This window comes from Myotis daubentonii, chromosome Y, assembly GCF_963259705.1.
Source record: "Myotis daubentonii chromosome Y, mMyoDau2.1, whole genome shotgun sequence".
Classification (NCBI taxonomy): Eukaryota; Metazoa; Chordata; class Mammalia; order Chiroptera; family Vespertilionidae; genus Myotis; species Myotis daubentonii.
In genome coordinates, this window is record NC_081862.1 from 12906357 (window position 1) to 12978445 (window position 72089).

Here is a 72089-nt window from a genome sequence, read left to right on the forward strand (position 1 = left end):
TCTCCTGGTAAACACCAATGAGGACTTCATACAGGTCAGGGGTAAACGACAGCAAGTTTTCTATCCAAATCAGGACAGCAGCGCACTCTGGAGGCCTCAGGTGATTCTACTGGAGCACCAGAAAAGGCAGCTGAGAGGGAGGTGGCAGACTCTTCTCTGTCTGCTTCTCTTACTCTTTCAAGTCCAATCCAGCTCAGTACCTGTCCCTCGATAACTCCTACATGCATCTGAGCTCTGTTACCTCTGTATCCCACTTCCTTCCTGTCACCTGCCACATGAGGTGGACCAAACCGAGCCCTTAGGACCATTTTGCTTGTTTCTAAGTAGTTTTGGCAGAGGGTTAGTGCTCCTGAGGTAGTTCTTCGCCTTGCTTGAGGAGACATTAGAAGTTGAGTAAAATCAATTGCAGGAGGAGAAACGGATGAAAGAAAATGGGATCAAAGGAAGACAGAGTGACTTCGCAGAGTTGAAGGTCACAATACCCATGATGAAGAGAAAGCTCAGTAGGATTGATTGCCACTGAGAGAAAAACAGGAAGTGGGATTCTGAGTTTGAGATTCTGGGAGTTGACTTGGCAAGGAGCCCTATCCCAGGTCTTCTCCTAGGAGTGCGCCAGGATGTCAGTTGGAACACACAATGTTTTTCGCCATGCCCCCTACATGATCCACTGAGAATCATTACCTCTGAGCCATGTGACTTCTGGAGGCAAAATCTGACTCATGCACAGAGAGATGGTTGGCGTGGTGTATTCTTCTGGATAGAGTTGGATTTGGAGAACAGACAAGTCAGAACTGAGTGGTCCTTTCCAGATTGACATGGCACTGTCCTCAGGTAATGACTGGAAGTTCTATGGATCAAGATGCTCCCACAAAGCTAGGGCACAAAGTTTGCATTGTAGTTCATACCACAGCACAGACATTCTGAAGAGCAAAGGGTGGTGACACCTTGGCTAAGGGAGGTCAGGCATCTGTGATTGTGTAGAGCGGTGTAAATTGGATATGTTTGGCAGTGACAATATTCTATGTGATACCATGGCTTCAGTGTCAGTGCCTAAACCTGTATGGGCTCCATTAAGTCAGTTCCCACAGTAATGACTTTGGTGTGAGATAACAGTGAAATGGTACTAATCCCTGACCTGTTCAGAAATCCATCAGCTGGACCTGTGAACCAAGTAGACTGAATCCTCATCTCCTGGGAAAAGTTTGGGAAGCCCTGGGCACATTCCAGTTATCCTCATCCTTCCTGCAGGAAGCAGACCTCTGACCTTCATGGAGTTCCACCTTGTCCTCGTTCATTGCGCCTTGTTCTGTCAGGACCACAGGGCCCAGAGCCAGTGCTGCAGGAGTAACCACTCTCATTTAACACCCTCCTCTACCCATGTGCCCACATGATAACATGTGACATATACATGCTAAGCATGAAGACTGCCAGAGTAGGCAAAAGGACTACTTGCAACAATAGTTAATAACCAAGAGAGCTAAACAAATACATTAAAACACACTAATATTTATTCCCAAACCCATACTTTCAGGTCAAAGATACACAATAATTTCCTTTCAGAATGCCAATTAGGAAGAAAGATTAAACATCTGGAAATAGTACATGATAAAGAGAGAGGCACCTGACACGGAGGTTCTGGGACATATGAAAGGTCATGCCCTGTGGTGCTGAGTCTCTGACTGAATCTTATGGGAGAACAGTGCTGGGTACATTGGCCATAGTAACACCTAAATCACTTCTAATCCCTTCCATCAAAAAATGACACTTCTTCCACATCGGATAAAAATTAAACAGGTGTCCAATGGTGTTACTTAAGGAATGCAGGGACCATGTCTACCATCAGAGACTCCAAATACCCAGGGAACAGTGTGCTTCTTACTCTAGCAAGGTCTCATTAGAGAGACCCTGATCACCCAACAGCTTGTCCTGGTTCTCCTTGTAATAGCCCCTCTTGTGAAATAGTGACTACCTTCTCAAAAGGAAAAGGTGGTCCACCTTTGAGGAGAAACACTAGAAGGGCCAATGGGGGCTCCCACAGTCCTATGCACATCGAAATAACATGCAACCTATGGGCCTTGCTGTTACAGTCAGGGGCCACAAACAATCTCAGATGCCAAGGTGGAGGGTCAGCAGAGCCATTACTCTCTGGTTCCTACTGGTGTCCGGCAAAGGGACATTGCTCCCCCCCACACACACACACACATACACACAAACACAAACACACACACCCTACATGCAGGCTCACCCCTCTGACCAGCTTTACACAGAGTGGGCCTGGGACTCAGGATCTTCTCCGCGTCTTCATTAGCATGGACCCTTTCCCACTGTGCTGTGACATGACTCGAGAGGGTCCACGTGGGTCACTGTTGCAGCTTGGACGATTAAAGCATGATTGTAAACAAAGCAGTACTTGGAAAAATGTCACCAAGTGACTTAAATGGAGAAAATTATAGCCAAGATTTAACTTCCAAGTAGGGTGATCATCCATGTCATTTCTAAGAGCTGACATCTGCAGGGCTGAAAGTCAGAGAGGACTTACAGCCTTTGGATCATGAGGTCACACACCATGGCTTGTGGCACCTAGACCCAGCTTCCTTTAACAGTTCTGAACTTCTTGGCCTGATAGTTATGTGTACTTGTACTGCTTGATGCACTTTAACTGGGATTATCACTGAAAAAGTGTGGCAGCATCACGGAAATCTTCGGGGACCCCTGAGGAATGGGGCCGCCTCCCACAGATTCTGCAAGAACCAAGCAGCCATGGGGTGCTTCTAGAAGCATCCTTTTGGGACCTGAGCACAGAGGTGATTCTGAGAGGACACAGGACCTTTCACTCAAACCCCAGCCTCAAACCTTCCTTGGTTCTGGGAAGTATTGGGAGCATAGAAAGAGAGAAAATCAAATAGGAAGGAGTGGAGAAAGGAAGAGAAGGAAATAAAATGTTTCCTTTATTCTCATTCCCACTACATTTGTGGAGAAATGAATCCAGGTGGTCTGAACAGGTATGAGAGGCTAAGGGATTTAATGTGAGGATTTACCAGAGGATTGTGGGAAATCTACCAAATAAGCACATGAGGGGCCTCCTTGTGGCTGTCACAATGAAAGGTTTGAATGAGTGGTCATCTGGATGCACAAAACACAAGTAAAGACAACAAGCCAGTAACAGAGAGCTTCCTTTGGGATTGTCTGTGAGAGAGGACACTATGTGAAGAAAACAAGCTTTGTTCTCAATGCTTTGGGAGAAGAGCAAGGCCAGAGACAGAATGAATTTTCCTCAGGGCCATGTTGCAAGAGTCCCTGCTCAGAGTGGAGAGGCATCTTCAGAGCAAGGAAGGAGCTTGTGATCCCAGAGCAGGTGTTGGTCTCACTTTCCCACAAACTTGCACCACTGTGGATAGTGCCACAGCTGATGTGATTAGCAACAGTACTAATCAGCCCCATCCTCCAATGGCAGCCCAGGCCTGGGCAGTGTAGCTGTTTTTCCACATTTTTGGCAAGAGAATAAATAAGGGATCACTGATGGCCATTTTGGGATTTTATTAACCAGCAGTATAGGGCCATGCCTGGCCATTCTTTGTACCAGGAGACATGATCATAACCACTAAAATCAATGCCGTGTCTACCACAGGTGGAGGAGACTGACTGTCCCAGAGCCCTGGACACTGAGTGAGGCTGAGTCAGGGCGGACTGGACCCAGGACCCTGAAAACAGCAAAAACACTCACTGGTGGGTGCAGTGCTGGATACCTGGTGAGCCTGAAGAGGAGGCAAAGAATCAGGCCAAGGTGAACCCACGGTCCCTTCCACGGAGGCCTCACCTGGGCCCTGAGTGAGGAGGGTGAGCAGGAGCAGAGGCCAGGTCATGGTGGAGCTACACCAAGAATGCTGCCTTCTGACACCCAAAGCCTGAGCCTGGATCCCCACACTTCTCTTATCCTCTCCCCTCCCTCAGAGGAGGGAGGGGTCTCCATGCAAATCTGCTTCCTTCACCTTCCTCACCACATTCCACTCCAAACTGACCTGGAGTCTACTTATGCCTGCAACCCTGGAAAGAAGAGCTTTACCAAGAATGAAGCTCTTGCCCTGGCTGGGTGGCTTAGTGGGTCACAGTATCATCCTGGTATGGCAAGGTTGCCTGTTTATTCCCGTCCAGTGCACATACAGGGATTCACCAATGAGTGCTTATGTAATCAGAACAAAAATTCCATGTTTCTCTCTCTCCTCTCCTCTCTCCCTAAATTCAATCAGTAAATGCTTTTAAAAGAGTCAAACTCTTTAATTTACTCTAAGTAATGTCAGACTGAGCCCAGGAAAGCATGCAGAAATCGAGCCAGCCAGGGGATACCTACCTTTTCTCATGGGGGAGTCCTGGTGTCTCCTGGATAACTATCCCAGGACTTCCCCTTTGTGTGGTGTGGGCAAAGGTAAAGACAGCTTGACTGAATAAAGTTCAGGCTCTCCATTTCCTGGGTGTCAATGGCAGAGCTGGGCACTGCATATTGCCCTCCGCCCCTTACTCCCCTTAGTGAAGGTCGCTCCTCTGCATGGTTCCATCCTCTGTCTTTGCAGTTGTTTTATTCTGAAGCTGAGCCCTTGCATGTATTAGCTCTTTTGAGAGATGATGTATTGTGCACAACAGTTTGGGGACCTCATGGGCTCGCAGGGAAGCAGCACTTCAAACTTCATCCCAGGACAGCATAAAGCCCAGCAAGTACCTTCCCCACATCCAGACTCTTGTGCCCCTAGGGTCCTAAGACTGTACATCCCCCTGGTGGCCCAAGACTGTGAATTCCTCAGGGAAGGCAGCTGAGGGGAATCGGGTGATTCCCCGATTACTTCCTTCCCATCTTCTGTCCCTTCCAGCTCAGTACCAGGTCCCCTGGCCCCTTCAATTTCCCGGTGAGTCCATTGCCCTTTGTCCGTCAGCTTCCCTGTACTGGAAGGTGTCGCCTCCCACACCAGGTGGCCCAGATGCTATTCTCAGGGCTGATTAGCATGTTCTACCATGGACTGGGTACAAGGGTGCTGCTTGTGAGGCAGCTCTTGGCTCAAGGCTGAGGACACATAACCTAAAACCACTGAATAGGAAGTTTGGATGAGAATCATGGTGCCAGGTGAGACAGACTGATTTGTCAAATTGTGAGGAGAAAAGATATTGCACAAAAGAGCAAAGGCTCTGTGGGACTGAGAAGTCCCAGGGGCTTAGAATAGCAGAAGTCAAGGTGAGAGATGGGCTGGTTCCTTGTGGAGATTCCAGGGAGAGTCTGTTTCCTTGCTCCTCCTGTGGCTAGGTTGCCAGCATTCCATGGCTGTAGCTACATGACTCCAATCTCTGCTCTGTGGTCTCATCTCCTGTTTATCTTCTGTCCCCAACTCTGCCTGCACACTTTGGTAATCCGCTGTATTAGTCAGGGTTCTTTAGAGCAGCAGGAGGTTATGAGGACTTGGCTGGTGTGATTATAAAGACTGAGAAACCCCAAGATCTGCAAGCTGGGGGCCCAGGAAAGCTGTTGGTCTAATTTGGCCTGAGACTGAGGACCTGAGAACCAAAGGAGCTGATGGTTTAAGATCCAGTGTGAGGACAGACGCCTGTGAAATGAGATGTGATGCCCCAGCCCTGCGGTGATCCATGAGTATAGGGGTGAGTTCAGCCTTTTGTTCTAGTCAGATTCTCAGTGCATTGATGCTGTGCACATAGGGAGGGTGATATCCGTTTAGGGTCCACCACTTCAAATGCTAATCTTCTCTGGAAACTAGCTCAGAGACACTCCCAAAAAGCATGTTTATTTGGACTCTGTGCTGTCCTGTGGGCTGTGAAACCAAGGCACACAATTAACAATCCCAGTCCCCATCCCAAAGCGTTCATCCCATCTGAAAAGTCCCTTTTGCCTTATTAGGTAACATGCCCAGATCCCAGGGATTAATTAACACCAGGATATCTTTGTGGCCTCATTACTCAGGCTCTGTAACCAGCCTTCCAGTCCTGCACAGTGACACACACACACACACACACACACACACACACACACACACACACACACACATGCACGCACACACACAAGGCTCGAGAGGCTATTCTCAGGATGTTTTGCACAGTAGAACATGGAGGTGTTCCAGACACAGGAGCTACCCCAAACCAACTTTTAAACAGTCTTTAAATTGCCCTGGCTGTCCTTCTGTTGAAATGCATTTAATATTAATGGAAACCTGAGAGTCTGTTCCCACTGCTTAGCACTGCACACAAAGCAAGGGAAGGATCTAGAAATATCCATCAGTATAACCTTGCTCGCAGTAAAGCTTCTGCAGCCCTCACTAGTGCATCCCATTGAAATATGCCTTACCATAAACCAAAGAGGACATTTTCTTTCTACAATCAAAGACATTTTAGGACGTCACTTATGAATTCCCCAACTGGATCCCACGTGGTTCTTTGTTTAAGGAATTCCTTCCCTCCCATAACGGGCAGGAAGAGGCTTTCCTTGTGGAGCCTGGGTGACATCTGTTGGCACCTCTCAACTTTCTGCCTTTCCTTCCTTGATGTCTAAGGAGGCATCGGGCCCAGCCCCTACCTGGCATTACAGAATTGAAGGACAGGTGATCAGGGTGTGACTCCACCTGAGAGAGGTGAGGCTCCCCCTGGTCCCTGGGAGGCTCTGCTCCAGGAGGGGCAAGGAGATTCCTCAAGTGTGGACTGATGGCTACACTCTTCGTTTGTGAAAATACAGAAGAGAGAAGAGCTGGGTACACAAGACTCCGGAAGCACAGCCCAGGTTTCTTCAGAAGTTCTTCACTAGACTCAACATTCATGACACCTTTGGGTGGATGAATTTCTTCATGCTTTTGCCTAGGCATGTTAGGTGAATGCAGTTAGGAGGAAGTTGCTCACCAGACAAAGCCTCAGGCTATCTTTAGATAGGTGGGGCAAAGGAGCCAATTGGGAAATATTTCAAGATGGAAAGGACACTGTGCCAAGCTTGGTACAAGGGCAGCGGGTAGGGCCTTGTGGAAGTCAGTTCTGTACAGAGCACAGGATTTGTCCCTCCAACTCTCACCCAGTTCAGTCCTCATGAAATATTGACTGATTGTTGTGTCAAAGGAGACAGAGAGCCTAAAGGAAGTTCTCATCTTTGGTGTCTCTTGTGGTACGCTTCTTTTTCAAGGGGCCACCAAACTGGAGTAGGTTCCTCGTGTCCATGATGAGAGGTGAGAGGAGTTCAGAGAGAACTCCAGCCATGGAGACATAAATGTCCCTGGACACAGGGAAGCAGGAATTAAGTGAGCAGGGATCCTGGGAGCTCAGGCAGGTTTGCTCTCATTTTCCCCAGTTGCTTGTGGCAGTGTGGTAAGTGCCACAGATGGGTTATAAAACAATGACATCAGCCCCCTTCCAGGCTGGAGCCTAGAGATGGTCACAGAGGCTGGAGTGCCAAACCGGTAGCCAGAGGGATGGTCTGAGATCCCTGAAGTCTACAAACTGACAGGATCCATCAGGAGTTGAGAGGCAGTGCCCCTGCCTTATTGGTGCTAGGCCACTCATTATAACCCACACTCCTCCCCACCCAGTGTCACTGGCTCCTCTAGAGCTTCTGCTTCAGAGACCTGAATGCTGAGGGAGGTTGAGTCATGAAGAGACAGTTCATGAACTTGAAAATGAAGACAAAGGCACAGACAGATTGGCACGTCCAGGACCATGGCTCCAGGTGAGCCTCAATGAAATAACTGGTCACCCAAGAAACAAACTATGCCTGTGCATTGATCAAGGGTGGTGTGGAGCACAGGAGCACAGCCATGCTAGAGGCTCTCAGAGAGCCTCCTGAGCCCAGAGCTGGACAGGGCAGCCTACCCCTGAGGTTATTGGTCTCAGCAGGCTGTCCTGTGTTGGGGGTGGAGGTGGGAAGGTGTTCATGCCTATTCATTCAGAGTCCATCTCTGAGCCTGGGCATCGTCACTGTCACCCCTCACTTCAGACTCCTAAAGGTGCGACCTCAAAGAGTGTCCGGCCTCCTCTGACCTGGCCAAGAGGGTGTGTCTGGTATATATGTTTAAAAATAAATCTGGGAGGGGCTCCCCATGGAGAAAGGGCCCTTGAGCAGAGTTACTCAAGGCAAAGAGCTGAGACCACAGTACCCCATAAGTGTGAGCCAAGGTTTGTTCCAAAGTTCCACAACTGTCTAAACCAGTGTTCTCAACATTCCTAATGCTGCGACCCTTTAATAAATTTCCTCATGTTGTGGTGACCCCCAACCATAAGGTAATTTTCGTTGCTACTTCAAAACTGTAAGTTTGCTACTGTTATGAATCGTGATGTAAATATCTGATATGCAGGATATATTTCCATTGTTCCTGACCCAGAGGTTGACAACTGCTGGTTAACAAACATTCATGATAACTGCGAATAATTCATTTTCACATCTATGGGTGCAAATCAAATATTAGTTAGGAGCAGTTTAGGGCGCCCGGAGCCTCACTCCACACCCCACACCCACACCCCACTTGGAGGTTTGGCAGAGCCCAGAGACCTCTGCTCAGCACAAACCTTAGTGAGCCCTGGACTGAGGTTGGGGACACTGGGGCCCAAACAAAGGTTCCCTGCTGAGTCCCTAATTGTGGTTGCAGCTTCCACACCAGCAAACAGAGCTGCAGCATCTACCCTTGCCGTGTCTCCCTTTGACCAGTACTTGCAGCATCTCCCCTGGGACCAGTTTCACCAAGAGCAGCACCTCCCCACCCCTGGAAACAAGGTACCCAGCCTTATAGTACCTGCTGTGCTGCACATAGCAGATGGTCAGGGCCTCCCTGTCCAGTACGGTAGCCACAAACCTCATGTGATGATTAAGCTCTTGAAATATATCCATTGCCCTTGAGGAGCTGAGTTTTTATTTTAATTTAGCTATCAAGGTAACATATACTTTGGTTATTGTTTAGAACACTTTGGGTGTGTGAATGGATCTATTTTATCAAATGTTAGGAAATGCAAATACAGACCCAGCATTCCTGATTTAAAAAGATACAATTTAGCACTCAATCCTTAGTGAGATGGCCTGTGAGAGACATCAAACTAAGAAGACTTTGTGGAAAACATGAAGGTAAAATACCTCATTAATAATTTTGTGGCTGCTTGGTTCTTCTAGACTGGGTGAATAGCCAAATTAACAGACAGAGATTAACAGAACATCAGGGGTTAGTACATGTGCAAGAAGGTTTCACATAGAATTGATGTAGCCATAAAATTACAAACACACTGAGGCAACATTGGGTATATGACATTTTTAAAGTTTTTAAAACAAGTTTTTTATTGATTTCCCACTCCAGAGGAAGGAGTGCGAAAGAGAGGTAGCAACATCAACAATGAGAGAGAATCATTGATCCTCTGCCTCCCACCGGCACCACCCAGCCGTTGCAGATGAATTCATTTTCCTACCATGTGCCCTGACAGGAAAATGAATCCTGACGCCTGGCTCATAGGTCCATGCTCAACCACTGAGCCAGGTGGACTGGATTATATACTATGTATTTTGAACAAAGGAGAAAGTGGGGAGATTATTTTTCAGAAGTCAGAATGGGCGATTTGCAGGTAGTTGAGGAAGAACAGAACACACCTGTCAGGAAAGTTAAGAAACCATGAGACGCGGGTTATCTAGCTGACTGACACCAGTCTAAACCCTCTTAGCCAATAGTTAAGAAATAAAGAAAACAAAGATTCTGCCACCCTAAAGCTGCCTTTGGGGATATTGATTTTCAGCTGTTTATTTAGAAGCCCAAGAGTCAGAGAGAACCTTTGGGCAACCCCAACCCGCTATGCCCAAAAGATTCAGAGAGAGAGAGAGAGAGACCTTCCTCAGAAGTTTGTTGCATTTGCCTGATTGGAGTGAAACATGGTAAATAAGAGGGCTTCCGCAGATGTCTATTAGCTAGATATCCCTCCTCCCCTGTGACACCATCAATCAGGAGTGTGGGAGAGGTTCCCAGACATTGTCGGTCCCAGGAGGCAGGGTTATAAATTCCAGTGGCTGCTGTGTCCAGTGCTGGAATTGGTGGCAGTTCAGCTCACCAGCACACCTCCTGAGCCCACAGCTGGACAGGGCAGCGGGTGGGTCCAGGCTGGCTGGGCCCAGGGCCTGGAGAAGAGGTGGAAATGCAGAGGGGGATGACTCAGGTGAACCTGGAAGGGAGGGAGAGGCGTCAGTCCAGGTACCCACATGAACTGTCCTTGGGAAAGGTCACCTGTGTCCTGAGGAGAGAGAGGGCAGTAGAGCCCAGCCATGGGGGAGGCCCCTCAGGGCTCTGCCCACGGACACTCTGACACTTGAAAGGACACTCACCACTGAATCTCTCATCCCCTCTCCAACCAGGTTCACAGGTGAGGAGGGATCTCCATGCAAATTGTTCCTGAGCTCTCAGGATTCTAAGTCCTTTTGTTCCAAGCTTGAGACTTAGCAACCAGGGGAGCAACCAGTGGACAACCTGTCCAAGTAGGACTGGACCAGGACTGGTGGGGCAGCCTACATCTCCTTCCCAAGAAGTTGCTTTGAGGCCGGGCCAAGGTCCTGGAGCTGTGAGAGCGCCGCCTGTCAGTGAGCAGCTGGCCTTCAGCTGAGTGTTCTTCTCCACACACCCAACCTCTCCCCCAACAGTTACTGACATGGGGGGGGGGGCTCTATCCTCTTCAAGTCCAGTCTCTGGAAGGCCCGAATCTGGGAGAAGGGATGCCGGCCAGGGATCAAGGTTCCTGCCTTTCCCTCTGGGCTCCTGGATAGCTACGCCAAAAGAATTTTCAAAAGGTGTGGTTCACAGAAATTGGAACACACACTGTGGTGAATGCACTCTGGCCACCCTGAATTCTCTCCAAGACATTTCACATGGACTATTCCTGCAGTGAACTGGGCATCCAGAGGCCATTGCAGGTGCCCGTAAGGAAATCAGGAGCCTGTTGTACAGTGGGTGTCATGGAAGCACAAGTCAGCCCCAAATGCCTTCTTGATTTGCCCTCCCTGCTTTGGATCCCTGTTTATTCTTTCTTGTCGTAGTGTCTTCACCTGAAAACAACAACTGACAGCATTAAAGTTCAAAATGTCCTGACATGAGTCTGACTACAACATCAAAAAGCTATGTTCTCCTTAGTAAGGGCTGTATGTTTTATCTATGTCAAGCATGCTTAGTTTGAGATTGCAGCTTCTATCCCCCTTAGGCTTACTGTAGGTGATTGTAAAAAAAAGTATGTACCCCTTTCACCTCATCTCTATTTTATCCCCTCACAGGACAGGCTAGCAGCGGTGGGCAAACTTTTTGACTCGAGGGCCACAATGGTTTCTTAAACTGGAGCGGAGGGCCAGAACAAACGCATGGATGGAGTGTTTGTGTGAACTAATACATGTTAACACTGCTGCTGGTGATGGAGCGGAGGGGAGTGGGAAAGAACCCTCTGCTCTTTTGGCTCGGAGGGCTGGATAGAACACCTTAAGGGGCCTGATCAGTCTAGCAGGCCGCAGTTTGCCCACCGCTTGCTAGACTCAGCCTCTCTCAGCTGTGCAGGAGTGTGTGTGCGCACACACACTCACACACACTCACCCCCCCCCCCACACACACACACACAGCAGCTCCTTCAAAAGCATCCAGCTTCCCTCTCTTCCATCACTGAAGGGTTTTTAAGTCACAAGGGTGATCATTATAATGCAGTGCTGGTTGACTGACACTTTAATGTTTCTAAAATTAAAATAGCAGTTCACCACTAGTCCAGGAGAGGCAATTGTGATAGAGAACCTTGTAAAAAATACAGGAAGATATTTTACAATAACTAGCATTGTCATTGTTAGTGGACATGTGGACTGCTTTAAGAGGTTCATAAATATGAATTGCTGATTTCCCAGGAGAGTGGGGCCCGGGAACTTTAGTCCCTCTTCCTTATGCAGGCTTACTGTCGCCTAGGAATATGGCGAACATTATGAGGCTATGGGTGAAGCAATGGAATAAATGAATGTTATATTCACATTTAATTTTACAAGAATACGGTTGCATTATGTAATCAGTCAGGTGGCCTGCATTTTGCTTTGCATATAACAGATCACGTCATTTTAGTGCATCAACCTCTGCAATGCTGACAAGCAACCAGATCATCATGAACATAGGGTGGACAAACTTCAAATAGATTCCCTTTGAAATTCACCTTCCAGGATGCATCCATTCCCCTCTGTGTCACTCTATGACCCTCCCCTGTGCCCCAGTGTCCCTTGCATTCTCAAATTGGCCAAGCACTTTACTCTCTCAGAAATTGTGCAGTCTGTCCTCATGCCCTGAACAGGATCCTTCCAAGCCCCTGATGGCCCCTCCTTGTACAACCCTCAGGCAGGAGTCTTCCTGCCTCTGTAACTTTCCATACCAGCCCCATGGTTTTCTTGACAGAATTACTTACAAAGTGTCATTTGTAGATAATGGTCTTGTTGGGTTTTGCTGTGTGTGTGTGTGTGTGTGTGTGTGTGTGTGTGTTTTCTGTTTTCATCCTAAACTCTGTGAGGATAGACTGTGTGTAGCTCTGAGCATGGCATTAGCAGCCACTCCAGGACAAATAGTTGCCAAATGCATCTAGGAGAGAGGGGGGAGGGCTATGCTGAAACTCTAGTTCCCAGGTGAGTTGTTTCTGTTTCTGTTTTTTATCTGCTCTGCTCTAGGTGACAATCCCAGATCCACTTGGGCTGAGAGCAGTCACCTCATTCCTCCATCTATGTAGCTGGAAAGTTTAAACTCTGCTAGTTCATAGGCATGGGGAACGTCTGGAGGAATGGCAGGGTAGGGACCCACAAGAAGCCAGCCTCACCACCCTGCTGTTACGCTCCACCCCCATGACCGCCCCATAGCCTAAGGTGAAGAGATGCAGGGTCATCTGCATGACAGGGACACAGTGTCGTCTGCCCACTCTCCCTCTCAGATAAGGTCTCACAGTTTGTAGAGTCTGAATATTCCCCAAGTCTGAGTGAGGAAGAGCAAGGCAGCACAATGTGTCTGAGGCTGCCTGTCACTACTTGAGCCAAGTTAAGCAGAGACAGGGTTGAGCCACACAATGAGTGTTTATCCAAGGATGCGGTCAGTATGGGGAGAGCAGTCGCTCACCCTGGAAATTCGGCTCTCAGCCTCTTGGGGGAGAAAATAGCTACCTGTAGCTGCCAGCTGCAAGTGTCACATGCAAAGGGGAGGGGAGGGCCTGCTGTCTGGCCTTCAGGAGCTCAAAGGCAGACCACAAGGTGGCTAATCTGTTATGACTTTAGGAACAGCTCAGCCCCTTCCTGGGATGAGATTGGAATGGTCAGCCTTCCTGAGAAAGACCTCAGGAGGGGGTCAGGGTGGGGACACAGCTGCCAAATGAAAGCATGTCCTGTGCATGGTCTCTTCCCAAAATGCAATTCTTTTCTGGGCAATGGGCCATGGAGGCAGCCGATGTTTTCAGTAGAGACTGTTTCATCCTCCAGTGTCCCAGGGCCTCGTATTTATAGTTTGCAAGTAATGATTAAACAACTGCAGCTCTATTCTTATTACAAGCCCTTCCCCACTATCAGAAGCTGATTTTCAAAGACCCCCAGCAGATGCCTCAGGCCAGCTTGGATGACAGGGATGGGCCTCAGCTTTACTCTTCCCCTCTCCCTCTCTCCTCACAAGCCTGACTTTTGTCTCCTAAAGAAACTATGGACAAGCAGGCAGCAAAACCTGTCAGACTGAGCATGCCAGGCCCCCTGTACCCCCTGGAGGACCACCTGTGAGGAGAGCCCTGGGTTAAGGTTCAGCTAAGGGGCAGCTCTGCCAGCGCCTGAGCACGAGGCTGTGGCTGGTGCCTTCCCACCTCTCCTCAGCTTTGTTGGCCTGCTCCTCCTCAGGAGCATCCTGCCCACTCCTTCTGCTTTCAGGCCCAGGTGTGACTTTGCCAAAGTGATTTGTTGGTGAGAGGAGAACCCCTTCATGAGGGGGGAGGAAGGCAAGTAGGCTGCCATCACCTGAAGGCTTAGGGGAGGTGAGCAGAGCAAGGGATACATTCGGGGCTTGTCAAAGAGCTCTGGTGACCCAAACCTCAGGGGAAGTCTGAGGAGAGGGAGCACCTGTGGAGAGAGACAATGTAATTGCATCTGGCCAGCTCTTCTCTGTCCCGGGGTTTACTAAAATGTCTGTATCCAGACAGTAGGGAGAGTAGACTAGCCCAGGGCAGGGAGCTCTTTTCCAGACAGAGGGCTGCGGTGGGTGGGAATGGGGCGCCAAGCCTGGCCCAGGGAATGAGGTAGGTCAGTGGCAGCCACAACCACAGAGGGAAAGGGGTCCCCAGAAACACAGACCAGGGGTGGCGAGTGGGAGTTGAGCTGGGGGTCGCGGTCTCCTGTTTCTCCCTCCACATCCGCGACCGCCCCCACCCTCCTGACTGGAAGCACAGGGTCCCCCTAACAGCCACCCACCCTCTGCAACCCCTTGCAGCCTGCTGGGTGTGGCACAGGCGCCCCTGTCCTCACCTTCTCTGGGCCTGTTAAAACACGCCCCCCCCCTCCTGCCCCCTGATCTTGGTTTGTTCCTGATCTCATGATCTCGCGAGATTTCACCCCCAAAGGAAACAGTGCACAGTCCCAGGAAGCTTGTGAGGCCCCGCACCCCACCTCTTCCTTCCCACCAGCCCCCCTGCTGTGCAGGAGTCCCAGTGGTGAGGAGCACAGCCTGTGGAAAAGGTAAGCACACACTCTGGGTTCTTGCTGTCTCCCGGGTGAACTTGCTGTCTCCATGGGTGAACTTCCTCTAGTCACTGGTCACCCGCAGCCCCTCCCCCACTGGCTTTTTCCATCTGAAAATGAGTTTCCACCTGGTTGGAGTGAAGGTCTGAGTTCCAAACCTGGCTCGCAGGCGTGAGGCCTTCCGCTTGCTGCGCCAGAGTGGGAGCTCGCTGAGGGGACTTACACGCAACAATTCATGGAACTCCGGCGTCGGCCCTTATTTTGTGACCTCAGCTGGCCGCGTTTGCACTTGACCAAGGGCGCCCCCACAGCCCCAGGCGCCAACTCCCCCGGGATCTGGCTCCTGAAGTCTGTGGGCTCTCAGGCCAGCCCAGCCCTGCTCAGCGCGTGGGGCACAGAGAGGGGACAGAAAAGTGGCTGCTGGACGGTGGGCTGTGTCCAGGAGGGAGAGGTCGCTTTCCGCAGAGTACCCGGCCCGTCACTCATCATTGTCCTCTGGTTCAGCTGGTGAGAAAGCGGTGGTCAGGCTGGGAGATAAGAGGTGATTCCCACTGAGAACAGCAGAGCCCTCTCCTGGTGTGAGTGTGCGTGTGCCTGAGTGTGCCAGAGTGTGAGCGTGTGAATTCTCACCTGATGATATGTTCCTGGGTTCCTTTTCTTTCTTTCTTATTACTGATTAAGGTATTACATATGTGTTCTTATCGCCCACTCTACCCACAACCCCTCCCCCACCACGCAAGCATGCCCTCACGCTCACCCCCTCGTGTCTGCGTCCATTGGCTAGGCTTATAGGCATGCATACAAGTCCTTTGGTTGATCTCTCCCCCTTAGCCCCACCCTCCCCTACCTTCCCTCTGAGGTTGATGGTCTGATCCATGGTTCTCTGTCTCTGGATCTGTTTTTGTTCATCGGTTTATGTTATTCATTGTAATCCACAGATGAGTGAGGTCATGTGATATTTATCTTTCTTGGACTGACTGACTGGCTTTGCTTATCATAATGCTGTCCAGATACATCCATGCTGTTGCAAATGGTCAGTGCTCCTTCCTTTTTTGCTGCAGCATAGTATGCCAGTGTGTAGATGTACCATGGCTTTTTAACCCACTCATCTGCTGACCAGCACTTAGGCTGTTTCCAAATCTTAGCTATTGTAAATTGTGCTGCAGTGAACATAGAGGTGCATGTATCCTTTCTGATTGGTAATTCTAGGCTCCTGGGATATATTCCTAGAAGTGGGATCATTGGGTCAAATGGGAGTTCCGTTTTTAGTTTTGTGAGGAAACTCCATCCTGTTCTCCATAGTGGCTGCACCAGTCTGCATTCCCAGCAGCAGTGAAGGAGGGTTCCTTTTTCTCCCAATCCTCACCAGCTCTTTGTTGATTTGTTGATGATAGTCATTCTGACATCTTTGAGTTGGTACCTCATTGTCCATTTGATTTGGTTCTCTAGCAAATTGCATCACTAATTTGAGTTAGATTAGTGACTCTGAGCATGTTTTCATGTGTCGGTTGGCCTTCCTTTGTCCTCTCTGGAAAAGTATCTGTTTAGGTCCATTGCCTATTTTTGTGATTGGTTTGTTTATCTTCCTTTTGTTAAGTTGTATGAGTTCCCTGTAAATGTTGGAGATGAAACCCTTATCACAGAGAACATTGGCAAATATGTTCTCCCCTGCAGTGGGCTTTGTTGTTGTATGTTGATGGTTTCTTTTTTTTTTTTTCCTATGAAGAAGCTTTTTATTTTGATGTCATCCCATTTGTTTATTTTAACTTTATTTTCCATTGCCCCAGGAACTGGGTCAGTGAAGACATTGCTTCAGCATATATCTGAGACTTGCTGCCTGTGGCTTCCTCTAATATTTTTAGTTTCCCGTCTTATGTTTAAGTCCTTTATCCATTTTGAGTTTATTTTTTGTGTATGGTGTAAGCTGGTGGCCTAGTTTCATTTTCTACATGTATCTGACCGAATTTCCCAGCACCATTTATTGAAGAGACTGTTTTGTCTCCATTGTATGTTTTTGCCTCCTTTGTCAATATTAATTGAGCTTAGTGGTTTGGATTGGTTTCGGGGTTCTCTATTCAATTCCATTGGCCTATATGTCTATTCTTGAGTCAATGTCAGGCAGTTTTGACAACAGCGGCTTTGTAAAACAGCTTGATATCTGGTACTGAGATACCTCCTACTTTGCCTTCTTTCTCAGGATCGCTGCAGCTATTTGGGGTTTGTTAGTTTTTTAAATTTATTTCATTGATTTTATACAGAGAGTAAAGGGGAGGGATAGTGAGTTAGAAACATCGATGACACAGAAACATGGATCAGCTGCCTCCTGCACACCCCCTACTGGGGATGTGCCCCCAACCAAGGTGCATGCCCTTGATCGGAATCAAACCTGGCACCTTTCAGTCTGGAGGCAAACGCTCTATCCACTGAGCCAAACCTGTTTGAGCTCAGGGTCTTTTTTTTTTTTTATTACAGATGGATTTTTGGAGAGTTCATTCTAGGTATGTGAAATATGCTGTTGGTATTTTAATGCGGAGTGTATTGAATCTATAGTTCCCTTTGTGTAGTACAGCCTTTTTCATGATGTTGATACTACCAAGCCATTAACATGGCATGTTCTTTCATCAGTTTTGTCTTCCTCTATTTCTTTTTCAAAGTCTTGCAGTTTTCTGAGTAGAGGACTTTTACCGTCGTAGTTAGGTTATTCCTAGGTATCTTAATTTTTTTGGTGTGATGATAAATGAGATTTTTTTTTTCAAACTCTCTTTCTGTAAGTTCACTATTGGTGTATAAAATGCCATAGATTTCTTGGCATTAATTTTGTAGTCTGCTACATTGCTGAATTCACTTACTAAGTTTACTAATTTTTTGAAGGAGTCTGGGGTTTTCTATGTACAGTATCATACCATCTGCAAATCATGACAATTTACTTCTTACTTTCAATCTGGGAGGCATTTATTTCTTTTACTTGTGTGATCACTGTGGCTAGCAGTTCCAGTACCATTTTGAACAGAAGTGGTGAAAGCAAGCATCCTTGTCTTGTTCCTGTTCTTGAGGGAAATGGCTTTAGTTTTTGCCCATTAAGTATGATGTTGACTGTAGGTTTTTCATATAAGGCTTTTATATGGGGAGGGATGATCCTTCTATTCCCACTTTGCTGAGTGTTATCAGGAAAGGCTGTTGCACTTGGTCAAATGACTTTTTTGCACCAATTGATATGATTGTGTGTTTTTTCTCTCTCAGTTTGTTTATGTGCTGTATCATGCTTATTGATTTGCGGATATTGTACCAGCCTTGAGTCCCTGGGATAAATCCCACTTGGTCATGGTGTATGATCTTTCTAATGTAATGCTGGATCCAGTTTGCTAGAATTTAGTTGAGGATAGCAACATCACTGTTCAACTGGAATATTGGCTTGTAAGTCTCTTTCTTTGTGGTGTCTTTTTCTGGTTTTCAGATTATGGTAATGCTGGCTTCATAAAAAGACCTTGGAAGCGTGCCTTCCTCTTGAATTTTTCAAAGAGTGTGAGAAGAGTTGGTTTTATTTCTTCTCTGAATGTTTGGTAAAACTCCCCTGTGAAGCCATCTGGTCCAGGGCTTTTGTTTTCTGGAAGCTTTTTGGTTACTGTTTCAATTTTATCACTAGTTTTCGGCTTATTCACATTGTTTGCTTTTTCCTGATTTTGTATTGGAAGCTTGTATTTTTCTAGGAATATGACTATTTTGTCCAGATTGATGAGGGATGTTTAATGAACCAAAGACCCAGAGGTGAGACAAGCACACAGGATGATTGATGCCAGACAGAGGGCTACACCTCGCTCATGCATGTAGCAAACTATGCCCTCTCACCATTGTTTTTATTGGGGTTTGGTACAAGGTCAGTGCATCAGCAGTTAATCAATTAAATCTTGTTTTGTTCTATATTATTACAAGAGCTTATTGAGGACAACTTGCAGCTTTGCCCTCCCTTTCTGTTCTACACCCATGACGATTTAATCCTAGCCTTTCTTACGGAGGCAAATGTTCCTGGAACTCAAGATTTTGTGCAATGTTGACCCAGTGCGAATCACTTGCAAGTCACGCTGTGCTCCTGATAGAACATTCCCTTCTTCTTGGCAGGATTTCAGATCCTCGTTTACAAATGTCCAGCAACGAATCCCCCTTTTTTTCTTGCTTCATTTGATGGAGGATCAGAGATAACACAGCTGTTTTTCTCTTAATTAGTTGCTTGGTTTTCCCGAGTCCTTGGAAGACTAAATATAAAATGATACAGAGATGGAGTATTAATAATAGTATTCCAGCAGAAGCTCCTAAAGTGGCTTGTAAATGGGGTATAGGATTTAATTGTTGCAACCCCTTAACCATATTTTAACACATTTTGCCCAGTTCATTTATGCGATTTCTTTTGAAATATTTTTTGTATATGAGATTGTAAATGTAGACTTTCTTTTGTTAGATTTTTATGATTGAACGAATGTTTTTTAACCTTTTCCCATGGAAACAAACTTTCATTCTAAGGTACAGGAGTAATGCAAATTGATGAATAATTCTAGTTATATTTCATATGCATTTGTCTTTGCAGACTTACAATTTGATCTTCTATCATTAATAAAAATGGTAATCGAACACAGGTTTGTACAAAGGCAGTTTTGATAGCATAAAATTGTAAGGTGTAATTCCCAGAGTTATTTTTATAGATTTGCTCATTTTATGCAAATCTATGCTTTCAGAGAGTGTAAGGCAGACCCCAATTTCCATAAGTCAGATTGAACAGATTGTCCTTCTTGATGATGTGTTTTGTGGGTTGAGGGGGGCAAATTATCCATCAAGCCATACAATGCTCTCATTTTCTTGCATGGATATGGACTTGTTCTCTCCTCTATGCCATCGTAGATCAGCTCAATTGGCTTTAGAACGGGCAGAACCTGAAGGGCTCCAATCAATGACACTTCCTAGGAAGTATTAGATAAAAACTGAACTGTCTCTCCTCGACAGGAGTCCCAATGGACCCAATCGGACAAGATCGTAAACGTAGGAACATGACATGGTAGAAGTAATGGAGGAGTACTCTTCTTATTCCAACTAACTTTTTTAAACCCATGGTCCCTCAGAAGAAACAAACGCCTGTTTTTTTTTTTTTGTTTCAGTAGTAGTGTTTTCAAAATGTTCAGCAGGGCTTGTGCCTGTATTGTTGAACAATGGTCTCCTTGACCTAAGCATGTTGGCACTCCCTGCGTTTCAGTGGTATGATTTTCTATGACTCTACGGTCCTCTTCTGGTTTTAATGGACCTCGATCATCATAAGGTCCGGGTAAGCAATTTGAGTCATTAACATAAATTCGAACCTTTGAATCCAACCAAGAAACACCTCTATTCAGTGGGGTATTAGGAATGTAAGCCCAGTATGTATGATTCTCAGCATTTACCTGAGTGGTTCTTAGTGCAAGCATAGCAAGGAACAAAGTCTATGGCGTCACTTCTTTTCCATGACACCAAACCAGTTGTTCTCCCTCTTGGGTAAGCTTCTTCAACAGACCCAAGGTTGGTACAGATGAATGTTGCATTGACCATAGAGCTTTTCGGATAGGACGCCCCGTCAACGTCATCTCTGAGAATCCTTGGTCAGGTCACTTAAGTAGAACTTCCTTTTGGTTCCCATGTCTCCGCTTAAGACGCCTCTCAGGAAGCCAGAACTTTTCTTTACCTGTGGAAATATAAGCATAACCTTGCCCCCATCGTAGGATCCATGCAGGATCCCACGACTGAGAGGACTCATTATGATAAAACACAGGTTGATTGAATTCTTGTGAATCCTCCTTTTCCCAATGTCGCTGAGCAGCAGTCCTGTCAGTCTCATCTTGATTTAAAAAAATTAAAGTAAATAGAGCAGTTAATAGTCTTCATTTAGGGGATTCTCCCTCTTTTTGTTCTTTGAGCATTTCCTTTACGGTGTGAATTTGTCTTTCAATAATAGCTGGTCCTGTATTGTTACAAGGGATGCCAGTGATATGAGTGATATGATGAAATTGAAAAAAATGTTTGACATTTGGTAGATAGATATGCAAAACCATTATCAGTCTTAATATTTTGAGGTATTCCCATTACTGGAAAAGCTTTTAGTAAGTGAGTAATTACTGCATATTGAGAATCAGTGACAATATTTACAGCCTGAGGAAAATGTTGTAGTAATAAAGCAATGGCAAATAGTTCTGCGCATTGTACTGAAGTGTATGGAGAGTGAATTACCTTCGTTAGCTGTTGAAAATGAAAACCCGAGCTATTCCTAACTTGTTAGCATTGGTATAAACAATAGGGCCTTGAATTGGTTCGTTAGCTATAATATGATGAGGCCATATTCATTGAGATTTCCTAAGAAATTGTAACCTTTTATTTGTAGGATAATGATTATGTATTTTCTCTAAAAAATGAGCACAAGCAGTTTGCTAACTGTTGCATATTTGAAACAATTTTTGAATTTTTTTGACAGTAAAAGGTACTATAATTTCTTCTGGATCTAAACCACATAATGGTCTTAATCTTAATCTTCCCTTGTAAATAATTTGGCAAATTGTTTGAATATAAGTCTGTATTTTTTCTGTGATTTATGAGGCAAGAAAATCTATTCAATAACATTACTATCTTGAACAAGTAACCCTGTAGGAGAATGCTCAGTGTGGAAAATCACTAATTTAAAATTGTCTGTGGAAAAATTCTATTTAATTGTGTTTGTGGAATATGCTGTTCTATCCAAGTTAATTATTTTTCTGCATCAGGGATTAAAACACGTGGGCTATTTAATTCAGATGGCCCCTTTAGTATTTGAAATGAATTAGTCAATTGATAAGTAGGTATACCAAGGCTGGGTCTCAACTAATTAATGTCTCTTAATAACTTTTGAAAATCGTTCAGAGTCTTTAAACTGTCTCTTCTAATTTGAACCTTCTGTGGAATAATGGAGACATCTGTTAATTTTTGTCCCAGATATTTCCATGACTCCGGCCATTGTTTCTTTTCTGGGGCTACTTCTAATCTATAGTCTTAGAAATTTTCAAGGAGGTATTGGTAAATCTCCTGTAATTGTGATTGAATTTCAGAAGCTATTAAAATATCATTTATGTAATGATAAATTAGAGTATTAGGAAAACTTTTTTGACTATTTTTAAAGGTTGATGCACATATGCCTTACATACAGTGGGGCTGTTGAACATTTCTTGTGGTAAGATGTTCTATTGATACCGTTGAGTGGGGTGAGCCTGATTGAAAGCTGGGACAGTAAATGCAAATTTCTGATAGTCTTGAGGTTGTAAAGGAATAGTGAAGAAACAATCTTTGTGCCTCTTCCTGAGAGATAGCCTTGTTAACAGCTGTTGTTAATCTTGACAGAAAGTCAGTGTAAGGCTCCCCGCTTGTTGAGCAATTTTAGTAAAAGCGGGAGGTGCCTTTCCAGGTGTATCCACTCTCTGCCAAGCTCTTAAACAACATAATTTTATCTGAGTGATATGCAAATCTGAAAAAGATGCCTGTGCTTGCAATCGCCCATCCTGTCCAGACCCAGTTAATTCCTGAAATGTTGGTCCTGGAGGCTGTTTTGCTGCATTTTCTCTAGCCATAAAGTCTGCTTCCCCTCTCCACTATGTTTTAAATTGTAAATATATTCCTGGATCCAGTAGAGTTTTGGCCAAAGCTTCCCAATCTAGGGGAATTAGCAAAAATTCTGAGGCATACATAACTAGTAAGTAATCCCATCACAAAGGGAGAATGCATGCCATAAGAGTTAATTGATTCTTTTAAAATTTTGAGCAATTTAAATTCATGAGGACAATGAGCCACATTAACATAACCATTTGTATATTGGGGATATTGTTGCAGGTCCTGTGGCATTTGCTGCCACTGTATCAGAAATGCAAGGAAATCATCATCTCTTCTCCATGTGGGAGGAACAATCTCATCTCCAGGTTCTAAATCGAATAATATTTTGTTTATTTCAGTAGGCAAGGGCAGCTGGAACTGCCTCTGTGCCCCAATGAATAATGTGGTGAGTCTGGAGGAGGAGCCGTGGGAGTTACTCCGGGCTCCTCCGACAGTGGCTGTTGAACTGGAAAAGCATTTTTGATTAATTCCTGTAACTTATTAGTGGGTTTAACATGAGGCAGTGGGATAGCACATATTAAAGCCCTTATATGAATCAGCAAATCTTTTAATAACTCTTGTTCGTCATCCCTCGTATTGCTTTTCTTTTTTTATCTCTCCTGTTCACTAGAACTAGAATCAGTGCTACTAGTTTCACTTTCTGACAAATCCTGGATGCCCTCTTTATCAGTCTCGTCTATATCTTCATATCCCTTCAACTTCCGTTCAAAATCTTTCCTTTTTTGGTCCGTATTATTTTCATGAGGCAAAGAAGATAATGGTCTATTAGGCATGTCTTTATCAGTTTCACAAGCAGAGTGAGAAGGAGAGCTAGTAACTTTAACTGGAGTGGCCTTATAATCTGATTTTGACTGCAAAGATTTAAGAGCCATAGTAATCAAAGTACACAAGGACCAAACTTCCTTTCCTATAGGATCTCCATTCTGATGGGCGTGATGTAGTGCATAAACAATCTGTTTCCAAACCTTTAGATTTACCTATTTCTGCCTGTCGGCTCAAACCAATAACAATGCCTTTTTATTTCTCTAGCTAATTTCCTAAAAGTGTCTTGAGACAGAATAACCCCAGTGCTTTAAAGCACTGAATGCAGCAGAGTCATATATTGAAACTCTGCCGTTGGGGAGTTCCCCATTGAGCTGCCTGGCTTGCCAAAGGTTTTGCATAAACCTTTGTGGACGTCTTCCCTTGCAGTCTTGTGCATTCCCCATACTCACCTTAAGATCCCTGTTCGGGCGCCAAGTATTGAGGGATGTTTAATGAACCAAAGACGCAGAGGTAAGACGAGCACACAGGATGATTGATGCCGGACAGAGGGCTACAGCTCACTCAGTCATGGAGCAAACTTTCCATTCTCACCCCTATTTTTATTGGCGTTTGGTACGAGGTCGGTGCATCCGCAGTTCATCAATTAAATCTTGTTTTGTTCTATATTATTACAATAGCATATTAAGGACAACTTGTATGTGTGCCCTCCTTTCTGTTCTACACCTACAACTGTTTAATCTGAGCCTTTCTCAGGGAGGTAAATGTTCTTGGAACTCAAGATTGTGTGCAATGTTGACCCAGCGTGGCTCGCTTGCAATTCCCGCTGTGCTCCTAATAGAACATTCACTTCTTCTTGGCAGGACTTCAGATCCTTGTTTACAAATGTCCAGCTACACAGGTTGTCCATTTTGCTAGAGTAGAGTTGTTTGTTGTAATTTTTTACTATCCTTTGTATATCGGTGGGGTCATTTGTTACTTCACCTCTTTAATTTATAATTTTGTTTATTTGGGTCATCTCTCTTTGTTTCTTGTTGAGCCTGGCTAGCGGTTCATGATTGTTGTGTATCCTTTCAAAGGACCAGCTCTTGGTTTCATTGATATTTTGTAATTTTTTGGTCTCTTTGTTGTTCCTTTCTGCTCTGATCTTTATTATCTACTTCTTTCTGAGGACTTTGGGCATTTCTTCTTGCTCTCTTTGTAATTGATTAAGTTGCAAGGTTAGATACTTCATTTCCATTTTTTTCTCGTTTTTGGAGGTAGGCCTTTAGAGCTATGAACTTCCCTCTCTGGACTGCTTTCATTGTGTCCCATAGATTTTGGATTGTGTGTTTTCATTGCCATTTGTTTCCAGGATGCTTTTCGTTTCTTCTTTGATCTCTTTGGTAACCCAACCATTGTTTAATAGCATGCTATTTAGCCTCCAAGTGTTTGATTTTTTCATTGTTTTTATTGCAGTGGATTTCCAGATTTATGCCATTGTGACCTGAGAAGATGCTTATTATGATTTCTATGCTCTTGAATTTGAAGAGACGTTGCCCGTGTCCTAATCTGTAGTCTGTTTTTGAAAATGTCCCCTGTGCACTGGAGAAGAATGTATATCCAGTAGCTTTGGGATGAAATGTTCTGAAGATGTCAAGTCCATCTGAACTGAGAGTCAATTAGGGTTGCTGTTTCTTTGGAGGCTTTTTGTTTAGAGGATTTATCCAGTAGTGTCAATGGGGGATTAAAGTCCCTGACTATGACTATCTTGCTATGTGTACCTTAATACCTTCCAGAAGTGTGTATTTTATGTATTTGGGTGCTCCTGTATTGGGTGCATATATGTTTACCAGAGTTATATCTTTTTGTTGAATTGCCCCCTTTAGTATTATGCAGTGGCCTTCCTTATCTCTTGTTATGGCCTTCACTTTGAGTTCTGTTTTGTCAGATATAAGTATTGCCATCCCAGCTTTTGTCTCATTTCCATGTACCTGAAACACTTTTATTTTCTATCCCTTCACTATCAGTCTGTGTGAATCCTTTGCTCCGAGGTGGGTCTCTTACAGACTGCAAATATATGGGTCATGTTTTCTTATCCATTCACCTACCTTGTGTCTTTTGATTAGAGCATTTAATCCATTTACATTTAATGTTGTTATTGATATGTACTTGTTTGTCATCATTTTTATTCTTTTATTTTTGTTTCATCTTGCCTTTCTGTTTCTTCTTTGTACAGCAGTCCTTTTCGCATTTCTTGCATTGCTTGCTTGGTGTCAATAAACTCTCTTAGCCCTTTTTTGTCAGTGAGTCTCCAGATTCCATCTTCAATTTTGAATGGTAGACTTGCTGGGTATGTATTCAGTCCCTTGTTTCACATCACTTTGTATATTTTATTCCATCCCATTCTGGCCTGGTGTGTTTCTGTTGAGAAATCAGTTGATATTCTAATGGGAGATCCCTTGTAGGTAACTTTCTCTGTCTCTCTCTGACAGCCTTTATGATTCTTACTTTGGTATTGATGTTTAATTATAATGGGGCTTGGTGTTGGTCTTTTTGGGTTTATCTTGTTTGGGACTCTATGTGGTTCTTGCACTTGCATAGTTTTTTCTGGCCAATATCAGGGAAGTTTTCTGTTATTATCTCTTCCAACATGTTTTCTATTCCTTGCTTCACTCCTTCTCCTTCTGGTATCCCTATGATGCGGATGTTGTTTTGTTGGGTGTTATCCCAAAGCTCCCATAGGCTCTCCTCTTGCATTTTAAACTTTCTTAATCTGACATGTTAGTTGCCTCCATTTCATTTAACTCCTTTTCTGTTGATTGCACTTTATTCATTCCTTTGGGGATTGCTTTTTTTGTCTCCCTATGTATTGTTGTAATATTTGCATTGTATCTGTGTGCTAGGTTCAACTGCTTTGCTACCCAGGTTCTTTTCGGTGTGTTTCTACTGGTGTGATCTCTCAGGTCTTCTGGGATAGGTAATCCAGTGGAGCTCCCTTCTTGAGCTATTTGGATTCTCTTGAGGTAGTTGGATCTGGATTGTTAGTGTCTTATTTGAGGATGAAGTGTTATCATGGGTTAGCAATGTGACTAACACCCAGCATTGTTTTGCAAGGTGTTTTGGATGTGATTATTGCTCCGGCTCTTGTGGAAAAGGTTGTCTGAAGTCTACTTGGTATGTGCTCACTGTTTGTTCCCAAAGACCATTGCCTGGGATTAAGGAGTCATGGGGCCTGCGGCTCAGGAACTGTGACTTTAGCTGGTGTGGTGTGACGGTTGCTGGATTAGCATGACTCTGAAACTCATCTTGTGGGCCCAGTGCCCATGAGTGTGCGGAGGCGGGTATCTCGTAGTTTGTGGTTGAGGCAGTGGGATTCTGGCCAAAGTGATTTCCCTCTCTGAATCACGAAGGAGTTTAGGATCCAGCAGCAGACTGTCCTGAGGTAGGAAACCCGGCGCGGATGTGGGGCAGTGCCGTGGATACTACTGAGGGAGCCATGCACCCTTGGTTGGAAAGGCACATGCCCAGTGATCGCACACAGAAGGGCCCAGGAGCTGTGTGCAAGGGGTGTGTGCTTGTGGGGCCCACACACTGGATCAGAGTGATTGTGCTGTACCTCTGGCCCGTGTAGGTAGAAGTCACATTTTCTGCTTTGGGGGATGAGCTACCATAGTTGGAATTGGATGCCCAATGCCTGCTTACAAAAGTGCCCAAGTATCATCTACTGGGGCACTCGGCTCAGGGGGTCCTTGTGCTGGAGCGACGCTGCTGTGGGGACTGGATGCCAGTATGTTGTGCCTTACAGCAGGCTCAGGGGACTTGTGTGCTGGATTGGTGCAGTGCAGTGACCAGAGGTCTGCAGATGGAAAGGAGGAAGTCCGACTATCTTCTGCTGGGTCGTTCAGCCCTTGGTTGGATACTAGTGTGCCCAACCAGCCAGGGCACATCTCCAGTTTTCAGATTCCTCCACGGTGTTCTCAAAGATTTTCACAGGAGCCCATGGCTTCCTATGTACGTGCATTAACTGCTATTTCCTTGTTTGGGGACCATTTGGTTCTTTCTCTGACCTAGGTTGACACAGGTGACTGAGACCATGGTCCACCAGGGTAACCAAGCACTGGAAGGCGTGAGGCCGTTCTGAGCTGAACCAGCACGGATGGAAGAAATCTTCAGGTGAGCTGGTTACTGGAGCTGCCTTAGGTATCTAGAGAAGCCCTGCGCCTCTTCCATTCTCATCATCAGGGAAATAGTTGGGATCTGCATCCTCAGTCCCCTCCTGGGGGACCAGAAACAGGAGCAGCCATTGTATTCTCAGGTCATGTCCCCCAAAAATCATTTGTTCTCCTGCCTTTTCATGGGGTAAAAGAGAGCGAGCGCGAGACAAGAAGCTGTAGTGTGTTAGGGACCCCATGGTCAGGCAACTCTGCTTGGAGCAGGGCTGGCATGAGGGCCCACAGACTGACTTAACTGGTGTTTGGTGTCAGGTAAGTTTTGGACTCTTCCCCTGAGCTTGCACCACTTAGGGTAAGGGATGGTTCTTGAAACAAAGTAACAGTAGTGCCCAACCTGTCCCCTGGCTACAGCCCAAGGAGGTCAGGGACACCTGGGAGCTAGAGATTGGGGATGGAGAGGCCTCGCCCTCATGCATTGGGAATATCAGGCCTCACACAGATGCTGCTGGTACTAAGGTCACCTGGTGGTAACCTCTCGTGTTACTAGTGTCTCAGCCACATTGAGAGTGGCTATTTCAGGACATACTGGTCCCAGGATCCTGAGAGGAGAGGTCAAGACCATAACTGCAGGGTAATTTGAGGCAGAGAGAATTGTCAACCCTGGGCTGCCAGAAGGTGCCCTCCTTAGTATGATCCACCTGTGCAGAGGATGAGGCGGCGGGGCATAGCGGAGCTCAGGCCAAGAGGGAGACACCCTTGAGCTATGCCTCCTGTGGCCCCAGCACTGAGCTGGGTTCCCCACCCCTTCCTTTTCCTCTACCTCAGCTGTGGGAGGGGCCTCCATGCATAACTGCTACCCAGATCTTGTGCGTGACACCTCATCAGTCAATTTACATACTTGCAGATCATTCCTAGTTCTCCCTGGGAATATCACACCATCACCTCCCCCATCCTCCTGAAGACCTGACCGGGTCCCTACACCAGGGCTGAGCACGGACCTGCCGAGCACCTGGATTGTGGCGGGTGATTGTCACCTAAATGGGCACTCCTGCTGTCTGCACATGACCCTGATGGTGACCACCGCTGCCACACATAGAGTGGCATGTTCCCATTCTCCGGTGACTTCTCTAGGCACACTCCCATCAGGCTGGCCCAGGTGATGGCCATGGGAGCCTCACATCAGGAACCAGGACCTTGTTCTTGGGTCACCGTCCCATGACTCACTCAGAGATACGAGTGCAGGCAACCAATTCAGGCCTCAGTTACTGCACATGGAGAAGGTAGTCAGTAGATGGCCCCGGCCAAGGCCTCTTGTCTGGAGAGAGAAGTAATGAGACTTGGAAAGTGAAGTGCTTCCGTAATTTCTTAAATTCTGCCAAACATGAGGAATTACTTTTACTCATCATCATGACTCTGACCCAGCTTCAGGTTCGCAATGGCCAGCTCCCAGAGGAGTGTAAATGAGCAACATGGTTATGACTAAAAAAAGGATGGAGAGGTCCCAGGGCAAGCCATGAGGCCAAAGAGCTTCACACTAAAGGAACTCTCCCAGAGACAGGTGCCCACGTAGGCAGCAGGAAGGATGGGGCCTTTGAAGCTTATCCAAACCTAGAAAGCAATGTGACAGTTGACCAAGGCATGGAAAAGACTCTCACTCTGTGTGGAAAGTTGTATGAGCAGAAGACCCGCAAGCCATTTTTAAACTACTCTTGAAATAGTTTGCAAAGGTGCATGTCAGTTTTCTAATTCTCAAACATTTAAAATCACAGGGTGCTAAATAGTGATTTTACTACTTTATTTATTTGCATGTATTGTATGTTTCTAACAGTTTTTAATGTTGTGATAAAAATTTGTAATGGCCATTGAAAAATAACAACTTTTCCTATGGTTATTAGGATTGCTGGGCAGGGTATTAGCTGGAGCTACCATTCTGTGAGGCGTGCTCTACAGTGCAGAGCAAGACCACCCTGTGATTTACTCGTTTTCCAGCCCAGTTGTTTTGTTTTTTCGTTTGTCTACTCTGTCAGGTGAGGGTTCGTGCCTCAGAGATACTCTGAGGAAGACCATGACATTCCCAGGAGGTGTCCCTGCAGATCACCCGGAATAGCAGTGATTGCACCTTAGGCACTCAGTAAATGTTCTTGAGTAAATCAAGGATTAAAGTGAGAGAGGAGAGGAGTCTGTCTTTGGCGGGCCAGGATCAGCCGTCCCGTGGACATCCCTGAGAACATGTCCACTCTGTGCCAGTGCCTCCTGCCAGCCCTCCAACAGCATCCTTGGCATTCAAGGGCTAGACCCAGGCATGTCCTGGATGTGAGGCATGTTCTCATGGGGGATAAAGAAAGAGAGGCAATCCCTTGTTTAGGTCTAGATGTCATTGGGTCTGAAGTGCAACCAGGTCTTGTTGGGGACAGGCATGTCAGGTCATGCCAGCAGAGACTTGTGAGTTTGAAAAAGGCACAGAGGACAGAATAAGTCAGAGTAGGAAGAGGTCTGACTGCAGAGGGAAAGAAGCCAGCTGGAAGGGTGTCTGCTCAAAGGCTGGGTTAAGAGAGTGGACGATGGGAAAGCCAATGCATGGGGACTAGTCCCCAGGGTCTCTGAAAGCCCACAGAGGCAGGGCTTGCTCTGGAACCCTGGAAGGGCATCCGCCTGCCTCTCTGGTGCCTCTTTGGATCCAGAAAGGCAGCTGGGATGTTGATTTTCTTTCTGTACAGTGTAGCTTGTCACATTCTCCAGAACAGCTCAGAAGAACTGGGGAGAACTCCTGATTTCTATTATCAGTGGGTGTCCCCAGCATCAGGTTCCTGATGGGCTGAATGATATTCCAGGGATGCATAAATAGGGTCCCAGACTTGGAGCACATTCTAAGGACCCCCTTCCTTAAAAAGCGGTCACAAGGGCAGATGACCTGGGATCGCAGTAAGGATTTTGTGACTGGAGAAGGCAGTTGCAGAGGACGGCCCTACTCATCTGCTCAGAGGCTACTGTGTCCTCTACATAAGTGAGGGCCATGATGAGAGCAGGTGGCAGGTGACCAGGATGTGGTGAAAAATATCCCCCAAATTCATGTGTGGGTGCTGGGAGTCGGCACAGCGTATCCAATGCTGGGCAGGAAGTTCTCCTGCCCCCAGTGCCACAGCACATGCCCTGGGAAAGCAGGCTCCGTATGGGGGGGCGGGGCTGGATAGAGGAGTATTTCTTGCTCGTGAAGAAGGCATGTTCACTCAGACTTTGTTTCTAGGTCATTCTAAGTGGTCCCTCCTGCCTCCTTGTACCTCCAGGACACGGGGATCTCATAGAAGTTTCCTGAGCTTGGGCTCCTACAATTTTCCAGTTTCTGCCAGTGCATGTAATGTTTGTGTTAAAGAGAAAATCTCACCCCCAGGTGGCACCACTCAGGCTTTAAGCCCATGATACCAAGTCTAGACTCAACTGCTGACCTCATTACAGTTTGAACCTCTTCCAGAAACCTCATCAGCCAGTCTGCAATTTTCAGGTCAACACCACTGTGGTAATCTGTTACGTGGTCCCTCTGCCTGGAATATGAAAGTTGTTTGGGCATCACAATGCAGGGCGTACAGAAGAGCCTACAGAAAATTTGCTCCTCTCTGCCTCTGTCTCTCTCTCTCTTTGCCCCCCCTCTCCCCCTCCCCGCGCTCTGTAGCTCTCTCTCTGTCTGTGTCTCCCTCGATTTCATAAGATCCAATGTGTGACTCAGTACAGCATGGGGATATCCCAAACTATGGCAGATCCTTACATGCCAAGTACAGCTTCAAATCTTCTGAAGGGGAAGGTGTATCTGTGCACTGTGCTTTGTCCTGAGAGAGGACATCTTCCCTCACAATCTGAGTAAGAGTTTTAGGCCTGGGCCCAAAAGGAGCTTTTCGAAGCCAAATTTGCATGGATTGTTCCCTGGGGTTGAGCAAACATTAGTTATTTATACAGACTTTGGCAGTCATGTTTAGGGCCCCGGCCCCTGGAACTTGGCTGGGACTAAGCTGCTGCCTGTGTAAGGTTGGGATGTGGAAGAGGATGCCTGAGCTAAAGAGAATGCCCTCTGTAGCAGCTCCTTGGTAAGGATACACAGGTCTTTTTGCCCACATTTATTTTTCTCTGTGCCTCCGAGATTCCCAAGAGCCCACGACTCTCAGCCCTCAGTGGCTTTCAAAAGTGTATGTCACATCCCAGGTTCAGCTGCCACACCCCTCCTCTGGCCTCTCCACAACCCACGTTTTCACATTTAATTTTCTCAAGCCAGGTTGCTGAGCTGATCTGGTTTTTCTGAGAGGAAATGCCCTTTACCTCCACAGAGGGAGGGTGACAGAATCTCCTGCCTATACTCCCCGTCAGCTTGGGTTTAAGGGATCCACCCAGTTTCCTTCTTCACCGCTAGCCTTTTAAGTTCTTAAGTTGATGCAGTCAGTGTCTTTGAGTTTCCCCAATGTTCACCTTGTCCTGGGTAATTCCCTAGGTCCCATTCCAAACGTGCAGCCCCTCCCTTCTCCTGATCAATCCCTAGATGTGATTTTGACCTGACCTGCTCTGGGGAAGGCTTGCTCCTCAAAATATGGAAGACCAACTATCCCTCTGTTCCTCTTTGAATGGGCACGGGGTTTGCAATTCTAAGTAACCTCAAGTCTCAGGGACTGTTTGGTACTCAATACTGTTGCATTGAAATTCTTTTTCTCTGGAGATGATACCACTGTCTCTCTAAAGGGGTGTTAATGGGAACACTAGGGAATTTTTATGTGGCCCCAACACCCCCATTAAGTCTACTTCCAGGCTGGTTTCCTTTTCTTTTCCTTTCATGAATGGACCTAGGGTTCAGTTGGAGGTGTGGAGAGTGCAAAGCCCCATCATGGTTAAATGCCTGGAGATCCAGGACTAAGGTTTTGCTCTCAGGTGGAAGTAGCCATTTCAGCTAGGACCTCAAAAGGAAGGTGTGGTCAGACGGGGTATAATGGCTTCTGAGGAGGCCGAGGAGGGAACAGAAGCTAGAGCGTGAGAGTCAATGTTCAGGTCTGAGCACAGGGCTCCCTGCACCACGCCGCTCTGGTGAGTCAGGAGCCTAAGGTGGTCCCCAAGGACCTGCAAGCCAAGATCCCAGAGATTTGTCCTTTTTTCCTTACAAATGAGCAGACTTTGCCTTTGCCTCTGGATGCAGGTGTGCCTTAATCCAAAATGTTTTGATTTCTGTTTTGATGTTTGCCATTCATAGAGGTTCACAGGGCAAGTTTTCCCTGTGTCTGAAAGTCGAGTATTGCTAAGGAGCCTATTGTAGGCCAAAGTGGCAAAATCCTTTTTGTAGTTTTGTAGAGGCCGGGCTGTGTGTGTGAAAACCGGTATTAATGAAAGTCTTTCATAACAGCCAATTGATGTTTAGAAAGAGAGGAAGGGAGTGGGCGGAGAGAGAGAGAGAGACATTGATGTGAGAAACATCCCTCAGCTGGCTCCTGCCCACACCCTACGGGGGCTAGGAATGTAGCCCTCAAGTGACATTTGGGGGGCACGAGAGGATGCTCAACGCCGTGAGCAACACTGACCAGGCTTTGCAGTCTCTTATTGAGAGGAGCCTTAGTTGTGACATGTGAGCCCTCTGTTGTCATAGATAAAATGGTCATTCTAATATTCATAGAAGGGACACCCAGTAAAATGTACATGTTGGAATTAACGGTTATTTTTCTCACCTCCAGCTCCCCCATGCTTCAGAAAACGTTTGTGCTGCTTTTATATGCCTCATTTAAAATGTGTCAAAGGCCTCAATGGTACCCATTGTGTGGGTGTTCCTTAATCTTCCCCATCTATTTTATTTCCTGGAACTTAGCAAGAGGCAGTCCTGGGCCACGGGCTGCTCCCTACTCCAGGTGTTTTCAGTCCTTCAGTGATCCTCAGAAATGTTTTCCCTGGAAAGGGTGGGATCATCTCTCTGGTTTCCCAGTCCTCACTGCACAGCAGATTTGCAGCTAGCCAGTGGGCAGATGCGGGAGGGGTCCAGTGGTCATCTCACCCCTCCTTGGTGCCTGGTTCTTGTCCTTCCAGTGGCAGAGTAGAGGCAGGGCTGAGTGGCTTTGCAACCCTAAGCAGAAAACGGAGTTGGGGTAAATTGGGGGTGCTCCAGTTGTTGCCAGAGCAGTGCCTTTGGCCCTCAGCTGGTCCCTCTGAAGGGAGAAGGACCGGGGTTGCTCATGCTCAGCCTGACAAGATGCCTTGCTCCCGGCTGTCTCCCAGGATCTCTTTCATAGCAGCTTCATGGGGATGAGCCTCCCAGCTCCACGCCGACTCCTGGAACTGGCATGTCAGAGCCTGCTGCGGGATGAAGCCTCGGCCATCGCTGCTCTGGAGTGGCTTCCTATGGAGCTCTTCCCACCTCTTTTCATCACAGCCTTCACTGGGAAGCACAGCAGAGTCCTGAAGGCCATGGTGCAGGCTTGGCCCTTCCCCTGCCTCCCTCTGGGGGCCCTGATGAACCATCGGCAGTCTTACCAGGATATCTTGCAGGCTGTGCTCGAGGGACTCGATGCCATGCTTGCCCAGGACCCTCGACCCAGGTATGGGGGATTCAGTAGCCGGGTCGCACCCTGGGGATCTGAGCAGTTACAGCTGGGATCTGGGAGTGGGCAGGGCCAAAGGGAGAGCTGAGGCAGGCCTTGGAGCCACTGCTAGGGTCATTCTAGGAACAGGCTTCGGATATATACGGCTGATGAAATTGTCGAGGGTGACCGAAGGGACACGAGCCCACTCCTTCCTGGTGGCACCTAAAGGTACCAGGAATGGGGACCATGAAGGATCCCAGTAGCACCAGGAGCAGTTGATTCCTGGGGCATGGAGTCAAAGTCCAGTGCGGTGTCTGGCCCAGCTGCCCAGATGCCTAGCTCATGGTCTTACTCATTGTTATCTTAATGCATCCCAGCATATCTCCTATTTTCTCCACAGGAGATGTAAACTGCAGGTGCTTAATTTACAGAAGAGAGTTCATTTGGAGTTCTGGATGGTGTGGGCAGGTACCAGAGCCCATGTGTGCTCACTGCTGGAGCCTGAGGCCCTGCAGCCCATGAGGAATAGGAGGAAAGTACACAGCTTAAGGGCCAGGCCAAATCCACCCTTGGCCCCCGTGGAGGTGTTAATAGACCTTTGCCTCAAGAAAGGTGTCCTTGATGAGTCCCTCAGCTACCTGATTAAGAAAGTCAGCGAGAGGAGAGGTTTGCTGCACCTTTGCTCTAAGAAGCTGAAGGTTTTTGCGATGTCGAAGCAAAACACTAACATCCTGGATATGGTGAAGCTGGACTCTGTCCAGGATTTGGAGGTAAACTGTACCTGGAAGCTGTCCACTCTGAGGAAGTTCGCTCCTTACCTGGGCCAGATGGGCAATCTGCGCCGGTTCCTGCTCTCCCACGTCTTCACGTCTTCTCACACCACCTTGGAGCAGGAGAAGCAGTGTGTTGGCCTGGTCACCTCTCAATTCCTCAACCTGCCCCACCTACAGGAGCTCAATTTGGACGATGTCTCCATCCTCAGAGGCCACCTGGATGAAATCCTCAGGTGAGGGGTGGCGAGCTTTCCCTGCGGACCAGAGCGAGTCCCTTTCCACTTCAGTGCACAGTGACGGGCTCTCCTGTGTGCCGTCCCTCAGCAGTGCTAGAGTGCCTGAGCCACTAGACGGGCCACACAGTCAGTGTCTTGTTCACCGCTCTGTCACCTTGCATGTTGTGACATAACCCCCCAGATAAAGGTAGGACGTATGCACTAGGACAGAGGCTACTAAAGGGACTCCTTGCTAGGAATTCGGGCCAGGGGATGGTAGCTTTGGGCATCCTTGTAAGTGGTGTTGAAGGGAAAATGATGCAATAGAACCAAGTGAGGATTGCAATGACAAGGGGAAAGCCAATCAGAGGTGAGGTTTCAGGGGTTAAGTTCCGCACTTAGAGATTTGGCCATGGCAGCCTTTCACTCCAAACCTGCCTCAGTCACCTGTCTGCCAAGGGTTGCCATAGGCTCTTGCAAACGGAATGCGTGGTAAATGCAGGATTCAGGAGGGAGGCATTACGAAATGGGATAGGTGGTTTGTAGACAATGCAGTGATCTAAGTTCCTGGAGGGTGGCAGCCCTCGCTGGATGTTGCCTGACTGTGCCCAGGTTAGCCCTTTCTGCACATCTGCCAGAGGCCTCATTGGGCTAAGTGATGGTGGTGACAGGGGTCTAGGCTGTGGCTGGAAGGAAGCCCCAGTTGCAGGCAATTCAGGACATGTCTCCAATACTAAAATGCACTGGTTGCCTCCTGCTTCAGACCCTGGGGCAGGCTCCTTTCTGAGCTCCTCCCGCCTTTATGTTCACAACACCTGTGTGTTTGGGCTGGAGGGTATGATGTGCTCCACTTGACGGATGAGTAAATGGAGTGTGTGAGGTTTCATCCAGTTGAATCCATCACGGAGCAGATAACAGATGGAGAAAGATGCCACTCAAATTTGCTCGGACTTGAATGTCACTTTTCACTGTGCAACATCCTGGGTTTGATCATCATCCGGAACACTGTAGGCTTTGGTGACATGGGCCTCTTTACCCTGAAGGCCTGCATTATCCTCACCTGCCTCTGCTCACCAGGTCCATCTCCCACATGTAACTGCTCTATGTCTCCCCAGGTGCCTGAAGAGCCCCTTGGAGACCCTGTCCATCACTAACTGCCTGCTTTTCGAAAGAGACTTTAGACATCTCTCCCAGCATCTGAATGTCAGCCAGCTGAAAAGCCTGAGTTTCAGTGGGCTCAACCTGACCATTATCAGTTCTCGGTCACTCCAATTTCTTTTAGAGAGAGCCTCCCCCACTCTCCAGGACCTGGACTTGGATGAGTGTGGGATCATGGACCACCAGTTCCTGGACATCCTGCCAGCCCTGAGCCACTGCTCCCAGCTCACAACCCTAAGTTTCTGTGAAAACCCCATCTCCATGACCGTCCTGGAGGACCTGCTTCGCCACGTTGTCGGGCTGAGCAAGCTGAGTTGCGTGATTTATGCGGCGCCCGTGGAGAGTTATGAGGAAACTAGCAGCTACATCAACCTGGGCCGACTTGCCCAGATGCATGCTGTGCTAAAGCATATGCTGCAGGAGTTGGGTCGGCCCGGCATGGTCTGGCTCTGTGCTTACCCCTGTCCTCACTGTGGCTGTAGAACCTTCCATGACCCAACTCCCATTCTGTGATCCTGTTGCTTGAGTGTCTAGCTGGGTGCACATCTCATAGGCTTTACTCTGGGCACTTGGGCACTGAAGCCCAGACATAAGTGTACCGTTCAGGAACACAGCAGCCAGTTTCAGACAGCTACTCAGGGTTGGGGGGAAATGCTCACAGGGGACTGGATGGTTTCTTTGGGGAGATTTGTCCTAAGGAGTTAGAAATATGCACCTGAATCTCTCAGGGGGAGGGATTGAGGCTTGGGTGGTAGATGCGGTGATTACCTTTGCTTGAATGGTTGTGAATAAATGTCAGTAATAAAGAGAACTGGATGTTAACAGACTGATGTCCTCAATGACATGTTAGCCCAACTCTCCCACCTGCAGTTACTGGCCAAGTAAGAAGGCATGAGCCTTGTGATGCGCAGACATTAGGCTGGTTGAGGTTGATTCCAGGAGATCACATCACCATTTATCCTTTTTGGTTTGGTGGGTTCTTTCTGGTGCACCGGTACCTACTCACCTCTGTGACTGTTCAGTGGGTCAGCGCACACTTGTTGCGTCCACAGGGACTGGAACAAGTGGCTTCCAGTGAGCACCACCGGGGTACAACTACTCTGGGGCCATCACGGGTAACTAGTCCAGTCCCTGGACTCAAACACTCCTCCCCACTGGGAGCCTCCATCTCTGGCCTGTGTCTGCTCCATGGTAGGGCTTCCCTGTGCACAAGTCAGGCCCCCAGTACTGAAAGGGACATCAGCCTGCCAGGGAGCCAGAGCCCTGGCCTCACAAGTCCATGCCTGTCATTCCCCTGGATCCAGCCCCTTCTTGAATTCAAGTTCCTGTAAACACATTTACATTCTTTTCAGCAAAATACTGAGCTGGAATAAACCTCTGCTTTGCTCTGTGTCCTGTCCTAAGAATAGGACATCCTTTGGTAGACGATGGTCTAATGTTGGAATACTTTCCCCTCATGATCCTCCTTCCCATTAATCAAGGAGGTGGTAAAGCAACTCTGAGCCAGTGACAGGCCCCGGGTCTGAAGAGTGGACAACCCCAAGCCAGTTCCCAGAGAGCACTTAAGTGGACACAGGTGAAGGTCACCCCGGGGAGATGGGGGTATGGAGGGCCACCCTGAGGGTCAATACAACCAAGTGAAGGGGAGATGTCCTAGTGTGCTGTTGGATCCCACAGTCAGTGGACAGTTAGCTGGCCAGGAAGGAATAGGCTCCCTGCCCACCTGCCACTGCATTGTGGCCCTAGGCTGTCTCAGTTTGCTCACTGAGTGGCCTGCCAGAGGAGCACCTAGGGAGAAGGCCACACATCCAGGCCCAGGGGCAGGGCTCCATTTGCCTGTATGTCTCCCTAATTGTGAGGAAGTCAGTCCTGCTTTTTCTCCTTCTACTGCCTCTCATTCAGTGCCAGCCACTCATGTGCTTGCTGCTCTCTGCTGGGTGTCAGCAACTTCCTAGCTTGTCACATACAGCACCTGGCCCTTCGTTCTCTTTTTATTGCCATTCCTTTCTTTTCTTCTACCTTCCAATCTTCTAGCTTGGGTCCATCATCCTACGAGCTCATTTTTCCGTTTCTTAGTACATTTCCTATTGATATCAGAGAGGAAGGGAGAGGGAGAGATGGATAAAACATCAATAATGAGACAAAATCATTGGTTGGCTTTCTCCTGCACATCCACCTGGGGATCCAGGCATAAACTCCAGCTCCTGCTCCAACTGAGAATTGAACTATGTCCTCTTGGTTCATAGGCCTACTGAGCCACACTGGCCAGGCACACTCTGCTTCTTCGAGTGGGAAGAGAAAATGCTGAAGTCTCAGTAACAGTCGGTGAGCTCCCCACCCCCCAAAAAAGAGGATAAGAGAACAAGGGTCAGAAAATGTATATCTCTTACAGCAAACGCTCTCTTTCTCTTCCTCTCTCTCTCCTATTCCATCTCCCTCTCCCTCTCCCTGTCCCTCTGTCTGACATGCACCTTGTCTTCCCATCCCCGCCTTCACAGGAAATAGTGTCCATAATATGATTCAGAACCTCTATAATTTGAGGAAAAGCATAAAAATTTGCAGGTTCTGAGGGAGGAAGGCCAAAGGCAAAACATCTTGTGGTCTGGGTGTTAATTCCTCCACACATAGAGCTCGTGCCCATTACCTTGTGTGGAGATTCACCTGTGGGGCCAACTTATGTAAAGCTCTTGTCTGCATGTCCTCCTCTGGAATTGCCCACTGTTATTAGCATTGATAGTATTTATTAACCACCAGATGCAAGATAAGGAAGAAAATAGAAGTCAGTGCACCCTGGCCAGTGTTTCTGGGCATTGTCCTGTGCACCAAAAAGTTAACCCATTTGATTTCTGGCCAGGGCACATGTCCAGGTTTCTGGTTCAGTCCCCAGGCATCCAATATTGTTTCTCTCTCACATGAATGCATGCTTCTGTGTCTGTCTCACTCCATTTACCTCTCTCTAAAGAATCAATTTTAAAAACCCACCATATTAAGACAAAACAAAAGGAAACTCATTGCTGTATGTTGCCTCTAAAACAGAGTGTCCTGCACTTGACGCTTTATTTGTTCTGTAGACCACAACTGAGAATTAAAGCAAAATATTGGAATCTGGACTTTTCCATCAAAATATTCAGAAAAGCATAGTATCAAGGCAATGAGGCTTATAAAGCTTAGACAGTGATTGCATCTGTGAAGATGGGCACAGAAGGGGCATGGATAGGAGGTGACTGCTGGTGCACAAGCATCTTATACATGAAGGCCCTATGGGCAGGGTCTCTAGGATATCAGAAAGCAAGCAGGGAGAGGAAGGCACACATAGTAGGTTCCTTAGTACTAGAATGTACCCCAGAGTCCCCCAAACTGCACAGCAGTAAGGCAGGCTGGATACAGGGCAGCTGGAGCACACGGATTCCAAAGGGAAGACTCTGAATAAAGAAGAGCCAAAGCCTGGACTGCTTGTCTCAGTGGATGTGTTTCGACCTGTGAACCAGGAGGTCAGTTCAATTCCCAGGCTGGGACATGTCCCCATTGTGGGCTCTTTGTCCAGTAGGTGCCTTGTAGGAAGCAGCCAATCAAGGATTCTCTCTCACCATTGATGGTTCTCTTTTTTTTTCTTTTTTTTAAATTTTATTGCTTAAAGTATTACAATGGGTATTACATATGTGTGCTTTCCCCCCCACCCTGCCCTTGACAATACCCTGGCCTCCCGTATCCCCCAGTATCTTATGTCCATTGGTTATGCTTATATGCATGCATACAAGTCCTTCGGTTGATCTCTTACCCCCTTCCCTCCTGCCCCCCAACCATCCTCGGCCTTCCCGCTACAGGTTGACAATCTGTTTGGGGCAGCTCTGCCTCTCTATCTGTTATAGTTCATCAGTTTATAATGGTCTTTATTATCCATATATGAGTGAGATCATGTGGTATTTTTCCTTCATTGCCTGGCTTATTTCACTTAGCATAATGCTCTCCAGTTCCATCCATGCCGTTGCAAATGCTAAGTGTTCCTTCTTTTTTACAGCAGCATAGTATTCCATCATGTAGATGTACCATGGTTTTCTAATCCATTCATCTACTGATGGGCACTTAGGCTGTTTCCAGATCTTAGCTATGGTGAATTGTGCTGCTATGAACATAGGGCTGCATATGTCCTTTCTGCTTGGTGTTTCTGGTTTCATGGGTTATATTCCTAGAAGTGGGATCACAGGGTCAAATGGGAGTTCCATTTTTAGTTTTTTGAGGAAAGTCCATAGTGTCTTCCATAGTAGCTGCACCAGTCTGCATTCCCACAAGCAGTGCACCATTGTTCCTTTTTCTCCACATCCTCTCAAGCAGTTGTCTTTGTGGATTTGTTGATGATAGCCAGCCTGACAGGTGTGAGATGATACCTCATTGTTGTTTTGATTTGCATTTCTCATATGATTAGTGACTTTCAGCATGTTTTCAAATGTCTCTTGTTTTTCTGAATGTCTTCTTTGGAAAGGTGTCTATTTAGATGCTTTGCCCATTTTTTGATTGGATTGTTTATCTTCCTTTTGTTAAGTTGTATGAGTTCCCTATAAATTTTGGAGATTAGGCCCTTACCAGATATGATGGTGGTAAATATGTTTTCCCACACTCTGGGTTTTCTTGTTGTTTTGTTGATGGTTTCTTTTGCTGTGCACAAACTTTTGATTTTGATGTAGTCCCATTTGTTCATTTTCTCTTTAGATTCAAGTGCCCTGGGTGCTGTATTGGTGAAAAAATTGCTTTGGCATATGTCTGAGATTTTATTGCCTTTGGATTCTTCTAGCATTTTTATGGTTTCCCATCGGACATTTAAGTCCTTTATCCATTTTGAGTTTATTCTCGTGTATGGTGTAAGTTGGTGGTCTAGTTTCATTTTCTTGCATATATCTGTCCAATTTTCCCAACACCATTTATTGAAGAGACTATCTTGACTGCATTGTATGTTCTTGCCTCCTTTGTCAAATATTAATTGAGCCTATTGGTTCCGGCTGATTTCTCGGCCATCTGTTCTATTCCATTGACCTATATGCCTGTTCTCGTGCCAGTTCAAGGCAGTTTTGAGAACAGTGGCTTTGTAATACAGCTTGATATCTGGAATTGAGATCCCACCTACTTTGTTCTTTCTCAGGATTGCTGCAGGTAATCTTGTACTTTTTTTATTCCAGATGAATTTTTGGAGAGTTCGTTCTAGATCTGTGAAGTATGCCATTGGTATTTTCATGGGAAGTGCGTTGAATTTATCGATTGCTTTGGGTAGTGTGGACATTTTAATGATTTTGATTCTACCAATCCATGAACACGGTATGTTCCTCCATCTGTTTATGTCTTCCTCTATCTCTTTTTTCAAAGTCCTGTAGTTTTCTTTTTTTTTTATGATTAATCACTATGCTTTATTTTTTTATTTTTTTTTATTGCTTAAAGTATTACAAAGGGTATTACATATGTATCCATTTTATCCCCCCGCCCTAGACAGTCCCCTAGCCTCCCCTATCACCCAGTGTCTTATGTCCATTGGTTATGCTTATATGCATGCATACAAGTCCTTTCGTTGATCTCTTACCCCCCTACCTCCTGCCCCCCAACCCTCCCCGGCCTTCCCGCTGCAGCTCGACAATCTGTTTGAGGCAGCTCTGCCTCTGTATCTATTATTGTTCAAAAGTTTATAATGGTCTCTATTGTCCACGAATGAGTGAGATCATGTGGTACTTTTCCTTTATTGACTGGCTTATTTCACTTAGCATAATGCTCTCCAGTTCCATCCATGACGTTGCAAATGGTAAGAGTTCCTTCCTTTTTACAGCAGCATAGTATTCCATCGTGTAGATGTACCACAGTTTTCTAATCCATTCATCTACTGATGGGCACTTAGGCTGTTTCCAGATCTTAGCTATGGTGAATTGTGCTGCTATGAACATAGGGGTGCATATATCCTTTCTGATTGGTGTTTCTGGTTTCTTGGGATATATTCCTAGAAGTGGGATCACAGGGTCAAATGGGAGTTCCATTTTCAGTTTTTTAAGGAAACTCCATACTGTCTTCCATAGTGGCTGCACCAGTCTGCATTCCCACCAGCAGTGCACAAGTGTTCCTTTTTCTCCACATCCTCTCCAGCACTTGTCGTTTGTTGATTTGTTGATGATAGCCAGTCTGACAGGTGCGAGATGGTACCTCATTGCTGTTTTGATTTGCATCTCTCGGATGATTAGTAACTTTGAGCATGTTTTCATATGTCTCTTGGCTTTCTGAATGTCCTCTTTTGAAAGGTGTCTATTTAGGTCCTTTGCCCATTTTTTGATTGGATTGTTTATCTTTCTTTTGTTACGTTGTATGAGTTCCCTATAAATTTTGGAGATTAGGCCCTTATCAGATATGTCATTGGCAAATATGTTTTCCCACACAGTGGGTTTTCTCGTTGTTTTGTTGATGGTTTCTTTTGCTGTGAAGAAGCTTTTTATTTTGATGTAGTCCCATTTGTTCATTTTTTCTTTAGCTTCAAGTGCCCTAGGAGCTGTATCAGTGAAGAAATTGCTTCGGCATATGTCTGAGATTTTCTTGCCTTTGGATTCTTCTAGAATTTTTATGGTATCCTGTCGTACATTTAAGTCCTTTATCCATTTTGAGTTTATTTTTGTGTATGGTGTAAGTTGGTGGTCTAGTTTCATTTTCTTGCATATATCTGTCCAATTTTCCCAACACCATTTATTGAAGAGACTATCTTGGCTCCATTGTATGTTCTTGCCTCCTTTGTCAAATATTAATTGAGCATATTGGTTCGGGCCGATTTCTGGGGTCTCTATTCTATTCCATTGATCTATATGCCTATTCTTGTGCCAGTACCAGGCAGTTTTGAGAACAGTGGCTTTGTAATACAACTTGATATCTGGTATTGAGATCCCACCTACTTTGTTCTTTTTCAGGATTGCTGCAGCTATTCGGGGTCTTTTTTTATTCCAGATGAATTTTTGGAAAGTTCGTTCTAGATCTCTGAAGTATGCTGTTGGTACTTTAATGGGAAGTGCGTTGAATTTATAGATTGCTTTGGGTAGTATGGACATTTTAATGATGTTGATTCTACCAATCCATGAACAAGGTATGTTCTTCCATCTGTTTATGTCTTCCTCTATGTCTTTTTTCAACGTCCTGTAGTTTTCTGAGTAGAGGTCTTTTACCTCTTTAGTTAAGTTTATTCCTAGGTAGCTTAGTTTTTTCGGTGCAATGGTAAACGGGATTGTTTTTATAATCTCTCTTTCTGAAAGTTCACTATTGGTGTATAGAAATGCCTCAGATTTCTTGGGGTTAATTTTGTATCCTGCTACATTGCCAAATTCATGTATTAAGTCTAGTAGCTTTTTGATGGAATCTCTAGGGTTTTGTATGTATAATATCATGTCGTCTGCAAATAAGGACAGTTTTACTTCCTCTTTTCCAATTTGGATGCCTTTTATTTCTTCTTCTTGCCGAATTGCAATGGCTAACACTTCCAGTACTATGTTGAACAGGAGGGGTGAGAGGGGGCATCCCTGTCTTGTTCCTGTTCTTAGGGTAAATGGTGTTAGTTTTTGTCCGTTGAGTATGATGTTGGCTGTGGGCCTGTCATATATGGCTTTTATTATGTTGAGGTATGATCCTTCTACTCCCACCTTGCTGAGAGTTTTTATCAAAAATGGGTGTTGAATTTTGTCAAATGCTTTTTCTGCATCAATTGATATGACCATGTGGTTTTTTTCTTTCAATTTGCTTATGTGATGTATCACGTTTATTGATTTGCGGATATTGTACCATCCTTGCATCCCTGGGATAAATCCTACTTGGTCATGGTGTATGATCTTTCTGATGTACTGCTGGATCCGATTTGCTAAGATTTTGTTGAGGATTTTGGCATCTATGTTCATGAGGGATATTGGCCTGTAATTCTCTTTCATTGTGTTGTCTTTACCTGGTTTTGGTATTAGGGTGATGCTGGTTTCATAGAATGAGCTTGGAAGTGTTCCTTCCTCTTGAATTTTTTGTAGTAGTCTGAGGAGGATAGGTTTTAGTTCTTCCTTGAATGTTTGGTAAAACTCCCCTGTGAAGCCGTCTGGTCCTGGGCTTTTGTTTGATGGAAGCTTTTTGATGACTGCTTCAATTTCTTCCATAGTTATTGGCCTGTTGAGATTTTTAGATTCTTCCTGATTGAGTTTTGGAATGCTGTATTTTTCTAGGAATTTGTCCATTTCCTCCAGGTTGTCTAGTTTGTTGGAGTAAAGCTGTCCATAGTATTTTTTAACAATCATTTGTATTTCTGTGGGGTCTGTTGTTATTTCGCCTCTATCGTTTCTGATTTTATTTATTTGGGTCCTCTCTCTCTGCTTCTTGGTGAGTCTGGCTAGAGGTTTATCAATCTTGTTTATCCTTTCAAAGAACCAGCTCTTGGTTTCATTGATTTTCTGTATTGTTTTTTTGGTCTCTATGTCATTTATTTCTGCTCTAATCTTTATTATCTCCTTCCTTCTGCTCACTCTGGGGTTTTCTTGTTGCTCTCTTTCTAATTCTTTGAGTTGTAGAGTTAGATGATTTACTACCATTTTTTCTTGTTTTTTGAGATAGGCCTGTAGAGCTATAAACTTCCCTCTCAGGACTGCTTTCAATGTGTCCCATAGGTTTTGGATTGTTGTGTTTTCATTGTCATTAGTTTCCAGGATGTTGTTAATTTCTTCTTTGATCTCATTGGTAACCCAATCAATATTTAATAGCATGCTATTCAGCTTCCAGGTGTTTGAGTATTTTGGGTTGTTTTTATTGTAGTTTACTTCTAATATTATGCCATCGTGGTCTGCAAAGACGCTTTTTATGATTTCAATCTTCTTGAATTTGGGGATACTTTGCTTGTGACCCAATATGTGGTCTATTTTTGAATATGTCCCATGAGCACCTGAGAAGAACGTATATTCTCTGGCTTTGGGGTGAAGTGTTCTGAAGATGTCTATTAAGTCCATCTGATCTAGTGAGTCATTTAGGATTGCTGTATCTTTGCTGGTTGTTTGTCTATAGGACTTATCCAGTGCTGTCAATGGTGTATTAAAGTCCCCTACTATGATTGTATTGTTGTCGATCTCTCCTTTGATGTTTTCCAGGAGTTTTTTTATGAATTTGGGTGCTCCTACATTGGGTGCGTATATGTTTACCAGGGTTATATCTTCTTGTTGTATTGATCCCTTTAGTATTATGAAGTGGCCTTCCTTATCTCTTGTTAAGGCCTTCACTTTGAGGTCTATTTTGTCCGATATAAGTATTGCTAGCCCAGCTTTCTTTTCCTTTCCATTTGCCTGAAAGATATTTTTCCATCCTTTCACTTTCAGTCTGTGTGAGTCCCTTCTAATGAGGTGGGTTTCTTGTAGACAGCAGATGTATGGGTCATGTTTTTTTATCCATTCAGCCACTCGATGTCTTTTGGTTGGAGCATTTAGTCCGTTTACGTTTAAAGTTATTATTGAAAGGTACTTGTTTGTAGCCATTTCTTTTTTTGTGTGGCTGTTTTCCTTCTGAGATTTTTATTTCTTCTTTTTATACCAGTCCCTTTAGCATTCCTTGCATTGCTGGCTTGGTGGTGACAAACTCCCTTAGTCTTTTTTTGTCTGTGAAGCTTCTTATTTCCCCTTCAAGTTTGATTGATAGCCTTGCTGGATACAGTATTCTTGGATTCAGTCCTTTGCTTTGCATCACTTTGTAAATTTCAGTCCATTCTTTTCTGGCCTGATGTGTTTCTGTTGAGAAGTCATTTGACAATCTAATGGGAGATCCCTTGTATGTAACTTTCCGTCTCTCTCTTGCAGCCTGTAAGATTCTCTCTTTGTCCTGAACATTTGCCATGGTGATTATGATGTGTCTTGGTGTGGGTCTTTTCGGGTTCACCTTGTTTGGGACTCTCTGGGCTTGTGTGACTTTTTTCTTCCCCACCTCAGGAAAGTTTTCTGATATTATTTCTTCGAGTAGGTTTTCTAATCCTTGTTCATCCTTCTGTTGTTCTGGTACTCCTATTATTCGTATGTTGTTTCGTTTCATGTTGTCCCAAAGCTCCCTTAGGCTCTCCTCCTGTCTTTTAATTTTTTTCTCCAATTGCAGTACATTTTGGGTGTGTTTTGCTTCCTTGTCTTCTAATTCACTTATTTGGTCCTCCGCTTCTCCTAGTCTACTGTTGATACTTTCAATGGAGTTTTTCATTGCAGCTATATCACTCTTCATTTCTTCTTGGGTCTTACTTAGGTTGTTGATTTTTTCATCTGTTTCTTCTAGCTTCTTCCATATGTTATCAATTTTTTCATCTGTTTCTTCTAGCTTCTTCCATATGTTATCGATTTTTTCATCTGTTTCTTCTTGCTTCTTGTAGAGGTTGTCGATTTTTTCCTCCATCCGGTTTATGCACTCTAGGATCCTTATTCTGAATTCTTTATCTGTCATGTTGCATGCCTCTGTATTACTTAGCTGCTTTTCTGGAGAGTCCTCCTTCTCTTTCCTCTGGTGGTTTCTTTGTCTACCCATGTTTGATCTCACTGACATATCTAGACGTTGAGTTGTTCAGTGGTTGCTCCCTTGGTGGCAGTGACTCCTTGGTCTGTGGTTGCTCTTCGGGCGGTTGCGGTAGCAGCTGCTCTTCAGTTGTCAGCAGCTCCTCTGGTGGGTGCTGTTCACAGCTGTGGTGGCTCTTCCGGCTGGTGGGGCGAGGTTTCAGGTACAGCTGCTATTCCTCAGCAGAGGATGAGGTGCTCAGGGGGTTGCTGTTGCTTGGATCTGCTGCGTTGATTTAAAGGCACAAAATACAACACAACAAGGCACCACGTACCAGGCACTATACACAAATATATTCACGATATTAATAACCCCAATTAAAGGTGACCACCTGAATTAAGAGAATTAGGGGATAAGGAAGAAGGAAGAGAAAAAGAGAAAAGAGAAAAAGGAAAAGAAAAGTAGGGACCAAAAAAAGGGAGTGCAAAAATGAAATTGGGAAAAAGGAAGGGGGAAAATAAAAGCGAGAAAGAAAAGAAAGAAAAAAAAAGAGCAAAAAGAGAGAATGAAGTGGAAGAGGGAAGAGACTTTTTATATGAGGAGAATACTCCTATAGAACAGCCATTAATCCCAACAAATTCCAGCAACAGCTCCCTGGATATGAATGCAAACTAGAAACAACCAATAATATAACGATGGAAATAGAATGGTGAACACTAATCCCAAAATAAAATAAAGAAAAAATAAAATGGCACTTTAAAAAATGGTAAAATGGTAGCAGTAATAATACTGGTTAAAAATAAGAAGGTAGTAATCAAAAGGGTAAAATCAGGTGATGGAAAAAGAAGAAAAGAAAGAAAAAAACAGGAAAAAAAAAGAACAGAAAAAAAAGAATGAAAAAAAATTGGTTTCTTAGTTAAAAAGTGAAAAAAGAAAAAAAATTGCAGTAGTGGAGGTCCTTCGTTTCTTCTATTCTTCAGTGTGGCTCGCCTTAGACCTTCCAGGTATTCAGGAGAGTGTTGAGTTTCCCTGCGATATACTGTTCCTCTGTATTGTAAACCACAGTCCTTATTTTAAAGCATGCCTCATTTATTTCCCAGGCTGCCTTATTTTGTGTTTAGCAAAGAGTCAGTTTGTGGGTCAGCCTCTGGGTGGCAGTCTTCTGGGGTTGGCCTCTGAGGCTATAGGGCCTCTCTGTCCAGTGGAAGTTCACTGCCCAGAGCTGACTGCGTAATAGTTAGTTACCAGCGCTGTGTTGTTGCTGGGATTGAAAATCCCCCTATAGGCCAGACCCTGTTAACTCCCAGGGACTGATCAGGTTATCTTAATCCTTGATCTCCTACAGGGTGGAATCTGGGTGTGGCTGTGCTCCTTGCCTGGGGGCTGGGGGGAGGAGACTCACACTCAGGAGCGGGTGGCTTCCCCAGTCCTGGGCTCAGGGGTGTCTCAGCACTCAATTCACTACCACCTCTCCCGGCTCCCCCTCTTTCCCCAGTCTCTCCCCAGATTCCACTCCTCAGCACACTCTCCCTCTCTTCAGCACAGGTGAGTGTATCCGAAATGTCCCATGAACAGGATTCAGTGAAAACAAACAAACAAACACCGGCCGCGGAAACGGGGAAGGCTTGGTTTCTGTAAGCTTCTTCTCTTACCGGGACTGCATGGTCAGGTCAGCTCTTCAGGCTGCCCCCTTTAGGCTCAGTCCTCCGCGGTCACAGAACCCAGCTCTCAATTTCCCTGGTGGCGCCAGGAATCCCGAGGTTCTCCTTTCCCCCGTCAGGGGCTGTGCCTGTCCCAGGGGACGCCGCTGTCTGCCATGCGGTCTCCCTCCGGCTCTCTGGGCTCAGAGGTCTGGCAAACTTTCCTGCCCAAATCCGTGGGTTTTTTTTACCTTTCCAGGGGAGTTCTGCTCTTCCCAGCTGCAAAGCCTCTCACCAGCTGAGCAATTTCGCCAATTCGGTGTGAGTGTTACTAGCTTCAGCTGCTCCTTCCATTTGCTCCCAAAGTCCTGTAGTTTTCTGAGTAGAGTTCTTTTACTTCTTTAGTTAAGTTTATTCCTCGGTAGCTTACTTTTTTTGGTCCGATGGGAAATGGGATTATTTTTATAATCTCTCTTTCTCAAAGTTCACTATTGGTGTATAGAAATGCCTCAGAATTCTTGGGGTTAATTTTGCATCCTGCTACATTGCCAAATTCATGTATTAAGTATAGGAATTTTTTGATGGAATCTCTAGGGTTTTGTATGTATAACATCATGTCGTCTGCAAATAAGGACAGTTTTACTTCCACTTTTCTAATTTGGATGCCTTTTATTTCTTGTTCTTGTGTAATTGCAATGGGTAATAATTCCAGTACTACGTTGAACAGGAGTGCTGAGAGTGGGCATCCCTGTTTCGTTCCTGTTCTTAGGGGAAATGGTGTTAGTTTTTGTGCATTGAGTATGATGTTGGCTGTGGGCCTGTCATAAATGGCTTTTATTATGTTGAGGTATGATCTTTCTACTCCCACCTTGTGGAGAGTTTTTATCAAAAATGGGTGTTGGGTTTTGTCAAATGCTTTTTCTGCATCAATTGATATGATCATGTGTTTTTTTTTTCTTTTAATTTTTTTATGTGATATATCACGTTTATTGACTTGAGGATATTGTACCATCCTTGCTTCCCTGGGATAAATCCTACTTGGTCATGGTGTATGATCTTTCTGATATACTGCTGGATCCGATTTGCTAAGATTTTGTGGAGGATTTTGGCATCTATGCTCATGGGGGATATTGCCTGTAATTCTCTTTCATTGTTTTGGTATTAGGGTGATGCTGGCTTCATAGAATGATCTTGGAAGTGTTCCTTCCTCTTGGATTTTTTTGTACTAGTCTGAGGAGGATAGGTTTTAGTTTTTCCTTGAATGTTTGGTAAAACTCCCCTGTGAAGCCGTCTTGTCCTGGGCTTTCGTTGAATGGAAGCTTTTTGATGACTGCTTCAATTTCTTCCATAGTTTTTGGCCTGTTGAGATTTTTAGATTCTTCTGATTGAGATTTTGATTGATGTATTTTTCTAGGAATTTGTCCATTACCTCCAGGTAGTCTAGTTTGTTGGAGTAGAGCTGTCCATAGTATTTTTTAACAAACATTTTGTATTTCTGTGGGGTCTGTTGTTGTTTCGCCTCTATCGTTTCTGATTTTGTTTATTTGGGTACTCTCTCTTTGCATCCTGGTGAGCCTGGCTAGAGGTTTGTTAATCTTGTTTATCCTTTCAAAGAACCAGCTCTTGGTTTCATTGATTTTCTGTAATTTTTTTGTGTGTTTATGTCAATTATTTGGGCTGTAATCTTTATTATCTCCTTCCTTCTGCTCACTCTGGGGTTTTCTTGTTGCTCTCTTTCTGATTCTTTGAGTTGTAGAGTTAGATGATTCACTGCCATTTTTTTCTTGTTTCTTGAGAAAGGCCTGTAAAGCTATAAACTTCAATCTCAGGACTGCATTCATTGTGTCCCATAGGTTTTGGATTGTTGTGTTTTCATTGTCATTTGTTTCCAGGATGTTTTTCATTTCTTCTTCGATCTCATTGGTAAACCAATCAATATTTAGTAACATGCTATTCAGCTTCCAGTGTTTTAGTATTTTGGGTTGTTTATATTGTAGTTTATTTCTAATATTATTCCATGGTGGTCTGAGAAGATGCTTGGTATGATTTCAATCTTCTTGAATTTGGGGAGACTTTGTTTGTGACCCAATATGTGGTCTAATTTTGAATCTGTCCCATGAGCAATTGAGTAGAATATATGTTCCGTGGCTGTGGTGTGAAGTGTTCTGAAGATGTCAATTAAGTCCATCTGATCTGGTGATTCATTTAGGATCGCTGCATAATGATTATGAATAAGACAAACTCCCCATTTTCTACCAGAGGCCTAGTGCTCAAATTTGTGCATGGGTGCAGTCTGGCCAGCCCAGCCCCAAACCAGTCCTTCGGTCATCCCTCAATTTGGTCATGATGAACATAGATTCTAAAATCCTCAACATACGGTAAAATCCTTTACCATAATGCTGTCCATGTCCTTCCATGCTTTTTGGAAAGGGAAGAGTTCTTTCCTTTTTACAGCAGTGTAGTATTCTGTTGTGTAGATGTACCCCACCATTTTTATCCATTTATCTGCTGGTGGGCACTTAGTCTGTTTCCAAATCTTAGCTATTGTAAATTGTGCTGCAATGAACATATGGGTGCAAATATGCTTTCTGATTGGTGTTTCTAATTTCTGCGGAAAGACCCCTAGTAGTGGGAGTACTGGATCAAATGGCAGTTCCTTTTTAATTTTTTGAGGAAACTCCATACTGTTCTCCACAGTGGTTTTACCAGACTGCATTCCCACGAGCAGTGCAGGAGGGTTCCTTTTACTCCACATCCTCCTCAGCCCTTGTGGTCTGTTGATTTGTTGATGATAGCCATTCTTACAAGTGTGAAATGGTATCTCATTGTCATTTTGATTTGCATCTCTAGGAAGATTAAGGATTTTTAGCATGTTTTCATATGTCTCTTGGCTTTCTGTATGTGCAATTTTCAAAAGTATCTATTTAAGTCAATTTTTTGATTGCATTGTTTATCTTCCTTTTTTTTTTTAAGATGGCTGAGTTCCCTATGAATTTTGGAGATCAGGCCCTTACTGGATATAGCATAGGAAAATATGTTCTCCCAAGCCATGGGCTTTCTTGTTTTGTTTTTTGTTTGTTTGTTTGTTTTTTGTTTGTTTGTTTGTTTGTTGTGTTTTTGTGTGTGTGTGTGTGTGTGTGTGTGTGTTGCTGATGGTTTCTTTTTCTCTGCAGAAGATTTTTATTTTGATGTCGTCCCATTTGTTTCTTTTCTCCGTATTTTCCATTACCCTAGGAGTTATATTGGTAAAGGGCTTCTTTGAAATATGTCTCATAATTTTCTGCCTATGGATTCTTCCAAGATTTTTATGGTTTCCATCTTACAATTGAGTCCTTTATCTATTTTGTGTTTATTTTCCTCAATGGTGTGAGGCGGTAGTCTAGTTTCATTATTTTGCATGTATCTATCCAATTTCTCCAACCTCCTGTATTGAAAAGACTGTCTTGACTCCATTGTATGCTCTTGCCTCCTTTGTGAAACATTAATTGGGCATAAAGGCTCAGGTCTATTTCTATGTTCTCAGGTGTGTTCCATTGGTCTACTAGTACACGTCTGTTCTTGTGCCAGTACCAGCAAGCTTGAGAACAGTGGCTTTGAAATACAACTTGACATCCGCAATTGTGAATGACCAACATTGTTCTTTTTTCTCAAGATTACTCTGACTCTTGCCCGTCTTTTTATTTTTTATTGTATACGAATTTCTGGAGACTTTGTTCTAGGTCTGAGAAATATGTCATTGGTATTTTAATGGGGGTTACAGTAAATTTGTGGAATGCTTTGTGTAGTGTGGCCATTTTAATGAGATTTATTCTACTAATACATGAACATGGTATATTCTTCATTTGTTTATGTCTTCCTCTACCTGTTTTTCAATGTCCTGTAGTTTTCAGAGTAAAGATCTTTTACTTATTTAGTGAAGTTTATTCCTAGGTATCTTCCTTTTTTTGTTACAATAGTAAATCGGATTGTTGTTTTTGTTTTTTTTGTTCCTTTTTCTGTGAATTCTTTATTGGTGTATCAAAAAGCCATAGATTTCTGGGTGTTAACTTTGTATTCTGGTACATTACCAAATTCATTTATTAAATGAAGAACTTGTTTTATGGTACACTGAAGGAGTTCAATACATATTAATCCTTTTACTTTATATTTATCTTTTAGTATTTGTCGACAGCCAAGATTTGGATTTGTCTCATGATTTTTCTGCCTTTTTTTTTTTTTTTGATAGAGCAAATTACTTGATCTTTCTTTTTTTTCCCCAATGATTCTTTTTTCAATTTTTTTATTATTCATTGAAGTATTACAAAGGGTATTACACATGTGTCCTTCCCCCCCCCCGCCCCAGCCCTTGACAATTCCCTGACCTCCCCTACCCCCCAGTGTCTTATGTCTATTGCTTATGCTTATATGCATGCATACAAGTCCTTTGTTTGATCTCTTACCTCCCTCCCTCCTGCCCTCCAACCCACCCCGACCTTCATGCTGCAGTTTGACAATCTGTTTGAGTTAGATCGGCCTCTGTATCTATTATTGTTTGAAAGTTTATAATTATCTCTCTTATCCATGAATGAGTGAGATCATGTGGTATTTTTCCTTCATTGACTGGCTTATTTCACTTAGCATAATGCTCTCCAGTTGCATGTCATGATTTTTCTTGAGTTCAGAAGTCCATTTTTTTGATTTATGAAGAATAGTTGATGTTGTGTCTCAAGTGGTAAGCAGTAGAAAATGTAGTTTGTGTACACATTATTCCTAAGTGTCTTCTTTCAAGTGATATTTAGTAGCCTACACACTATGCTGCATAATGATTATGAATAAGACAAACTCCCCATTTATTGGGTAGTTATATTTTACCAGAGGCCTAGTGCTCAAATTTGTGCATGGGTGCAGTCTGGCCAGCCCGGCCCCAAACCAGTCCTTCGGACATCCCTCAATTTGGTCATGCCACACGCAGCCTGATTGATATGGTAGCACTTCCAGCACTCACTCAAACAGGAGTGGTGACAGTGGGCATCCCTGTGTTGTTCCTGTTCTTGGGTGACTTGTTTTTTGTTTTGGCCTATTGAGTATGGTGTTGTCTGTATGTTTTTCATATAAGGCTTTTATTATGTTGAGGTATGATCCCTCTATTCCCAGTTTGCTGAGAGTTTTTACCAAAAAGCGTGTTGGGTTTTGTCAAATTCTTTTTCTTCATCAATTTGTATGATTATGTGCTTTTTATCTCTCAATTTGATGTATCATGTGTATTGATTTGGGGATGTTGCACCATCATTTCATGCCCAGAATAAATCCATGTGCTCATGGTGTATGATCTTTCTGATGTAATGCTTGTTCTGATTTGCTAGGATTTTGTTGAGGATTTTTGAATCTATGTTCATCAGAGATACATTGGCTTGTAATTCTCTTTCTTTGCAGTATCTACATCTGCTTTGGGATTAGGGTAATGCTGGCTGCTAGAAATAGCTTGGAATTGTTCCTTCCTCTTGAATTTTTTGGAATAGTGTAAGGAGGAAAGGTTTTAGTTTGAACGTTTTGTAAAACCTCCTGTGAAGCTGTCTGGCCCAAGGATTTGGTTGCTGGAAGTTTTTCAATTACTGCTTCAATTACCTTCTGTTTATCCGTCTATTCAGACATTTTTATTCTTCTTGATTGAGTTTCAGAAGTTTGTACTTTTCTAGGAATACATCCACTTGTTCTAGGTTGACCAGTTTGTTGGAATAGTATTTTTACAACCCTTTTCATTTCTTTGGGGTCAGTTGTTATTAAGCCCCTTTCATTTCTGATTGTTTATTTGGGATTTGGGTCCCCTGTCTGTGCTTCCTGGTAAGCCTGAAAGAAGTTCATCAATCTTATTTATCCTTTCAAAGAACCAGCTCTTGGTTTTGTTGATATTTTGTAGTGATTTTTTTTTTTTTTTTGGTTGTCATGTTATTTAATTCTGCTGTGATTTTTACTATTTCCTTCCTTCTGCTCAGTCTGGGCTTTCTTGTTGCTTTCTTTCTAATTCTTTAAGTTATATAATTTATTACCAGTTATTTTTTGTTTTTTGTTTTTTTGTGGCTGTAATGCTATGAACTTCTCTCTCAGATCTGCTTTCAGTATATACCATTGAATTTGAATTATTGTGTTTTCATTGTCATTACTTTGCAGGATGTTTTTAATTTCTTTTTTGATGTTTTTGATAACACAAACAAACATTGTTTAATAATGTACTATTTAGCCTGCCATTATTTGAATTTTTGTTAATTTTTATTGGAGGTTATATCTAATATTAGAGGCCCAGTGCACAAAATTCTTCCATGAGGGGTGGTGGTGTTCCTTCAGACCAGCCTATACCCTCTCCAATCCGGGACTGCTGTCTCCTAATTGCTCACCTGCCGGCCTGCCTCCCTGCCTGGTCACCCCTAACTGCCCCCTGTCCCACCTACAGCCTGGTCGACCCTCACTGCCTCTACTTGCTGCTCTAATCACCCCTAATTGCCCCACCAGCTGGCCTGGTCTCCCCTAACTGCCCTGTGATCGACCAGGTCACCTCCACCTGCCCCCTACCTACTAGCCTGGTCGCCGACAACTGCCCCTTCACCAGCCTAGTGACCTTTCACTGCCCCCCCCCCGCACACACACTGCAGGCCTAATCACCCCCAATGAAGCCCCTGCCAGACTGGTCACCCCTAACTCTCCCCCTGTCAGTTTGGTCACCTCTTACTGCCCCATCACCCGCTAGCCTTGTCATATTCAACTGGTCCTCTAATGCGCTGGTTTCATTCTACAGTCCCCCTGTCTTCCTGGTTGCCCCTCAGAGCACCCCTACAGGCCTGGTTGCCCCACACAACTTGCTGTTCAGTTGTTTGTTTGTCCCTCACTAAGCCGCAACTGGCCTGGTCGCCCCAAGTAGCCTGCTGTCTAGTCGTTTGGTCGTGGCTCATTAAACACCCCCCTCCCCAACCCCCCCTGCTGCCAGTCTGGTCTCCCCATGCAGCCTGCTTGTTCAGTCATTTGGTTGTCCCTCACTAAACTCCCTGACAGCCAGGTCATAGGCAGCCATCTTGTTAGGGTGTGAGGAATAATTTGCATATTACCTCTTTATTATATAGCAGTATGCCTTTGTAATCAGAGAAGATGCTTGATATGACTTCCATCTTGTTTAATTTGAAGAGACTTTGCTTGTGTCTCAAGTGGTCTATCTTTGAAAATCTCCCATGTACACTTAAGTAGAATGTATATTCTGTATCTTTGGGATGAACTGTTCTGAAGATGTCAATTAAGTTTGTCTGATCTAGTGAGCTGTTTAGGATTGTTGTCCCCTGTGGTGGCCTTCATGTTAAAGTCTATTTTGTCAGATATGTTTATTTCTAATCTAGCTTTTCTTTTCTTTTCCATTTGCATGCAAAATTCCCTCTCATTCTGTATGAGACTTTTGTTTTGAGGTGGGTCTCTTGTTGACAGCGTATAGGTGAGTCATATTTTTGAATCCATTCTGCAACCCTACGCCTTTTGATTGGAGCATTTAGTCCATTTACTTTAAGGGTTATTATTGATAGATACTGATTTATTGCCATTTTAATTCTGTATGCCTAGGTTTCCCTCTCATTTCTTCTTCTCATTACAGCAGTCCCTTTAGGATTTCTTGTAATTCTGGTCTGTGGTGTTGTATTCTTTAGCCATTCTTTGTCTGGGAAGCTCGTTATTTAAACATCTATTTTGAATGACGGCCTTATTGGATATAGTAATCTTAGTCTCAGAACCTTGCTTTCCATTACATTAAGTACTTCATGTCATTCCCTTCTGGCCTGTAGAGTTTCTGATGAGAAACCAGGTGTCAGCCCTCATTGGAACTTTATTGTAGGAAACACATTTCTTTTCTTTTGCTGCCTTGACAATTATCACTTTTTCTGTGATTTTTGGCACTTTAATTATTATGTGTCTGGGAATGGGCCTGTTTGAGTTCTTCTTGTTTGTGGTTCTCTGTGGTTCCTGCACTTGTGTGACATTTTCCTTTAAGAAGTTAGGGAAGTTTTCTGCCATTGTTTCTTCAAACACCTTCTCTATGCCTTTCTCCCTTTCTGCCTCTTTGGGCACACCCACTACTGTAATATTGTTACATTTCCAGTAGCCTCACAGTTCCTTTAACCTGTGCTCCTGTTTATTAATTGTTTTATTTTCTGGTTTTTCTAATTGAGTGATATTTTCTCTCTGACTAATAATTCACTGATTTGATCCTCAGCTTCCCTAATATGCTGTGTATTTCTTCCAATTGGTTCTTTACTAGTGTTATGTCATATTTTTAACCTAGAACTTTTCTTTTTTTATAGCTACTATATTTTTTTTCATGCTATTGAGCATTTTTACCATGATTGCTCTGAACTCTGATTCAGATAAATTTCTTATCTCTACTTCATTTTTCTCTTCTGAGAATTCTCTAGTGCTTTCATTTTGGGATTGTTTCTTTGTTTCCTACTTTTGGCTTTCTGTTTGAGTTTGTGATGATGAGTTATGTAGATCCTCTATCAGTGGTTCTTCATCTTAAGGCCCTTTAAATACACTTCCTCATGTTGTGACCCAACCATATAATTATTGTAATTGCTACTTCATAACTGTAATGTTGCTACTGGTATGAATCGTAATGTAAGTATCTGATATGTAGATTGGTCTTAGGCAACCCCTGTGAAAGGGTCGGCCGAACGTCAAAGGGGTCGCGACCCACAGGTTGAGAACCGCTGTTCTACACCTCTCAGTCTGTCATGCTGGACAGTGTTAAAGGCTGTTTATGACTAATTAGGTCAGGCAAAGACTCAAAGCCTCAGGAGGCCACCTCTGGCTACACACTTGTAGGCTTCTGACTTGAATTGCCCCTGTAGGCAGTCATCCTCAGGCAAGAGATTTTTTGCAACATGGCGGGTGGTGGCTTCTACTGGAGACCAATTGTCATTCTTAATCTCTTTAGTGGCCTAGAGAAAATGTTTTACAGTCGGGACTGAATTGCAATATGACTCCGAAATTCCACTCTAAATTTTGCACCGACAATAACTGGAGACTTGGGTATCTATCTTCTGAGCTGTATCCCCTGAGTCCCTAGTCCTGGCTTCTTCCCTCACAGCTCCAGTGCACTTCACCCTCCCTTTGCCAGAGCACAGGGAAATTTGTGTGTTGGTCCTTTAGGAGGATGCCTGAGTATCCATCAGTCTCTCCCTGTTCGATAGCTGGGGGCGAGAAGGGCAGCGTGGTTGGGGGGTGGGAGGACAGTTGGGGGTGAGCAGGCCAGTAGGCATAGTAGTTAGGGGAGATCAGGCAGGCAGGCAGGCAGGCGAGCTGTTAGGAGGCAGTGGTGCTGGATTTCAAGAGGGATATGTGACTTCTGGATCAGGCTCAATTCATAAACTGGCAGTCGGACATCCCCCAAGGGTCCCAGATTAGAGACAGTGCAGGCCAGGTTGAGGGACACACCCTCCTGTGAATGAATTTCATGCACCGGGCCAGTGGTATATCCATAAAGTTATATTTTGTGATTCCAAGAATCATATGCTTGTTGAGGAAATATGGCAACCAAATTAACACATCTTAATAAGTACAATATAAGTATTTTGTCAACAGGCTGAAAAGTGATATGTGTGGGTTCATAGGGTCTGTTTTTAATAAAAATGAGGGTGGAAAGGCACACTTGAAAGAGTCAGGCATTGCAAGGTGGTAAATCACAGAGTGCACATAGTTGTGAAAAAAACAAGGCAAATGTGACTCATTCATATCAGTACAGAGATGTCTTAAAGTCTAACATAGAGACTCTCACTATTTATTATGTTGGAAAGTTGAAACCATTGAGGGAATCAGTGTAGTTAAGAACAATATGTCTCTGCAGTTGAATATACACAAACAGCCTATCCATTTAAATTTTGGATGTGCTAGTGAGCACATAAATTAAAGGCTCATTTGTGGACATTTGGGATAAGAATTAGCACTGAAACATGGTAATATTCATGGGAAATGTAATATTTCTCATATTTTGAAGGACATCCGGGGCTCTTCACATGAGCTGTTAAATGCTTGTAGTACAGATTAAGGCAGTAAAATTTATATTGCCATCATTACCAAAACTAAGGTTATACATTTAAACTAGTCAGCATTAGGAGAGAGCCATGCTAAATTGGTGATAAATTATAAAATTCTTTGTGGAATGAATTTGGCATATACTGGCCCAAGAAAATATTACTATGCACAGGTGATATCTTGCAAGTATTAGAATAGATCCAAGTGCACCACTAGCACATGTGGCTTTTCCTGAGTCCAAAATGTAGTTGAAAGTGTAGCATAAAAGTTCTAAGGTAAGTGAGACAGTCAATTTTGAAATTAAATGGAAATAACTTGCCTCTATATTGTGGGCATCCAGGAGCAATGAACGTGTTTTAACCGAAATGCTAATAGTTTAATACTTGCGTACCGAAATAACTATTAGTTCTTAGGTGAAAGTGCATGAAGAAGTGAGTGTAACGGGAAAATTAGGAAGTTTTTAGTAATGTTGACAAGAGATTGTGAGCAAGAGAGAGCAAAGTAGAGAAGGAGAAAAGCTGATAGAGGCTTGTCAAGCTATAGGTAGGCACGGATAAATATGTATGTGGACATCATGGAAATTTCTTGCACTTTGTTCAGAATCAGAAAGGTTTTTTCCCACTAATGGTCATTTAAGAAATTAAGGAAGATGTACAGGGAGGACAAGATGTCAAAAGATAATACATTCCAGAGTAACATATCACAGCGCATACAAGCATGAGCCTAAATAGAGCCTAAGAGTAAATTTAAACATTGTTGTGGAAAGAGGAAATAAAGTGTTGTTTTGAATAATTGTTTTCCCTTAAAACATTGCTCTCCAAGATGATATCCTCACGTAAGTACTTGTCATTTACAGGAACGCTGTCACGTGGGAGAGGGAGTTATGCAGGCGTTCCTCGCAAAGAGACAATCCCTTCCAGGAGAAATTACCATATATCTCCAAGAGATGATGATTGCACTACTAGTTATAGGTAATGGGCAATAAAGCGTAAGACACCTAAACTATACTATACACTGTCTGTTGTTGAGGTGAAATTCATCTATCATAACACTAAATATTCACCATTGACCAACTAACATATAGTATATTCAGAGTCTTATGCCACCACCATATCTGAGTAGGTCCAAAACATCTTTATCACCCATAAAAGCTCTTTAGGTAAAGCTCTTTATCATACATAAAAGCTCTGAAGGTAAAGCAGTCGCTACCATTCTCTTCCTCAGTCCAGCTTCTATGAAACAGCAACTAGTGTTCTATCTGTATTGATTCACCTGTTTTCCACAGATCACAGTATCAGCATGAAACAGGATAGGACCTTTTGTGTCTGGCTTGTTTCCGTTACCATAAATGTGTCCAAGGGTCATCCATGTGGCAGTAATCAGTTCACCGCCACTTTAATGGCTGGTTAAATATTCCCTTGCAGCTCTAGTGCACACAGCTCATTTACCACTTCAACCGTTGGGGTCGTTTCCACCAGAGGACTGATGTGAGCATTTTGGACTAGTATTTCATAGAAGTCTCCAGTTATTGTCCGTGCAAAATTTAGAGTGGAATTTTGGAGTCATATTGCAATTCAGTGTTAAATGTTTGTTGTAGGAGTTTCCCTTATTTTCCACAGCAGCCACGCCTTGTGCCCTTTCTGTTCCTTGTGCACAGGATTCCAGTGGCTCTAAATTCCCAACAAGCCCTGCTGTTTTCCTCTTCAAACATTGGGACCTACTTAGGAATAAAGTGGTATCTCACTTAGGTTTTGGTTGGCGTTTCCCTAACTACCCATTATTTTGATCCTCTTTCCATGAGCTTGTTAGCTGTTTGGGTATCTTCTTTGGAGAAATGACTCTTGAAGCCTTCTGTCCATTTGCATTTTCCTATTTTTATAGAGGTTCATATGAGAGCTGTGGTAAGTGTCCAGATATACTGCGTGTAAGGGGCAGGATTGGAATTAACAGGCCATCTTGTGTTTAACTCGAATTTTACTTTTATTTGCAACAGGCTGTACTATATGCAGTATGTGTTTTGTATTATCTTGGAAGTCTTGTATTCTTTCCTTAGTCGCTCATTTGGAACAGTCCAAATCTTTCAGGAGGGCAGGATCATACTCATTTATTTTCCTTATTAAAGAAATGAAGTGCAACATTTTTGTTTTGTTTTGTTTTTTACCTGAGGATATATCTCTACTGATCTTGGGAGAGTGGACGGAGGGAGTGGGGCTGAGAGAGAGCTACATCAATGTGAGAGAGATACTTCGATTGGTTTCCCCATGCACAATCCCCAACCCGGGCCAGGGATGGACCCTGCAAACCGGGCTCATGCCCTTAACCTGGAATTGAACCCGGGATCCTGCAGTGCCAAGACCGGTGCGCAGCCCACTTAGGCACACCAGCCAGGGGGGTATTGTATAATTTTTTAAACAGAAAGAGCATTTGACAGCGTGAAACATAAGAATAATACGAAAGTCAGAATTCCAGCCCGTTTTCAGAAAATGTGCCTTCATATGTATTCATAGTCAATTATTTCCGTCAAAACACTATTCTTCAGCAGTATTTTAAGTAATTGTAAGCTCCCTTGTCTACCTCAGCTTTCCTGACATATTTTTAGCACAGGTGTATAAAAGCATAGGTTTGCCAACTTTTTAAGACTTTACTAGGGTCATGTCATACTGACATAAAAATTATTCGTTAAGATGTTAAAGTATTTTTATTTGGTCACTGACTTTACAGGATGCACAGGTGGTGCACCATCAACCCGAGGGCCCCCTCTGACTTATGGTGGAAGGAGTCGCTGGGATGAGTATTACAGCCTCACACGAAATGGGTATGATTGGGGGGCATAACAATTACTGCAACAGCCAATGGGACACCTCTGTAAGCGGCCATGAGTGTGATGCTGGTGGGGATCATAGGATTCACCATCTATGCAAGAGAGAGTGAATCATGCAGTGCAGTAGCTCAACTTATTGGGATTCTCAAGAGCTGCCAGGAGGGAAGTCCCTGTGACAGATGAAGTAGAAAATGAACTTAAAAATAATGCTATGTTATGGACGGCTTTTTATTTGAAAAGAAATTGTCTTCTGTTATTTACGAATGAATAGAAGCAAATGGTGGGTTTGGGGAAGAAGCAAGAATTTTAGATCCCTTTGTGAAACTTCTGCATAGAATGCAAAGTTTTAATTCTTCAAGGTTATTTTATGTGTTGATTTTAATAACAACATACTTTAATGTTTAAATTGAATATCTGATTGTTAAAATATTCAGAATAAAGTTTTCCACTAAATGGGATTTCTTGTCTGATTTTACTACAAACACATAAAAGCCATGTGTTTGGATGGTGAGGTGAATTCTTGGCCCTAAATTTCCCAAGGTGTCTTTGACCACAAGTGCATGAAGTCTTTGAAGTGAACTGCATACAAAATGAAGCATTGTGTTACTTCTTCATGGCATGCTGCCCTGTTTGCAATTGTCGGGGGGAGGTAATCAAATGACATCTTCTTGGAAAACCTAAATGGAAAAAAGGGTTGAGGCACCTCCAACAAGGCTGTAAAGCAATTGTTCACCTCCTTCCTGTGGCATTTGGTATGTCCTCAATCTTTAAAGGAATAGTATAAGTAGGATGAAAAATTACATGTGGAATTATATAAATGTTTGAACAAGTCTAAATGTAAGCATCCTTTTGTTAATTGAAATGACATCAGAACCTTTCTGAAGTGGGAATAACACCATTGAAACAGAATTTGCCACTTAACAAGCTTTCCTGACTATACCTCTGAATTAAATAAACAAAAGGGCCCTTTGATTGATATATGTATTTTTCTATAGAAATGCTCCTGCACTTCCTCTTCAACTTTTTGACATTTAATATATGCTCTCCAAACATCGAGTTATCTTGAAGCCTCAGTATTTTTAGGAGTGAATGTCAACAAACGTCCCAAATGGGAAAATTTATAAAAACTCACCTGTTGGACTGTTGAGTGTATAGTTATCAACAAGCCTTCCAAATTCAATTTTAAAAATCTCCCCCAAAATATTTGGTTTCTTAAAGTTATTTTTACTGGAATACTGTATGGGAAATTAATTTTGGAAGCTGGAACTTCAACTTTTTAAGGACCTTAATGTCTAGCCTGTCAAAGTTGGGGATGGTAGTGGGACAAACCCTGGTCCGTATGGCTCAGTGAGCCCCAATCTCATTGCCAGCTGGAATGCTGCTGGATTGGTGAAATACCTAATAAAGCCATTTGGATGCCAAATTTACTCAGCTTAATTTTACCACTGTAGGTTTGTACTGATAACGTACTATGGTGTAGAGAAATACTAGACAAACAATACAAAACTTCGCATCATGAAATAGATCACTTTATATACAATCCCATGGGGAAGTGGACTAAAAAGGAAGATTAAAGGGGAAGAAGGAACAGCATAAAAATCCTGACCATGACAAAAGGCTCCTTCTTGTATTTCTAAATGGATATTCTGGGTATCAAAACCCTAAGCTAAGTACATACTTTTAGACATATTTATTTTCATTGCTTTCCAGAGGAAGGGAAAGGGAGAAAGTGTTAGAACCATCAATGGTGAGAGAGAATCCTTGATTGGCTGCTTCCTATAAGACACCTACTGGGCTAAGAGCCCACAATGGGGACATGTCCCAGCCTGGGAATTGAATCCTGACCTCCTGGTTCACGGGTCAAAACTCATCCACTGAGCCAAACAGGCCAGGCTTTGGCTCTTCTTTATTCAGAGTCTTCCATTTGACATTCGTGTGCTCCAGCTGCCCGGTATCCAGGCTGCCTGACTGCTGTGCAGATTGGTGGACTCTAGGGTACATTCTAGTAGTAAGGAACCTACTATGTGTGTGTCACTCTCCCTGCTTGCTTTCTGATGTCCTAGAGACTCTGCCGATAGGGCCTTCATGTACACGATCTCTGTGTACCAGCAGTCACCTCCTATCCAGGTCTCTTCTGTGCCCATCTTCATAGATGTAGTTCCTATCTAAGCTTTCTAAGCCTCATTGCCTTGATACTATGCTTTTCTGAATATTGTGATGGAAAGTCCAGATTGCAATATAGGATTTTTCTGGATTTCTCAGTTGTGGTCTCCAGAACAAATAAAGCGTCAAGTGCAGGACCCTTGGTTTTAGAGGCAACATGCAGCAATGAGTTTTCTTTTGTTGTGTCTTAATATGCTGGGTTTTTAAAATTAATTCTTTAGAGAGAGGTGAATGGAGAGAGACATGCACAGAATGCTAATGACAGTGGGCAATTCCAGAGGAGGACATGCTGACAAGAGCTTTACATAAGATGGCCCCACAGGTGAATCTCCCCACAAGGTAATGGGCACGAGCTCTATGTGTGGAGGAATTAACACCCAGACCACAGGATGTTTTGCCTTTGCCCTTCCTCCCTCAGATCCTGCAAATTTTTATGCTTTTCCTCAAATGCCAGAGGTTCTAATTCCCATTATGGACACTACTCCATGTCAAGGTGGGGATGGGAAGAGAAGGTGCATGTCAGACAGAGGGACAGGGAGAAGGAGAGGGAGAGAAAATAATAGAGAGGAAGAGAAAGAGAGCGTTTGCTGTAAGAGATATGCATTTTCTGACCCTTGTTCTCTTATCCTCTTTTTTTGGAGGGTGGGGAGCTCACCCACAGTTACAGAGACTTCAGCATTTTCTTTTCCCACTAGAAGAAGCAGAGTGGGCCTGGCCAGTGTGGCTCAGAGGCCTATGAACCAAGAGGACAAAGTTCAATTCTCAGTTGGAGCAGGGGCTGGAGTTTACGCCTGGATCCCCAGTTGGATGTGCAGGAGAAAGCCAACCAATGATTTTGTCTCATTATTGATTTTTTATCCATCTCTCCCTCTCCCTTCCTCTCTGAAATCAATAAGAAATATACTAAGAAACAGAAAAATGAGCTCCTAAGCTGATGGGCCCAAGCTAGAAGAGTGGAAGGTAGAAGAGAAAGAAAGGAATGGCAATAAAAAGAGAACGAAGGGCCAGGTGCTGTATGTGACAAGCTAGGAAGTTGCTGAGACCCAGCAGAGAGCAGCAAGCACATGAGTGGCTGGCACTGAATGAGAGGCAGTAGAAGGAGAAAAAAACAGGACTGACTTCCTCACAATTAGGGATACATACAGGCTAATGGAGGCCTGCACCTGGGCCTGGATATGTGGCCTTCTCACTAGGTGCTGCTCTGGCAGGCCACTCAGTGAGCAAACTGAGACAGCCTAGGGCCAGAATGCAGTGGCAGGTGGGCAGGGAGCCTGTTCCTTCCTGGCCAGCTAACTGTCCACTGACTGTGGGATCCAACAGCACACCAGGACAACTCTCTTTCACTTGGTTGTATTGACCCTCAGGGTGGCCCTCCATACCCCCATCTCCCCGGGGTGACCTTCACATGTGTCCACTTAAGTGCTCTCCGGGAACTGGCTTGGGGTTGTCCACTCTTCAGACCCGGGGCCTGTCACTGGCTCAGCGTTGCTTTACCACCTCCTTGATTAATGGGAAGGAGGATCATGAGGGGAAAGTATTCGAACATTAGACCATCCTCTACCAAAGGATGTCCTATTCTTAGCACAGGACACAGAACAAAGCAGAGGTTTATTCCAGCTCAGTATTTTGCTGAAAAGAATGTAAATGTGTTTTCAGGTCACAGGAACTTGAATTCAAGAAGGGGCTGGATCCAGGGGAATGACAGGCATGGACTTGTGAGGCCAGGGCTCTGGCTCCCGGACAGGCTGATGTCCCTTTCAGTACTGGGGGCCTGACTTGTGCACAGGGAAGCCCTACCATGGAACAGCCAGAGGCCAGCAATGGAGGCTCCCAATGGGGAGGAGTGTTTGAGTCCAAGGACTGGACTAGTTACCTGTGACGGCACCAGAGAAGTTGTACCTTGTTGGTGCTCACTGGAAGCCACTTGTTCCAGCCCCTGTGGACGCACCTTGTGTGTGCTATCCCACTGAAAAATCACAGAGGTGAGTAAGTACCGGTGCACCAGAAAGAACCACCAAACCAGAAAGGATACATGGTGATGTGATCTACTGGAACCAACCTCATCCAGCCTAGTGGCTGTGCATCACGATGCTCATATCTTCTTACTTGGCCAGTAACTGCAGGTGGGAGAGTCATGTTAACATGTCATGGAGGACACCAGATGGTTAACATCCAGTTCTCTTTATTACTTACATTTATTCACAACCATTCAAGCAAAGGTAATCACCGCATCTACCACCCAAGCCTCAATCCCTCCCCCTGAGAGATTCAGGTGCATATTTCTAACTCTGCCGGGAGCCGGTCCATCCTTGCTGTTTCAAGGGACCTGGCATATATGGCATACGGTTCTTAATATGTTTGCTCACCTTCTTGGCACTGTGTTTTAACCAAGGTCACCTCTCCGAGAAAGGTTGAATCCCCAGGTAGGGATTTTCCCCTGAAGTTAGGGAGGGAATAAAACCCCTCAACTAAGTGCCAGGTGGGTAATTAATCCCTTTAACTACGAACAATCATGCTTAAACTACATAATCTTTTCCCCCTGGAATGGAGATAAGAAACGCCCTAACCTTTGTAATAGAGATTGATAGGATTGAATCAACTGGTATAAATACAGTTGTAACAAGACAGAACTCAGAATCTAGAGACAGAGACAGAACTCAGAACACAGAACCAGACAGCAAGAGACAGAACTTCAGACACAGAACTGAGAACACAGGACTCAGAACTCAGGAGACAGAATTCAGAAGACAGAACCTACACGGAGCCTAGAGACAGAAGAACTTCGCTGGCGAGAGCATGCCAGAGGATCCTGGACTGGGACTGGCCTCGGAGCCTAGAGACAGAGCCTAGCGGGAGAATATGGCAAGGGATCCTGGACTGAACCTGACTACAGAGATTGGCAGGAGAACCTGACTGGAACCTGGACACTGAACCTGACTGGAGAGCCTGGACAGAACCTGGCTGGAGAACCTAGCGAGGGAACATGGCTACAGAACCTCGCTGGAGATCCGAAGCAGAACCTCTCTGGAGATCCAGACCAGAACTTGGCTGGAGATCCGGGCTAGAGATCCTGGCTAGGCTGCTGATCAACTGAACACTGTCTCCGTGTCCTTCCTTCTTCGCCGACTCTGTCTACGCCTTTGGGAACCCCTGGACCTGCTGGGGTTGGACCCCGGCATAACTCCTTAGGACAAATCTCCCCAAAGAAACCATCCAGTCCCCTGTGAGCATTTCCCCCCAACCCTGAGTAGCTGTCTGAAACAGGCTGCTGTGTTCCTGAACGGTACACTTATGTCTGGGCTTCAGTGCCCAAGTGCCCAGAGTAAAGCCTATGAGATGTGCACCCAGCTAGACACTCAAGCAACAGGATCACAGAATGGGAGTTGGGTCATGGAAGGTTCTACAGCCACAGTGAGGACAGGGGTAAGCACAGAGCCAGACCATGCCGGGCCGACCCAACTCCTGAAGCATATGCTTCTGCATGACATACATCTGGGCAAGTCGGCCCAGGTTGATGGTGCCGCTCGTTTCCTCGTAACGAAGATTATTTCTTCACTATTTCTTTACAACCTCAAGACTATGAGAAATTTGCATTTACTGTCCCGGCTTTAAATCAGGCTCAACCCACTCAACGGTATCAATAGAAAGTCTTACCACAAGAAATGTTCAACAGTCCCACTATATGTCAGGCATATGTGCATCAACCTTTAGAAATAGTCAAAAAAAGATTTCCTAATACTCTAATTTATCAATATATAGATGATATTTTAATAGCTTCTGAAATTCAATCACAATTACAGGAGATTTACCAATACCTCCTTGAAAATTTCTAAGACTATAGATTAGAAGTAGCCCCAGAAAAGACACAATGGCAGGAGTTATGGAAATATATGAGACAAAAATTAACAGATGTCTCCATTATTCCACAGAAGGTTCAAATTAGAAGAGACAGTATAGAGACTCTAAACGATTTTCAAAAGTTATTAGGAGACATTAATTGGTTGAGACCCAGTCTTGATATACCTACTTATCAATTGACTAATTTATTTCAAATACTAAAGGGGCCATATGAATTAAATAGCCCACGTGTTTTAATCCCTGCTGCAGAAAAACAATTAACTTGGATAGAACAGCATATACAACAAACACAATTAAATAGAATTCTCTCCATAGACAATTTTAAATTATTAGTTTTCCACACTGAGCATTCTCCTACAGGGTTACTTGTTCAAGATAGTAATGTTATTGAATAGATTTTCTTGCCTCATAAATCACAGAAAAAAAAAGACATATTCAAACAATTTGCCCTATTATTTACAAGGGAAGATTAAGCTTAAGACCATTATGTGGTTAGATCCATCGGTTTAAAAATGTTAGTTGGGATAACAACAGTACACATCCATTACTTCCCCCATGTCATGTTCCAACTTTTATGCACTTGTCTGATTGGGTTCATTGGGAATCCTGTGGAGGAAAGACAGTTCGGTTTTTATCTAATACTTCCTATGGAAGCGTCATTGATTGGAGCCCTTCAGGTTCTGCCCGTTCCAAAGCCAATGGAGCTGATCTATGATAGCGTAGAGGAGAGAACAAGCCCATATCCACGCAAGCGAATGTGAGCATTGTATGGCATGATGGAGGATTTGTTCCCCCAACACCTCATCAAGAAGGACATCCTGTTGAATCTGATTTATGGAAACTGGGGTCTGCCTTACACTCTTTGAAAACATATATTTGCATAAAATAAGCAAATCTATAAAAATAACTCTGGGAATTACACCTTACAATTTTATGCTATCAAAACTGCCTTTGTACAAACCTGTGTTCGATTACCATTTTTATTAATGATAGAAGATCAAATTGTAAGTCTGCAAAGACAAATGCATATGAAATATAACTAGAATTATTCATCAATTTGCATTACTCCTGTACCTTAGAATGAAAGTCTCTTTCCATGGGAAAAGGTTAAAAAACATTTGTTCAATCATAAAAATCTAACAAAAGAAATTCATTAACTTACAATCTCATATACAAAAAATATTTCAAAAGAAATTGCATAAATTAACTGGGCAAAATGTGTTAAAAATATGGTTAAGGGGTTGCAACAATTAAATCCTATACCCCATTTACAAGCCACTTTAGGAGCTTCTGCTGGAATACTATTATTAATACTCTATCTCTGTATCATTTTATATTTACTCTTCCAAGGACTCGGGAAAGCCAAGCAACTAATTAAGAGAAAAACAGCTGTGTTATCTCTGATGCTCCATCTAATGAAGCAAAAAAAAAGGTGGATTTGTAGCTGGACATTTGTAAACCAGGATCTGAAGTCCTGCCAAGAAGAAGTGAATGTTCTATCAGGAGCATAGCGTGATTGCAAGCGAGTCATGCTGGGTCAACACTGCACACAATCTTGAGTTCCAGGAACATTTGCCTCCATGACAAAGGCTAGGATTAAATAGTCATGGGTGTAGAACAGAAAGGGAGGGCACAGCTGCAATTTGTCCTCAATAAGCTCTTGTAATAATGGAGAACAAAACAATATTTAATTGATTAACTGCTGATGCACTGACCTTGTGCCAAACACCAATAAAAGCAATGGTGAGAGTGCAAAGTTTGCTACATTCCGAAGCGAGCTGTAGCCCTCTGTCCAGCATCAATCATCCTATATGGCCGTCTTACCTCTGCGTCTTTGGTTCATTAAACATCCCTCATCAATCTGGACAAAATAGATATATTCCTAGAAAAATACAATCTTCCAATACAAAATCAGGAAAAGGCAAACAACGTGAACAAGCCGAAAACTAGTGATAAAATTGAAACAGTAATCAAAAACCTTCCAGAAAACAAATCCCTGTACCAGATGACTTCACAGGGGAGTTTTACCAAACATTCAAAAAGAAGTAAAACTAACCTTTCTCACACTCTTTCAAAAAATTCAGGAGAAAGGAACGCTTCTGAGCTCTTTTTATGAAGCCAGCATTACCCTAATCTGAAAAATAAAAAAAGACACCACAAAGAAAGAGACTTACAAGCCAATATTCCAGTTGAACAGTGATGCTGCAATCCTCAACTAAATTCTAGCAAACTGGATCCAGTATTACATTAGAAAGATCATACACCATGAACAAGTGGGATATATCCCAGGGATGCAAGGCTGGTACAATATCCGCAAATCAATAAGCATGATACATCGCATAAAAAATATTGAGAGACAGAAACCACACAATCATATCATTAGATTCAGAAAAGGCATTTGACCAAGTGCAACAGCCTTTTCTGATAAAAACACTCAGCAAAGTGGGAATAGAAGGATCATCCCTCCACATATAAAAGCCTTATATGAAAAACCTACAGTCAACATCATACTCAATGGGCAAAAACTAAAGCCATTTCCCTCAAGAACAGGAACAAGACAAGGATGCTTGCTTACACCACTTCTGTACAAAATGGTACTGGAACTGCTAGCCACAGTGATCACACAAGAAAAAGAAATGCATGGCTTCCAAATTGGAAAATAACAAGTATATTGTCATGATTTGCAGATACTGTACAAAGAAAACCCCAAAGACCCCATCAAAAAATTAGTAAACTTCATAAATGAATTCGGCAATGTAGCAGAGTAAAAAATTAATGCCAAGAAATGTATGGCATTTTATACAAAAACAATGAACTTACACAAAGAGAGTTTGAAAAACAATCCCATTTATCATCCCACCATAAAAATTAAGATACATAGGAATAAACTTAGCTACGAAAGTAAAAGACCTCTACTCAGAAAACTGCAAGATTTTGAAAAAGAGATAGAGGAAGACAAAACAGATGCAAGAACATGCCATGTTAATGGCTTGGTAGAATCAACATCTTGAAAATGGCTATACTACCCAAAATGAACTATAGATTCAATACATTCCATGTTAAAATACCAACAGCATATTTCACAGACCTAGATTGAACTCTCCAAAAATCCATCTGTAATAAAAAAATGACCCTGAGCCCGAACAGGTTTGGCTCAGTGGATAGAGTGTCGGCCTCCAGACTGAAAGGTGCCAGGTTCAATTCTGACCAAGGGCATGTACCTTAATTGGGGGCACATCCCAAGTAGAGGGTGTGCAGGAGGCAGCTGATCCATGTTTCTGTCTCATCAGTGTTTCTATTTCTCTATCCCTCTCCTTTACTCTCTATAAAAAAATCAATAAAAGATGTTTAAGAAACAAAAAAATCCCAAATAGCTGCAGCGATCCTGAGAAAGAAGAACCAAGAAGGAGGGATCTCAGTACCAGATATCAAGCTGTTTTACAAAGCCACTGTTCTCAAAACTGCCTGACAATGGCACAAGAATAGACATATAGGCCAATGGAATAGAATTGAGAACCCAGAAACCAATCCAAACCACTAAGCTCAATTAATATTGACAAAGGAGGCAAAAACATACAATGGAGACAAAACATTCTCTTCAGTAAATGGTTCTGGGAAATTTGGTCAGATTCATGCATAAAAGGAAACTAGGCCACCAACTTGCACCTTACACAAAAAAAAGCTCAAAATGGATAAAGGATTTAAACATAAGATGGGAAACTAAAAATATTAGAGGAAGCCACAGGCAGCAGAGTCTCAGATATATGCTGAAGCAATATCTTCACCGACCCAGCTCCTGGGGCAATGGAAAATAAAGTTAAAATAAACAAATGGGACGACATCAAAATAAAAAGCTTCTTCATAGCAATATAAATGACCAACATACAACAACAAAGCCCACTGCATGGGAGAACATATTTGCCAATGTTCTCTGTGATAAGGGTTTCATCTCCAACATTTACAGGGAACTCATACAACTTAACAAAAGGAAGATAAACAACCCAATCACAGAAATGGGCAACGGAACTAAAAAGATACTTTTCCAGAGAGGACTAAAGGAAGGCCAAGAGACACATGCTCAGAATCACTAATCCTCTGAGAGATGCAAATCAAAAGGACAGTGAGGTACCACCTCACAGCTTTCAGAATGGCTATCATCAACAAATCAACAAAGGGCGAGTGCTGGTGAGGATGGGGAGAAAAAGGAACCCTCCTTCACTGCTGGTGGGAATGCAGACTGGTGCAGCCACTATGGAGAAAAGTATGGAGTTTCCTCCAAAAACAAAAACGGAACTCCCATTTGACCCAGTGATCCCACTTCTAGGAATATATCCCACGAAACTAGAATTACCAATCAGAAATGATACATGCACCTCTATGTTCACTGCAGCACAATTCACAATAGCTAAGATTTGGAAACAGCCTAAGTGCTGGTCAGCAGATGAGTGGGTTAAAAAGCCGTGGTACATCTACACACTGGCATGGTATGCTGCCGCAAAAAAGGAAGGAGCACTGTCCATTTGCAACAGCATGGATGTAGCTGGAGAGCATTATGCTAAGCAAAGCCAGTCAGTGCAAGAAAGATAAATATCACATGACCTCACTCATCTGTGGATTATAATGAACAATATAAACCTATGAACAAAAACAGATCCAGAGACAGAGAAGCATGGATCAGACCATCACCCTCAGAGGGAAGGTAAGGGAGTGTGGGACTGAGGGGGAGAGATCAACCAAAGGACTTGTATGCATGCCTATAAACCTAGCCAATGGACGCAGACACCAGGAGGTGAGAGTGAGGGCATGCTTGCGGGCGTCGGGGTGGGAGTGTGGGGGCAGTGGGAGATAAGAACACATATGTAATACCTTAATCAGTAATAAGAAAGAAAGAAAAGGAACCCAGGAACATAAGATCAGGTGAGAATTCACACACTCATACTCATGCACACCCAGGCACAGGCACACTCACACCAGGAAAGGGCTCTGAAGCTCTCAGTGGAAATCACCTCTTATCTCCCAGCCTGGCCACTGCTTTCTCACCAGCTGAACCAGAGGACAAGGATGAGTGATGGGCCTGTTGCTCTGTGGAAAGCGACCTCTCACTCCTGGACATTGCCCACTGACCAGCAGCCAATTTT

The 72089-nt window shown here is 44.1% G+C and overlaps 1 protein-coding gene across 1 annotated transcript; it reads left to right on the forward strand.

Moving 5' to 3' along the window:
• Positions 1 to 33498: 33498 nt before the first annotated feature.
• LOC132225569 (melanoma antigen preferentially expressed in tumors-like) lies at positions 33499 to 36453 on the forward strand (the record flags this gene model as incomplete). Its single annotated transcript, XM_059680665.1, has 3 exons — positions 33499 to 33809; positions 34195 to 34800; positions 35898 to 36453. Coding segments are annotated over 3 exons (1473 nt in total), but the record flags the coding sequence as incomplete, so codon positions are not given.
• Positions 36454 to 72089: the final 35636 nt, after the last annotated feature.